At 36.2% G+C, this 72,089-nt stretch overlaps 4 protein-coding genes across 5 annotated transcripts; 2 read left to right on the forward strand and 2 right to left on the reverse strand.

Moving 5' to 3' along the window:
* Positions 1 to 1,619: 1,619 nt before the first annotated feature.
* LOC100893997 (BTB/POZ domain-containing protein KCTD6-like) lies at positions 1,620 to 4,170 on the reverse strand. The gene is made up of 2 exons (XM_031000081.1): positions 3,686 to 4,170; positions 1,620 to 1,695 (listed from the first exon to the last, which is right to left on the reverse strand). Exons 1-2 carry the CDS (start codon positions 4,168 to 4,170, stop codon positions 1,620 to 1,622), a joined length of 561 nt encoding a protein of 186 aa, XP_030855941.1.
* Positions 4,171 to 8,526: 4,356 nt separating this feature from the next.
* On the reverse strand, positions 8,527 to 31,167 carry LOC576520 (85/88 kDa calcium-independent phospholipase A2). 2 transcript variants are annotated; one of them, XM_030999360.1, is made up of 15 exons: positions 31,071 to 31,167; positions 23,050 to 23,316; positions 21,753 to 21,968; positions 20,470 to 20,656; positions 19,701 to 19,885; positions 18,596 to 18,875; positions 17,963 to 18,092; positions 16,217 to 16,300; positions 14,373 to 14,528; positions 13,209 to 13,505; positions 12,582 to 12,732; positions 12,142 to 12,278; positions 11,275 to 11,429; positions 10,409 to 10,579; positions 8,527 to 8,988 (listed from the first exon to the last, which is right to left on the reverse strand). In XM_030999360.1, exons 2-15 carry the CDS (start codon positions 23,286 to 23,288, stop codon positions 8,770 to 8,772), a joined length of 2,607 nt encoding a protein of 868 aa, XP_030855220.1. In that variant the 5' UTR covers positions 23,289 to 23,316; positions 31,071 to 31,167; the 3' UTR covers positions 8,527 to 8,769. The 2 variants fall into 2 exon arrangements, with proteins under 2 accessions (XP_030855220.1, XP_030855224.1); XM_030999364.1 differs by lacking the exon at positions 16,217 to 16,300.
* On the forward strand, positions 25,405 to 29,512 carry LOC115929657. The gene is made up of 2 exons (XM_030999373.1): positions 25,405 to 26,275; positions 26,920 to 29,512. The coding sequence occupies exon 2, from the start codon at positions 26,926 to 26,928 to the stop codon at positions 28,969 to 28,971; it is 2,046 nt and encodes a 681-aa protein (XP_030855233.1). The 5' UTR covers positions 25,405 to 26,275; positions 26,920 to 26,925; the 3' UTR covers positions 28,972 to 29,512.
* Positions 31,168 to 36,268: 5,101 nt separating the features above from the next.
* On the forward strand, positions 36,269 to 59,608 carry LOC115917936 (transcription factor MafK-like). Its single transcript, XM_030999378.1, has 4 exons — positions 36,269 to 36,381; positions 43,470 to 43,771; positions 57,655 to 57,891; positions 58,910 to 59,608. The coding sequence occupies exons 2-4, from the start codon at positions 43,739 to 43,741 to the stop codon at positions 59,159 to 59,161; spliced, it is 522 nt and encodes a 173-aa protein (XP_030855238.1). The 5' UTR covers positions 36,269 to 36,381; positions 43,470 to 43,738; the 3' UTR covers positions 59,162 to 59,608.
* The last annotated feature ends 12,481 nt before the right edge of the window (positions 59,609 to 72,089 follow it).

A 72,089-nucleotide genomic window follows, 5' to 3' on the forward strand; every position in this document is an offset into this window, starting at 1 on the left:
AAAAATTTCTTTTTGCTTCATTATGAATTTCTCTTCTGTTCACCTCGTGAATTTCAGTATGCATGAACATAATCACAATGCATTTAATTATATCATAATATGCTTATCATATTCTTTAAAATAAACAAGGGAAACGCTCTCAGTGGTCTCGCCTGCATTACGCAATTCGATATGATGAAAAATTGAGGTTGGGACATTATCTATAGGCAGGGTGGCCCATTAGCAGGCCCAACAAAATGAAATCATGTGAATATGATCAGCATTTTGAAATGTATATTGACTAAAAATCATCAGAAAAATTATTTACTATAATTTGTACCACGATTGATAACTGTAACGGAATATGAACAAATAACAAAAATTGTTTTATTAATTCTCATTTTAAGTCTACTGACCTAAAATTACCTTTGACCTTGACTTTGTGACCTGGAATTTATGTCATATGATTTGTGATACTTGATAACCCTTGTGTACAAGTTTCATGGAATTTGAATAAACGCTTTTGAAATTATGTTAAAAGTTTAAATTCTTGATGTTGATGCCAGAGCAAAGTCTAAGTTTGCAGACCTGAAATTACATTTGACCTTGACTTTGTCACTTAAAAGACTAATCACATGATTGGTCATACTTGATAACCCCTATGTTCAAGTTTCGTGGAATAGGAATGTATACTTTCAAAAGTATAACAGTTCAAAATCTTAACCTTTGGGTAAGTTTTGATTTCGATGCCACAACATAATCTAAGTTTGTTGACCTGAAATGACCTTTGACCTTAACTTAGTGACCTGAAATTCTCATCACATGATTGGGGATACTTGATAACTCTTTAGTCCAAGTTTCATTGAAAAGGAACTTATACTTTTAAAATTATAATAAAAATTCAAAAACTTAACCTTGGGTTAAGTTTTTGATGTTGACGCCGCCGTCACCACCACCGCCGTCACCGGAAAAACGGCGCCTATGTCTCGCTTTGGCTACGCAGACAAGACAAAAACGTTTTCTTCTTGAAATTATGGTGTTCTCATGCAACACTTACAATTGTTTTCAGAACAGGAGATTTACATACCGGTAGTTATTTAATGATTTAATTAGAACAAATAACATTTCAAAGTACACTCTCAAATCTATCATACAAGTTTTCAGTCTGTTTTCCTATTTACCTGTATAATGAGAGAAAAGTAAAAAGTCAAAATGTGTGAAAGAAAAATCCATCATTATTGCATATACACAGCAGCATATTTCATATGAAAGCTGGTACATGTATATTCGATCCTGAGTCATGTCATTAGGTAGGTGACATCAAACGTCAGTCCCAAGACTAAAGTAATATATGTCTACATGTACATCTCATATAATAACAATAATAGTAATGATAGTGGAATCTTGTACTGTAACAGTGCTTTTATTTCTATGTTACAAAACCACATACACTTTATTCGAATAAGAGGAGGAAGCCCCAGGGTATTGTAACGAACCAGTTCGCCACAATTTAAGTTATCTTGCAGAAAACGTATAGGGCGCAGTAAGCTTTTGGGGCCTAAGGGCTCAGAGCGCGATTACGGACGCACCATGCGTAAAGCAGCTCTCAGAGCGTCTCAGAGGCTATAAATACCAGTATTTCACGGCAGTTTCGTCACTTCGACGCTGGCTCTCGTCTTGGTCAGATAGCGAACTATCCGCTTTGCTCCAACTGAGCTAAAATAAGGAAAAGGATTGGAAGCGAGAAATAGAGTTCCTACAAAAGGCAATCCCTGCCTTTACTACTTGTTGAGATTAATCCAGGTAATTGGCACCGACATGTCGGTGTTAACTATGATAACGTGTTGGAGAAGTTGACTTAATATGTTTGTATTATTAAAGTATACAGTTAAACAATCCATCGTTTCATAACGTGTTATTAGTTGAGTCTCCATAGACTGACGTAATATAACCCTCTCATAGAGAATACACATCCGGCTATCCAAAACACCTCTATTCTCCACACTCATATACTTTGGGAAAACGGAGCCACGTCAGGGCCTCTAAACTACAAGCCAAATAGAAACCGCTCGCATTAGTCAGGATGGCAAATTCCTCGCCAGATGACGGTGATAGAGGCAAGGGACAGGTCGGCCCTCCAGCATCCAGGACCCGTTCTAAGATGGAGGGCCGTAACAGTATTAATCCACCTGCACAAGTATAACCCAATCAGTTTAACCGAGAGAAGAGACATATATATATATATATATATATAGAAGCCATTCTATGAATTCCCCAACCCTCCAGCTCATTACATTCCACTTATATTGTTCCTCGTTTGTTCTACTTCATTCATCACACGTGAAAGCATAAGATGAAAGATGAATAATGATAGTTTATATGTGAGACACACATATCAAAAATTAGTGATGATGATTATTATGCATTTTTTTCTGAGTGTTATTATTTTTTGGGGGGTCGCATCAAATCGTCTCGCGTGCCGCGTGCGACAGACATTACAGACTGAAGGTATAGGGTCCAAACACATAAAATAACAATTTATTAACTTTAAGTAAATATCCACAAAAACAATCCTCTTAAAAATCAAATCAATATCATATTCAAAGAGAACATATAGACAGATAACCCAGCATACAAAACAATTAAACAGCATAAAGATATGTTGAGAGAATGCATGGTTAATGATATTATACACAATGCACTTAATTTATATCTCTTAAAATGGCGCTTTATAGATGAATCTTGTTTTAGCATAATCATTATCATGATTACTATTACTATTATCTTTATTATTATTATAATCATCATAATCATTATCATAATTATTTTCAATGTTATTTTCATTATTATTATCTTCATTATCACAATTATCATCATCATTATAAATTATTATTATTATCATTGATATCATTGCAATTACTATTATTATCATTATTATTAGTATTATTATTATTATTATTATTATTATTATTATTGTTATCATTAATTACTACTACATGATTATGACAATTACATGATACAAATTCCATTATGCATTTGCAGCGCAAATTTAAGGGGTAACAATATAAAGCGCTTTGAGAGGGCCTGCAGTCCTGAAGAGCGCTATAAGAATGAGCTAATATTACTATTATTTGTTTTTGTCAAGTCTGCGAAAGCTGTATAAAAACTACTAAAACAATGTACTTTATCTTACTTTGCAACAAATCTACTACGCTAAGAAAATCATAAGCACTTTTAGCAGACTGAGGTAAATGAAATCTAAAAATATCCGATACATGCGTGCAGGCTGAGAGCTACATCTTTCAGGATAACCGATTGTGATATACATACCACTCCATGTTGATCTTTTCTCGGGTCCTAGTATATTTGCACATTAATTCGAGTACAATTGGAGCTTAGTTCAGACATTTGAATAGAGTTGGATGTCTGGGTTGAGAAAAAGTCCTTAACAGAGCTTGCACTTGTAAATTTGGACATTATTTTAGGGTCCATTTCTCCAGCATAGACTATACCAATTGGATATCCTTTCCAAAGCTTTTCGATGGATGGATGACCGACAAGTAGCTTGCTGGAATAAGCAACACACGGGCCATTCTCAGAATAAAAGAAATGAATGTATATGCCAAAGGCAAAGGTATTGCTCCGGTGTTTTATCATGAACTCAACGCTTTGGATGTGTTGTTCCAATATTGGCAGTCTATAATACTTAGCTTCTTTTCGTAGCTGCTGAAGCTCACTCGATGTGATGTCATTGAGGATTCCTCCACGTACTAGGTAGTCAGCAATATGATGGAAGAGACTATTGTTCCTACTGATGACGTAGTTGCCTTGCGTGTCTTTTGGAACTGGCTTCCCTCCATCCAACATGTCGGTGAAGAAAGATTCTTTTTCTCTCATCAACGCCTCTCTGGTCATCATATACGTGCTCCTGGTGCCACCCGTACCGACCGCAATCCCCACTTCAATACGTGCCGACATACCTGCAGCTTCTCTTAAAGCCAATTCTTTAAGCGCCTCGAGCAAAAAGAAGCCTGCTTCACGTTCCAGTAAATCGAACTCGTTAAATCCCCGTGGTAGCACAAGTTCGCCACACCTCATGAAATTCAGGACATGGCGAAATATCTCGCCGTCTCGGTCAATCAGGTAGTTTCCTTGGGCATCTCTACCAGAAGGGATATCACTGTCTAGCATGATGGCAAAGAAACTGTTCGGGTACCGCGTCAGGGTGTCCCGAGTTGTCAGGTAGATCTTACCGCCAAGGCGCCAACATTTAAACCAATTTGATTGTCAGATTGCCGTGCAGAATCCATCTTTCTTTTTAGTGGTAGCATTTTCTACTGGTACCTCCTTGTTTAATGTTCGATCTTTTCGCTGCGACAGCCCGATAAATTCTTCTCCATATAATTCATACCCTCCAATATGCCATCTGCATCTGTATAACACGAAAGGGACACGAACACCAAGTTTAATACCCGTATTGGTAAGAGAATCATACCCGGTGTTTTATAACCCGCGCGCAATCTGCATCACGTGATGATGATGTACTTCGTTCTTGTTAATTATTAATTTTTCCGCAGCGACGGCTCGATAAACTACCCTGTGAATGCTTCCGCTCTGCACTTCGTGCCCTGAGCATATAATTTATGCGAGGTTGCAATATCGGGGAATCCCCACCGACTAGACATTACGTCATGCAACAACAATCCAAATCATCCCGCTCGGGCTGATCATGTGAACATTGTGTGATATCGAGCACCATAAAACCATGGACCTACGTACCAGGGCTGTCAACTTTGGGGAACTGCTTCGAGGAAGACCGTATGAATTGTTTGGGGGGCTCAACAGGGAAGGGGGAGGGGGTGTTGAGTAAGAAGGAAAAAAATTGTACACTATACTGTATAAGAAAGGAATACATTTTGTATTGTTGTGATCCCATTATTGTATGTGAATCGGTAAGTTGAGTGTGACTGAAAGGGATATAGCTCTCCAGTGGGTACTCATTATAAATAGCTCTTATACAATGATATGCATGTACCTATATGATATAACAAGATTTAACAATTCATGTTTTCATGGTCCCAAACTCCCAATGGCCAAGTTATAAAATGTTTCCACTGTAAACTAAATTATCATCCATTCCAGTTTCAGCAACATTTCCTTCAGGATCGACTAGCACACGTTGCTACAGGTTCTCCCCAGTTATTAAGTTCGAAAAATAATTATAGTAGGCCTAAATGTACATATTGAATTCCAGTTGTTTGGTGTTTAACCGAATGTTATAGTTGTCATACAATACAGTACATCACACTGAAATTATTAATTTTCCAATATGAAATTCCCATTTAATGATTTCAAATTAAAAAATATCACTTTCATATTTTAACGTAGAAAGAAACAGAAGATCAAAATGACTGATCATCAATAGGAGTACTCTGAAATCATTGCAGAAGAAGGTAATAACACAGCACAATCTTACTTTGATATCATGTTCTTTCTTTATTATCAAATGGATTGTCCACCATGATTGATTGCAATTGATATTCGATAACGTTACATTATCAATCAGTAAATATTCTTATTTATTCATATTAAACATATATATTCAACACTATTAATTCATCTTCTACAATCTCCGTATATATTCAACAGTATTTCCACCAAAAAAAATTCCCATTCAATTTTTGTTAAGAGCACTTCCATGCAAATGTATAGATAAAACTACATGGTCCAACCAACGATTGTCATTTTGTCCAAGGAGTGCTTTAGCCCACAGATCAATTAGATATGTAGGTCCTGACATTTGGAACGCTTTGCCACAGGAAATACGAACTTGCAATAATCTTGTGTTATTTAAAAAAAAACTAAAGGAATTATTTCTCTCCAAATATGCTTGTTAACTTTTGAGGCACATTATGTTTGTGCTATTTTTTGTCAAGAAGAGGTACATTAAGGGACATGATTTTGTATTTTGTTTTATTTTTGTAATTACAGAATGCCTTAATTTAAGCCATGTATTATTTAAACCTAATAATTACCAGCTATTATCTTAGGGGCGTTGCGCTTCAAACATTTATGTTTATGCATTGTTCCTACTATGTATTATTATTATATATTGTAACTGACTTTTATTATCTGTAAACAGTTATTTTACATGGTGAAAAAATAAAACAAACAAACAAACAAAATGAAAATCATCTTATCACAAAGTACTAATGAAATGCTAAATACAGAGAGATATATTAAATGCACATTTTCCCATGAAGAATGCTGAATTTGCTTCATTGCAATATTTATGTTCACTTACAACATACAACATGTAAGCAGCTGCGTAATAATGGAAAGAAACATGGAAGATATTTCAGATTCAGGAATCTTTTTTTTTAATGCTATTTTTGCTTTATTAATGCTAAATTTGTTTCATGATCAATTTCTCTTCTGCATGAATATATTTACAAGGTATTTTATTATAATATACTTACTGTATTCTTTAAAATAAAAAAAATATTCTTCCTGAAATTATGTTGATATTATACAACACTTACAATTGTCTTAAAGATAAGAAATTTACATGATACGCACCGTGTAGTTATTTAAAGAGAACAAATGACATTTTACGTACATTCTCAAATCTATCATACCACAAGTTTTCACTCTGTCTGTTCTTATACATGTACTTACATGCATAATGACAAAAAAGTGAAAAGGCAAAATGTGTAAAATTTGTTCATTAAACGATCTATCCACTCTTGTTGAAGCTGTTTATGCAACTATCGTACAAAGTCATCTGAGGCTTTGTACGATAGATGCATACCGTATAGCCACAACTCAAGGGCGGATAGATTGTATATCGTATAACTCATGCACATGCATCATTTGTATAATAAACCATTGTCATAATCAACCTAGCAACCATTCTACAACATCTCTCTTTCGTTGCACATAAAACCCTGCGCACTGGAAACATCTATACCAACATCAACCCTGCAACCCAATTCACATGCCTGCATCTCAACAGTATGCATGTACATATAGAGTACCGAAGCTGTGACGTCATCAAAATCTATTTTTAGAATTTCTCAATTTTTTCTTCATTTTCCGAAAGAACATCAAAAATAATGTCCAAATGTCGAAAACCAATTGAATATGTTAAATATTGGCTGAGATATGACCATCTGAATAAAGATACTCCCCATAGGAACTCAGTGTTATATGCTCTGGCTCCTAACCATTAGGAGCCAGAGCATATAACACTGAGTTCCCATAGGACATATATTCATTCGGATGGTCATAACTCAGCCAATATTTAACATATTCAATTGGTTTTCTACATTTGGACATTATTTTTGGTGTTCTTTCGGAATATGAAGAAAAAATTGAGAAATTCTAAAAATAGATTTTTGATGACGTCACACTTCACCACTCTATACAAAGACACTAATCATATACACCAGCAATGCAGCATAATAATCACATACCTCAGAATATTGGAATTTGATAACTTTGTACAATTTGGTAAATTGCTTTATAAAATGAAAAGAGAGAACCTCTTCATATTCTGGATATACAGGTGTACAGACATAATTGTGGTACACAAATTCAAGATTTGGTTTGCTGTGCCACTAACAAAACAAGAAGAGGTTTAATTGCTACATGTACATGTAAATGATCAACTTGGGGGTAGGGGGGGGGGGGGGGGAGGGGGCAGCCCTTTCTATGGCCACTACAGAAAAGGCCTAACAATTGTCTTACAACATAAAGTATAACAGTTAAAAATTTGGAACAATTTGGCACCTACTTTGTTAAAAGGATTGAAATGAGAAATGGTCAAGTTAAAAAAATTCAGCTGCTGCTATTACTTAGCCTGATACAGTCAAACCTGCTTTAATGACCACCTGTCTACAAAGGCCACCTGTCTACAAAGGCCACATTTGTTATTTCCCTTGAAAAAGTTTTCTTATTGAAACATGTACTAAAGGAACCTGTATACAAAGACCACCTGTCTACAAAGGCCACTTGTTGTGTTTCCCTTGGGCAGTCGTCATAGACAGGTTTGACTGTACGACCAGACCATTTGAACATACACGGTATTTACACTGTACATGGCATTTATTTCAGATTGCTGCTACAAACTGTCTTTACTTTACAATTTATTTTCACTCCCAGCCACTCAAAATGTATCTGATGTGTATCTATATTTACTTCACACAGCTAGGGAATGTTCTTACCGTTTATATTCAATTTTACAAATAAGACACATATATTGCAGTCATATTGGCTTGACGAAATCTTCATAATGCTTAGGATAATACCATTATCATCATCCCTATTATCATCGTAAGTGTCATCGTCTCCATCATCATCATTCATCATCATCATCATCATCATCATCATCATCATCATCATCATCATCATCATCACCACCACCACCATCATCATCATCATCATCATCATCATCATCATCATCACCACCACCACCACCATCATCATCATCATCATCATCATCATCATCATCATCATCTTCATCATCATCATCATCATCATCCTCCTATTCCTCATCATCATCATAATTTATGTATAGGTTCTCTCAATACTCTTCTTCTTCTCACTCCATTATATTAAGCCAACTCCTGATTTTAAACCATGCATGCATCTTTCCATCTTCACCGATGCAATCCATCCATCTTTTCTCCCTCTCAATGTTTATGCTGGCAAATGCACACGAAAGGGTTTCAAGATAACGCCAAAGTTATCGATAGTATAAAATTCGGAAACCTCGTGGTACAGTAGGCATTACAAGGAGATGATGAGATCGGTCATTTGCTGTATATCCTCTTTGTTCTTCTGGATATAACACTGCGTATCAAAGAGCATCTTTGAGAGCACATGATCCCTCGTCTCATCCATTGAGATCTCCTGGCTCAACGGAGGGCTGAAGCGGAAGAACGGCGTGCCGATCGAGAAACACCAAGCCCTCGCTCGGTCAACAGCACGCATTCTTGATTCAGTGACCTGGACAGGAATAGTTTGATAAATGAAAAAATATGAGAAGTGGTATCATTATTATTATTATTATTATTATTTATTCGGCGTAAACAAAGAAAATCATTGAATACAAAACAAAAGTACGTTTGGACAAAGAGTCACATGGATGCTGGGAAGAGAAAGAGATTAACTAAATAACTGCGTTGTCTACAGAGAGAAACATTGCGGTTCCGTCCCGGCCCCCCCACTCAGGGGTCGGAATGAACGCATGCGTGTTGCCAAAATGTCCGGTAAAGGGGTACTTTTCGTGCGACAAAGTCCGGCCCGAGAATTGTAAAAAAAGGGGTGTATTTGACTTTCACCCGGAGATTTCTTCAAAAAAGGGGTGTTTTTTCTTCTTTTTTCTCATCTCTTTGGACTCCTGAGAAATTATTCCGAATTTAGGGGGGTACATTGAGCATTTTTCCTGATTTAGGGGGGTCTCCAAAGCAGGAAAAGCCCGCGAAAGGGGGGTTCAAAAACGTTGGCAGTCCTCAGATAGGGGGTGCTTTAAAAAATAGGGAACGAGCATATGCGTACCCTAAATAACACTGAGTGGGGGGGCCGGGGGTTCCGTAAGTGTGAATAATAAACAGATTTTCATAGCTCATTATCAACTCAAATTGAAGATTTTATAAACCTAAAAAAACATGGCATTTGCTTACAGCTCTCATCATATTTCTCAAGAAAATCCAAAATGATCTTGCTATTTAAATTTTCACTTAGATTATTCAACATTTTGAACTTTCTATTCCTTTACATTGACACAAGGAATTAATAGCGTATTTGTTAATAAGGTATAATATTCTTTTGAATAAAGGTCTTTAAAAAATCTATAATTTCATCATGTTTGTTTGGAGCCAGATGGCCATTACCTCTGTAAAACAAACGATGTAAACTAATTCCCTTTCGGCTCAAAACAGACAATCCTTTCTTTCTCATTGAAAAAAAAAATCAAGTCTTTGGATAATATATAATTTTATCTATATAAGGCTTCCCAGTGGTACAATAAATCGGTGTATTCAATATCTTTAGTGCAGTACCCAGATGACTGACCAACATTGTTTTCGTATCGATATCGATATCATACGAAAATAAAGCCATATTTACTGGGGTAAGTCAAATCATGTTATTTCGCTAGTCAGACCAATATAGATAATAATAATAATAATATTGTATGGCTTTGTTTTCGTATGATACAAGAATATATTGCTCTCGCTAAGACAATATTAGACTTGTCTTTGAACCGTCCAATATTGTTATAGCTCAAGCAATATATATCTTGTAGCACACTCAAAGCCATCCAATATTAAATAAATATTCATTTATTGAATTCAGTGTTTTCTGTGACCACTGTCATTGGAAATTCATTCCAAGTGACTACATTTTTGTTGTTGTATAGACTGACCTGCTCAACCATGATGTCTATCAAATTGGCACCTGCTGCAAGTGACTTGGCAGCACTGAGCAGATCAACAGCACTGTTAGGTCTCATGATCTCTACGTGGGCTATGGGCTTGAGGGCTGTAAGCCCAGTCCCGAGGGACACAACAGCACCTATCTTACGCACTGGTTCACCCTGGTGGTTTGGGAGGGGGATGGTGGGAGAGGGAGGGAGGGAGAGGGATGGAGGGAGGGAGAGAGAGGTAGGGAGGAAGGGAGGGAGGGAGAGAGAGGTAGGGAGGAAGGGAGGGAGGGAGAGAGAGGTAGGGAGGGAGAGAGGGAGGGAGGGAGCGGTTGAGGATTGGTGGTGTGAACAAAGAATAATATTAGAGAGGAAAACTATAAACAAATTGAAGGACAGGGAAATCATTTTGTCTAGAATTCAAGGCACAACACCATGGAGCTTGGGTATCAAAGACAAAATAAGTAATCAAAGTGTTTCTCCATTCTGTCTATGAATAACTGATACTGATGAAAGAAGCTATTTGAGTATAATTTATATATTTATTCATTTTAGTTTTGGAGGAAAGAACACAAGTATAAAGAATTACTGGAATGTCAAATAAGGGAAAAAGTTAAAAGGTTGCATTCATAAATGACAACAGTCGGATAAAATAGCTATTTGGAATCAACACTGTCTTCAATTTTGTTGCATGAAATCATGAAATTGTCTTCATCGATGATTTTTCAGCATGGTACATTAGGGAGGTCAATGTACATATACTAACACATTTTGGCATCATTTCACTATTATTTTGACCAGGGGCAAGGTATTTTTCATTGATTACTTTGGAATGCCATTTCATATGAATGATGGCAATGCAAACGTACCTGTGATTTCTTATACATGTAATACTCCTGGATCTCCGTCAGTGCGTCTAAGGTCGGATTGTTCGCTATGAGACCCCCGTCCAGGAATCGCCCCATCGGTCTGAAGTACGTGGGTGCAGCTCCACTTGAACGGGCAGCCCGCCACATGAGTTGCTCTATCAGGAAACAAATGAAAATTGAAGCATTTACAGAGTGAGGGTAAGATCCCAGAGAGCTTTATGGATTATTAAAATAGGGAAGGAAGAGAATAGGTACAGTAGATAATATGGAAGAAGCAGAAAATGGAAAGGGAAAGTATGATAAAATGATTACTAATAGAGGCAGGGTGAGAGAGACAGAGAGAGAGAGATACACATAAACAGACAAAGATAACACGCTTAATGCTTAGTATTAAACAAAAATAGAATAGCTTTCAACTGAGAATTTATGAAGATGGAGAGACAGAGAGAGGGAGAGAGAGAGGGAGAGAGAGAGAGAGAGAGAGAGAGAGAGAGAGAGTCAAATAAAAACATAAAGGAAGACAGACAGATATATCGTCGCTGTTTTCACGAAGTGACGGTAGTGAAAAAAAAATTGCATTCACTTTGAGTGACAATTTTTCTCACTACCGTCACTTCGTGAAAACAAGGACGATATGTTTGTGTGTCATTTTGAACAAGGGGATCACTTGAAATAATTTTTCATGAATATCATTATTTAAAAAAACACATGATCCTATCTAAAGTAGAGAAATTTGCGTGCCCGATGCAGTTTAACACCTGAAACACTGAAACACCCAGAAACCTTAGCAGTTGAAATTGATACTGAGCACACAACAATCAACGTATCTTCTGTAAATGATCTCAAGTTCTCTCTCCTCTCGCTAACCTGATGGTTTTAGAACTGGCAGGAAAGGTTCCTGATTGGCCGCTATCCAAGCTGATGACGTCTCGGGGGCGTCGTAGTTACGGAACAGATGGAGAGCAGGAGGACTTCTGTCTCCTAACGTCCCAGAAACAAGGATTCTACAAATTGGGAAAATAGTCAACAGTAAAAAGCATTTAACTAGTGTAAAAGAGCAAAAATGGATTGTTCTGGGTTTAGAGGAATTGTATTGTGTGATTTTTTTGCATATTTACTTGTCATGTACTACAGGTAGTCACCTCAATCAGAGAATGATGACTGGGATTATAATATCTGCAAAACGTTTAAAGATGGTATTTCTCATTAAGTGCTACATAAATCCACACTATCATCATTATCAAATCCTAATCAAATACATTAATAAACATATGTGCACAAATAACCTCATTCATCCCATATCATACCTTGGGTATGTGTATTTATCCATGGTGGTTTCAGCTCCAAAGGTATCCTTAAGGAAAGATTCGAGCTTGTCTGAGTTGTAGGGTCTGGAGCCTGTGAAGACCTCATCCTTAAGAGCCATGTACAGCTTCCTGCATTCCTCTACAGAGAACCCTACAAGGAAAGAACCCAGATACTTATTATAAGGGCCATCTTGATAGACAGACCACCTACAGTGTACATGAATCTCTGAGTTGTAGGGTCTGGAGCCAGTGAAGACCTCATCCTTGAGAGCCATGTACAGCTTCCTGCAAACTTCTACAGTGAATCCTGCAAGGAAAGGAGGCATTTGGAAACTCAATACAAAAACCACCTTTATAGAAAGATCTGTGTACATAACTAGATTGTAGCAGTTATGAGTCAGAAAAAACCTTGTCCATGTACAGCTTATGGCATTCCTCTACCGATAACCCTATAAGGAAAGAAAAGATACCCAGTCACAATGGCCCCCTAGGTAGAAATATCAAGGGAGTGAATACTGCCTATTGTTTTGTGCAAAAATGCATGTGTGGCAAACTAGTGACCATGCAGAGGGTCGAGGAAAGCAACATAAATGTTCTACAGTAATCCAAATTCCCCAAAAGATTTACCTTGTGATAGAGCCAAGGCCAAGATGCCTCCTGTGCTGGTCCCTACTATCCAATCAAACATCTCCACAATCTTCTTCCCTGAAGCCTTCTCTATGGCAGCCAGCATCTGAGTCAAGATCAAGCCCTTGATACCTCCACCATCTAAACACAGAACAGTGTCCTGAGACCGTCGCTGCGAAGGATTGGAGGCACCGTCAGTCGTGTCCATGTGGTCGTCTGTCTCGTCCTTTCCTTGTCTGCCAGTTGGGGCTGATATGCACAGGTCTCCGATGCACTGGGTCAGGTATTTGTTGTAAACTGAAAGAAGATAACAAACAAATATTTATATTGAGATGGTGTGATGGCTCAGTGGTAGAGCAGTGGTCTCGTAACCTGAAGGTCCTAGGTTCAAAACCCTGTCAATGTGCTCATACTCTTTGGTAAGGCATTAATCCTCACTACAGTACCAACTCACGCGGAGAGTTACTTAAAGCCGTTGATCCCCTTGGTTGTTTACTTACAAGCAAATGCATGCTTTCTTAGCAGTCAGGTAAAACAGTCAAACAGTTACATAGAATCAGAGTCGCTACGTTATCACCAATAAAAAAGCTTCAAAAGAAACTGGCTTTGATAAATATTGTACACGGTTGCCCATAAAGCTAGAAAAATTCGTTTATTACCTCTTTTTGTGAAGCGATTGTGACAATCCTGATAGATTAAGTTTATATCGTCTCAGAACTTTATTGATCAATCTCAATGACTGTCTAGATTGATCAATAAAGTTCGGAGAAGATGAAACTTTATCTATCCAGACTAATTCATATTATCACAATCTAGTAAATTAACTCTGATTTGTACTGCAGTATATGGCTTATTTGAACCAGCAATCCTGAACAATCTCATGAAACTTGCTGTAATCATATTCAACTATGATTACATGTACATATACCTCAATCAATACTTCATGGTATTCTTAAAATACATATATATACCTCTTAATTTCTGCTTCATAAAATGTTCCAACCATAAAGAAAGGGCGAGTATCAGGATCACAATATACAGATCAGTAATTGGACCAAGGAACTACAACCATTTGGAATAGGAATTGAATCCATCTGAATCAGGACTGTATCCATTGGACTAAGGACTAATACCATTTGGATTAGGAACTTAATATAAACGAACCTTGTGCTCCTGCATCGACCTGATCCATGCCAATCTTAGGGGCCATGCCGTTGTTCGTGCCCCCATGTTTGCACCCTCCCTGACATCCCTTGGTCCCAGGGGGGCAACGCTCTGCCCCTACAGCATGCAGGGCGTAGATCAGCTCACAATTCATTCCTGGTAATGACAATAATAAGATTATCAAGGAATTGATCAATATCTAATATACAGGGACAATAATTGAATTACTGATATGAAGCAAAAAGGGGAAAAGAAAGATGAGAGGAAGAAGAAGAAGTAGAAGCAGAAAATAAAGAACATGTAAATATGTAGAAGTAGAAGTACCGTACTAGTAGTAGCAGTATTATAATTAGTAGTAGGAGAGAAGATGAAGATGAATAAGAAGAAGGTGAATAAGAAGAAGAAGAAGAAGAAACAGAAAACAAAAATATATAGAAGTACAGCACTAGTAGTAGCAGTATAATTAGTATTAGTAGTGTGGGAAAGAAGTAGTAGAAGAAGTAGGAGAAGAAGATGATGAAGAAGAAGAAGAGAGATAAAAACGATGAAAAACATCAGCAAATTCTTCAATCTATTATCATCATCTATACATGATATTACATTACTGATAAATAAAAGTAATCATATCAAAAAGTAATGAAAAATCAAATATAACTAAAAGCAAAAACAATGAAAACTATTTGATCGAATGTCAGCTTGTTTCATTGTGTGAAATGTTTAAGTGGCAAAGACACTTGTAGTGAAGTATGACATAATACAAATGTATGAATTTTACAATCCATATTGTATAAATTTGCATTCATGAAATGAGAGACAAGCATTTAATTACTGAAACATCCTGCATGACAAAATACAAATGACACAAAAAAGGGGGGGGGGGGGAGACAATAATGATCTACTTATCGCTCAAAAATGCCTGTACACCTGTAGGTCCCAACATGGTGCTCTCATCAAAAATCATCATAGCTTCAACATAATGATATGGGCATGGGTGATGCATGACAAACTGATGCTTTAGCCCTTCTAACATTTCATCTTGGCACACATGTAAGATTCTATTATCCAAATCTTTTCAATCACATGTATATATCAGTTTGCTATTCATATATATTGTGATTTTCGTATGTATACCGTAGGTGAATGTGCATTTGGTTTTTAAAAGAAAACCTGCAGAATATCTTTAACCAAAACTGTTACAGCATGTACTATAAGGTGAAGCTGATACATTTGTATGAACACAAACTTTCCTTTTGTGTTCTTTTACAGCAGGAAAATCCTGTTGGAAGAAGCATACCTTAAGCTCTTCTGTGGCAAGAGATCTCAGAACAATTATCATAGCATAAGCTTTAAGAGTCATGTTTAAGGTTTTTCATAATGGTTGTACTTCTTTGTTCAATTGAACAATTTGGCTTTATAGCATAACTTTCATGGAACATTTTCGGTCAGGTTTTTGCTGCCAACATTAAAACTCAAAATAATTTAGACAAGGTTTCACATGTCAGTAGCCTATTATACTGCAAGCAATGGCTGTTATAGGGGCCTACAAATGTACAGGTACATAAACTTGGTATATTTGTGTACAGTGAATCTTTTAATGAAAATTATATGATTTATTTCGTCAAGCTAATGTGTAACTAATTACTTATATTTTCAGCATATTGTTAATGCAGATGAAAATGAATGCGTTTTAGCTTTTAGTGTTGGAAAAGAAGCTTACACATGTTAAAGTACAAGCTGATCATGTATAAAGCATACAGTATTGTACATGCAGGTGAGAAACACAAATTAGTTTTAGCTTTTAGAGTTAGAAAAGAGCTTCTGGAATTTGTCTGTTTGATTTCAACCTGAATAACGGTCCACGAGCTGGTCTGGGTTCTGAGTCCAGGGGGCAATTACTAGAAACCCTTGTTCCATCCTCTTCTTAACTCCTTATTATAGCAAACAGCACAACAATCAAAGACCAAAGATAGAAGGATGAGAGAAACACAACACAAATAAATAAAAACACAACCATCGTTATCTACTATAGTTAGTGTAGTGCAGGCAAGAACTTTTTCATGCAAACGAAAATTCAATTAAAGGATAAAAATGCAATAACAATTCACGAACATACATTTAAGTTTTAAAGTATATTTCTTCATGGAGGAAAAAAAAGAAACTCCCATCCCTGTATCCAGATCTAAAGATTTAAAGTCACAACTTGTTTGATCTAAGGCTTGAATCTTATTTGACTATCAGTAAAATATGTTCAAAACAGTTCACAGACTTGGTAACATTGTTCAGATGAGAGAAAATGGTGTTAACCCTTACTGTACTGGGCTATTTTGAGCACCTTGTGACTGGGTGGGGGGGGGGGGCCTGGTAGGCCCCCCCTCCCTATGATCTCGGCCGTTGAAAGTCTGATGAATGCGAAAATTTGCATGTTTGTAGATATTTACGTAAGGAACAAGATGGTATAATTAGTTTTTTCCTAATATGCAAACTAGAATCTAGAATCATTACAAAAATTGTCAGACTCCACTTTTTGAATGTTAATTGAAACCCATTATTCATAAGAAACTTCTTTTCTAACACAAAATAGTTATTTTGATGTAATGAATAATGATAATTAATGCAAAGTTGATGCGATTTTCAAATATTTATTTTCTTATGTATTTTATTGTTTTTTATTTCTTGTTATATCTATTGTTTTATTTCTAATGTATTCTTTTGTTCTAGAATACATCAATTTACTTTGAGAAACATATAAAAGCAATTTGATATCAATTCATAGTATTCACATTTCTGCTTGTACATGAATACATGTATATATGCAATAATAGCATATTTTTGAAGACATGCGCATACTAATTGTTATGTAACACCTTACAGGTATATCCGATTTCGACGAAAATGGTATCAAAATGTGCGTAAGACTTGAGGGAAAAAAGTCATGAAACAACAATTCAAAATTCCAAGCGGTCGCGGCGCAATCTCCGAAAATGTCAAGGGGGGCCTCCCAGGCCCCCCCCCCCCCCCAGTACAGTACGGGTTAAGGTGTAGTGACTTCAATGCTAGATGTACAATTAAAGATAATCTAAAAGTTTGAGTGGAAACAGACGATTATTATTTATTAATGATGGAAATTGGGGGGGAAATTAAATTAAAATTGTATGGCTGTAGGCGCTATTTGAAAAGTGTTTTAGGGGCTAAATTTTCTAGTGCTTATAAAACATCCACAGGGACATCCAAATATTTCAAAATTGTAAAGAATCACTATACACCCAATTTTCACAATTTCCCAAAACTTTGTATTACCTTTAAGTGACATTTCATACATAAAGTAGGCAGTTTTTTTCATCAACCTTCAACAATCTTACCGGTTCACTTATATCAACAAAAATAACAACATACACACAAAAAAGGGGTTTCAACTAATATTCAGCACTCCATCCACAATACTTTGTAACATTTGGGAGAACAAATGACCATTTACCGTGAACATGCCCGATATAATAATAATAATAATAATAGTGGTGGCTTCTTTAATATACAGCGCACATGTCCATCACGTTGTGACACTCCTGGCCTAGCGTCTCTGGTTTTCTTACCCATCATCCCTCCAATGGTGCTGAGGATGTCAGTGGCTGCTAGATGTCTAGGTGATTCCCCTTTGTTGTTGACCTTGTTGGCCTCTGCTCCAAACCCAATCAGGAGGTGAACCGTCTGTAAATCTTTGGTCTGAAAAGATATGGGTAATTCCATAAATTAGGGACCCACTTTGTGACATTTGGTGTCCTACTGACATACTTAAGGAACCCACACGTATTTGTGGCTCTAAGTAAAGAATTACGGTACATGGTGGAGTTAGATTTCCAAGCATAATATTGCATCCTCTTACCTAGAATCACTTAACAATCTCACTCCACTATTTAAGTCTTTACTCAGATATGTGTTTTGGTATGATTCAATCTGAGGTAATGTCACTGATTTGTACAAGTTTTCTAATTTCTTTTTAAAACCATATGACAAATCGCTGGGTAAAAATTTGGATTATGTACAGGAATAAATATATATTAATATTAAAAGTTTTGATAATTAAATTGAAGCTGATCAAGATGTCCACTTTCACACATTGAATGACAATGGGACAGCATAATTTTGTGTGACCATAAAATGTTGGCATTCTCATGAAGAAACCAATATCCTCAGGATATGAAAAATAAGAATAGGATTCTTCTCACCTTGACTGCATGATGAAGTGGTGTATTCCCGTCCCTGTCTGCTATATTAGGGTCCGCTCCCGACGTCATGAGGGTAAGGGCGCAGAGTGGTCGACCCCGCTGGATCATGATGCTGAGGGCAGTATCACCGCTCTTGCTCATGGCATCGATATCGTACTCCCGCTCGAGGACCAGCTTGATGAATTCGGCGCTCTTGGCCCAGTGGAGAGGGGTTCCTCCGTGCTTGATGCACTTCACCTTACCCTGGCTTCCATGGTTTTCAAGAATGGTCAACGCAGCGCTGTAGGCAATTAAAATTCAAAACATAAATTAGGATGTGTTCGATCTCCTGGTCGGCCAGTATTTCAGTTGTAAAACCAAATGAAGGTAATGAGTTTGGAAATGAAACTACAGTTCAAGACACACTGGCTCAAGTCCATCTTGTTTTGTTGATCAAGCAATTAATTGTTTCATTTAGACATACAAAGTGAAAACAGTCTGACACAACTTGAACAAAAATAACATAACCGATGATACAAACACCCAAATGAACAAACAGGACTACATGTTCTGTTATTCAAGACAACCAACTTGCTTTCTTCATCTTTCTTTGCTCGTTACTCACAAATGTATTCATTAAAGTCCTTTTGATGATATTCAGAGGATTATTTGTAATACAAGAGAATTCAATTTCTTACGGTTTAAGAACACACTCCTAAATGTTTTCATTGTCCTACATGTAATACAGGAGCTTAACAGTTTCACATGGGCAATGACGATCTATATTGGTCATAATACTCTATTACTACTAATATTTTGTATTTTTATAGCGCACACATCCATCATGCAAGGTTACTGCTAGGCTACCACTTTTGGTACTCACATCTTAAAAAAATTCCTTTGTACCGGTACCCATTTAACACGTGGGCGGAGCATGGCAAATGTGAATTAATGTCTGAATTAGTGCCATGGTGGGACTCAAACCGCAAATCATGCAGTCCACTGTCCAAAGACATATTCCCTAGACCGCAACATTCCTCTAGGAAGAGATTTGATGAGTGGCTATAAAGTAGATACTACTAAGACATTCAACTGCCACTACATTATGCTATCGTCGCTAACTTACTTAACATTACACTTTTTGAGAGCGTAGTGGATTGGGTAGCCGATGTTATCATTCATATCTACTGTGGCTCCTGATTTGACCAGCTTGATGGCTGCATCAAAGTTACCTTCCTGGCAGGCTACCAAGAGAGCTGAATGAGAGGCCTTGTTGGTTCGGTCCATCAGCTCCTTGTCTTTGGATAATACCTGATGAAAGAGAATTATTATCGTCAGTCAATCAAAATGCCTTTGAAGAAAAAAAATAAAAGATTCAAGGAATTGAGGGAGGGAGGGAGGGGGGGGGGGGGAGAGGAGCGAGTTCTAAGGTATTTTGTCATGTGTATTAAACCAAGTATGGTATGATGAACATAAACTGACACAAAAAGTATTATTTTACTTGGCATTTGGTCTGATCAAAGCTCTAGGAGGGCAAAATTACGATAATCAACAAATATACTGAACTCTTAGATGTGATCATCTGCATCTCTAGTCAAGTTTTCAAGTCATTAGACTGAGAGGCCTCTCCATAAAGATGTCTTGCTATGTCAAAAACTAACAAAGGTATTAAAGTTAGATGAAACTAGATGTACAAGGGGTCATTGCACTATTAGCCAAGGACAATGACATAATAAACCGTATAAACCCTATGAACGCTCTTTGAATACATGACAAGCAGTGAATGTGATGTCCACAAAAATATTTAAAAACAATTTCATGCAGCTGGTCTTCTATACTGAAAACTAGAGGCTTAGCTGTGCAGAAAAAACATTACATGTATTTCATCAACTCACAGTCATAACTTGACTACCGAATCCTAGAGACCTTGCAGCATAGTGAAAGATGCCATCCCCATTCTCGTCCGTCATTTCTTCCGATGCCCCGCAATCGATGAGTTGGATGACAGCTTGCATGGACTTACATTCTATGGCTAGTAGCAGTGGTGTCTTTCCCTCGGGACACTTCTGGCTGTTTATGTGTCTGTTTTAATTCAAATCAAAGTCAAATCAATACAGAGCACAAGTCATATCTTGGGTTTTTAAGTGACTGATTGAAAGAATTGATTGAGTTTCACATTAGCATTACCCAATAAGTTGGCTCAGCTTGAATGGAGTTATGGAGTTTTCAAATATCGCCGAAGTTTGATGAATATGCCATACATCTTGTGGTACTGTAGGCCTACATTGAAGCTTTAAAGGGATCCGGTAACTTTGTCTCAGATTCTGAACATAAATCCTGGATCTAGCTCATGCTGCAATGATAATTATAAACCTTTAGGTCAGTCCGGAACCCCATGACTTTTACAAGCTGATAGCCTGTCTGATTATCAAGATATTTATGATTGGAATTACAAATTTTGAAAAACGTTTGCCAAACGATTTTCATAACACTATAGTCTATTGGGGAAAACGAGTATGGTAAAACCGGTCACTCAAAGATTTTTGACTTTTTCGAAGCACTTCTTGATCATTTTGAAGCACAATTTTTTAGGGCTTCAATAATAAGCCATATCACAGACACTGATAACAGGTAGGGCCGTGTATCTCAGATTTAACAGTGTTAAACGATCCCTTTAATATGTATAGAATGTACAGCAAGAAATTTTTATATTTTTCTTTCAAGCTTTCATATCTGCCTTTAATAGAAAGATAGTATAGACACATAGACAATTCTAATAACTGTAAAAACTTATTTATTCATATTGCAAAGTTGAACAAACAAACAAAAATAAAAGATTAAGAGTTCTTCATAATGTTCATAATGGGTCCCATATACAAGACCTGGGTCATGGGAAAAAGAAATTGACCTATTTACGGATACAATCACCAAACACAGATTTTAAATCTGAACCTCATCACTAAGATTTAAATAAACGAATCACTACACCACAAAGCCCCTACTGATGGTGATAGAAATTCTTCAATGATTTTTTCACCAAACATTGGGCCAACAATAATGCCTAACTTTATGTTGTACAGACTACAGGTATGAAATTTAGAATGTAAATATTCGCTTCTGAATGATAAACGCCTATAAACCAAAACAACAACGACAACAGACCGGAAAGAATTCTTACTTGATGACTTCCGGGCATCTAAAGGAATCATTTAAACCTGCCAGCACAGCTGTATGAGCATGGGAGAAGATGTCAGCCCTCCTGGTGATGTCGCTAAGCTTCTGTAATACTGTCACATTGTACAGTCCTTCCGGGCCATTGAAGAATGGCTGGATGTGTTGATGGAGAAGGATAAACCTTGCCAGGGCATCGTCTTCATTTGTCAAACGGAATAAACTAAAGTAATACCAAAGCAGATAATGTAATGTTACTTTATGTAGATAGAAATAAGACGTAAGATCACATAGAAACGCAAAGTTTTATAAAGGTTAGATAGGGTGAAGTATGGATACAAAGTACATATAAAGGCTTAAATAAAATAACAATTATTAAAATATCAATTTATGTGATGAAATAAAACATCAGCCGCCATATTCTGAAAACGATTTATCTTTAAAAAAAAAAATTAATTGTCAAAACAAACTGGAACTAACATCTACCATTGGTACTTAAACAGGGTTTTTTTCTCAATTAATTGTGAATGCAGACAGAGTTGTGCAGACATCAACAATGACTTGTCCTAATTTTGATTGTCTATGATAATTAATATTATTTTATTATTATAAAGGATAACATTGTTTTCAAACTACCACCCCAGATCAATAAGTATAAGTTATAGCTAACATTGAAACAGTTTATTGATATCAGCAAACTCAGACTAATGATGACGTTTTTTTAAAGATTTTTCCAAAAAATATATTTTGACACTATTTTTCAAGCATCTGTTTAAAATAATTACTGAAAGAATCATTCACTATTTGTTTTAAATTATTCATAAACAACTCTCCGAGTACTATTCCATATGAAATATAATCTTTTTCCCCCTGGTATCTCAGTTGTCATCTGCACAACAATTTGACGACAATACCGTTGGTAGGCTAGGAAATGTTGATAAAATTTCCCTTTTTTCATGATGGGATTAGGGAATACCTTTCCCCAGGAGATCTAGAAAACCACCATCGCAGGGGAGTGTTTCACAAAGACTAAGATCGACTTTACGTTGGACTTAACTATGGCAGGTCGTTCATGCCACTAGTTCATCTAACCGTTCCTGACATTGGTTTCTCAAGGGACGCACAAATCATGGTCGCAAATCTATAAAATTTACATTTTTTGATAGTTCATCATTGAAGGAATAAATATTATCTAAAGATCATAATGGTGAGAACAAACAGTGGCATGAATGGCCTGCCATAGTTAAGTCCAACTTAAAGTTGATCTTAGTCTTTGTGAAACTCTCCCCTGGCATATATCAAACCTGAAAGCATCGGTTCCTTCTCCAGGGGCCTGGACGACACACTCAAACACCTTGCTCTTCTTATCATTGTAGACCTTCATATAATCAGCATGGGCAATGACGACCATAGAGGCGTACTTCTGGGACTTCTCCTTACGCACCGTCCACATGTAGGAGTCTGTCATAGGAATGCTGCTCATCACCGTGTTGAACACCAGCCCCATTGACGAGTTTGGGGCGAAAGGATTCTTGAAAGCCATGGTGATGATGTGCTCTCACAGTCTCACTCTACATTAGGACAAGGAATAAGAAATAGGAATAGTTGACATTAAGGGACAGCTTTATTAAATAATTCTCTACAACACCAAATATCACTATAACCATTATGAATATTTTTCCTTAAAGATTCACCAACAAAATTCTTGAAGATTTATGAAATATTGCTTCTGAACTTCTTCAAAATGTTGTTTAGATCTTTCACTGAAACTGCAACCTCATTGAATAGCTTTAAAGCCAAACTTGACAAACACTGGATAAGGAGCAATATAATTCACCCTTCTCACAGTAGACACTCCAACTATGACAATCCTGATATGACCCAGCCAGCACGAGTCTGACACAGATGTAAAATGACCATAGAGCTACCAAGTGTCACGCATTGAGGGCCATAAAACGCTGTCACGCACGGTACCCACTTTTGTCACGCATCAGGGCCAAACTGGAATTTTGTCACTGGGGAAAAAAAGGTAGTAATTGCTAGACTACGTACTGGCCGACCGCCTCGAGGCCTCAGCTACCTCCTAGCAGGGTTGTACGTACATCGTCATCGGACTCGGTCTCTACTTTTGTTTTCAATCTTGTCACATTTTTTGTTATGAACATGATGAACAACTAACAAAACCAAAGCATTGCCTCTGGCTCCTGACCTCAGCTGCTCAGCACAGAGGCAAAAATTTAGTTTGGCAAACATACTGTACATTGTTCATTTTGGTATCGACATTGATTGGTTCTCTTTTCCTTTTTGTAACAGAAAATCCACACATAGGAGCATCATCATCACTATCCTGGCTGTGTAGTAAAAGCTGTGCTTTTGATTCTCAACATTTCAAACTTCACTGTACAAAACTCAACTGATTTCACTAAAAATCGGTACTTTAGTGACAATTGATGACACCTAAATAGCAGTAAAATACATTTTTTTTAACTTACTGATGATAAAAAGAATAATTTAAAAATTCAAATTGTAAGTCTAGTGTCAAACTTTGCTTACAGCTGCATCGACATGATTGTGTAGAGTCTATGCAATATTGTGTGGTGTGTGTATTTGTGTATGGCACTATGCCCATAGGAAAGTGAAAAGTATGCCGCAGACCTGCCGCAGACCTGCCGCAGACCTGCCGCAGACTTTTAGTCTGCGGCAAAGAGTATGCCGAAGTATGCGGCAGAAAGAAATTTTGCTGCAGACTTGCCGCATACCAGTATGCCACAGGAACAGTCTGCGGCAGATCTGCGGCAGGATGAAATTTTGCTGCAGACTTGCCGCATACTAGTATGCCACAGGAACAGTCTGCGGCAGATCTGCGGCAGGATGAAACTTTGCTGCAGACTTGCCGCATACTAGTATGCCACAGGAACAGTCTGCGGCAGATCTGCGGCAGGATGAAATTTTGCTGCAGACTTGCCGCATACTAGTATGCCACAGGAACAGTCTGCGGCAGATCTGCGGCAGGGTGAATCTTTGCTCCAGACTTGCTGCATACTAGTATGCCACAGGAACAGTCTGCGGCAGATCTGCGGCAGGATGAAACTTTGCTCCAGACTTGCCGCATACTAGTATGCCACAGGAACAGTCTGCGGCAGATCTGCGGCAGGGCGAAACTTTGCTCCAGACTTGCCGCATACCAGTACGCCACAGGAACAGTCTGTGGCAGGTCTGCCACAGGAAATCCCATTAAAGTCTAATAGGGCCAATTGAAACCAATCATATCATGCATATTCATTATTACTTTACACGTGTGACAGAAAAATACATTTATCATGATTTGTTAAGCAAATTAAGACAATGCACATCATTTTTGTGATTTCTATTTTCCTTTTGCCATTATTAACCAATAGATTATTTTGTCTGATCATGTTACAATTACATTCACGTTTAAGCAATAGATATATTGATTACTAACCAAGAAACTATGATTACTAACCAAGAAACAATATACATATTTAGTATATATATGTGTACGAGCCTGTGTCACTTTAAATGTTACTCTTGAATACACTTCAAATGATCAATGTGATGAAGTTAATACAATTGAGAATAGAATATACCTAATTGGTAATATCGATATATATTGGTATTACCTAATTGGGCAATTCCATGATTAGGTGGACATGAGTAAAAAATTTAGAATTCAAATTTTCTTTTTTTTTTTTTTGTATTTGACTAAAGACACCACAAAGTATCTGAAAAAAATATTTTCCACACCATACATTTGGTATAAGTGAGTGAAAATTGCAAATGAACATTGTTCATGTTTTCCTGTGAAATTTGTAATATAAGAGGAAAAAAAGTTATTTAAGTCATTATCAACATAAAAGTAACTATATCCTCACAAACCTATTGAATTTATTGAGGGAGTACAATGCCCTCATGGTTTCATTAAGCAAAATTCAAGTTAAAAAGTGATTTAGTCTACAGTTCACGAAATTCCAAACCCTTGATACGCCATGTAACGTTACCAACCAAAACATGAATTTATTTTTCTGGAGAGAAAATCTGGGGGCTATTAATTGTCATATTTCAAATTTTCCTTTCCTATACAATGCTCTATTGAAGTAAAGGAACCAGAATTACAAATATTCTATGATGTAGAAAATATTAGCAGTCAAAATCTGTAACGTTACCAACCATGTAACGTTACCAACCAGGCTTAAGGATTGTAACGTTACCAACCATGATATTAGTGCCAGGAGATACTTATTTGTAAGCCTTAATCAGAAGAAAGTGAAGTGATTCTTTAACTAAGACAAGAGATGGCAGTATAGAACATTTATTAAAGGCATGTGACAGCCATGTGACAACCATTTAAGCAGCATCATATCTGTGTAGAATCCATGCAGCATCACATTTGGGAAGAGTCAAATCATCTTTACTGTATTAAAACTCTTCTTGAATCTTTCTCCATGAAAGCAGTTCTAATTAGCAAAACTTGTTGAATCTCAATCTACTGTCACCCAGTGTCAGCATCTGGTAAGTTTATTTATTTTCAATTGTAGTAACTGTAATCTTTATTTATGTTTCTTGAAATACTTTAAGATCAGGCTAGGCTACTTTCTACAGTCTTCATTGTATGTACAGTTCACACTACACTTTTTAAAGTCAACATTGGCAATTGATAGTACATAAAATATTTAGTATCAACTACATGTACATGCAAATGTACATGTACATCAACTAGATGGAATAGATGCAAATGAAAAAGTGAAGGTTAATGAACTTTTTTGTATTTGTTTTTATGTGCATTGGCTAATTTGTTGCCGTGGAAACTTTCATCTTAATCCGAATGCAGTTGTTTAACACTTTGAGAAAACATGGCAATTGACCTTTACTCAAATTTCCAAAGGATACATTAAATATTATGGGAAATCATGAATTTTAAGTTATATGATTTCTTGTAAATTAGAAAAAAAAAGTGATTTTATTCATAATTGTTATATTGTATCAATTTTTCTGTATGGTGACTTTCCAACACTTATCCAGATTCGCACTAATAGAAGGATTCTAATACCAATTACGAATCTGGAAATCTTTGTTCATCCTGATTATTTTTTTTTTTAAAGATTTGGTTTGTACAAAAATATTTTAAAAAATTATAATTATTTTTTGATATATAGGTCATCATGCCCAAGTTTACGAAGAAAGAGAAACAAAGGCACTACATAGAAAAGATGAAGAGGATGGGGAAGTATGAAGAATACTTGAAGAAAAAAGCAGCAGCCATGAAGAGGTGCCGGGAGAAGCAAAAGCTGAGAGAGAGGACCTTGCCAAAATATGCGAGAAAACAACTGGAAAGGGAGACGAAAGAAGCAACAAAGAAACGAGTAGCAAAGCACAGGAAATTGAAGAAAGAAAGAAAGGCAGAAGCAGAAGCAGAAGCAAGTCATGGGCCCTTCAAAAGTGCGATGGCACTCGCAAAAGCCACTGCCAGGGCACATCGGATAATGGATCGAGTACTCCCCGACACTCCTAAACGGCGAATTGTTGTCTCTCGCAAGTTGTATGAGAAAGAAGCTAAGCAAGGACATGAACTACCATCAGCTTCAGCAGAGAAAAGGAAGACGGGTCCTCCTAAAGTCAGTGAAGATACAGTGAAAGTCATCGAAGACTTCTATGAGAGAGATGATGTGAGTCGCCAGGCCCCAGGCAGAAAGGATGTAGTGACTATTTGGAATGCAGACGGAAAGAAGAAAATGCAGGCTAGACACCTCACTGCTTCAATTAAAGAGACATATGCCTTCTTTTGTGAGATTTACCCAGAAGTACATGTGGGAAAGTCCAAGTTTGCAGAGTGTCGCCCAAAGCATGTCCTGCTTAGCCAAAAGTTGCCACATAATGTCTGTCTCTGCAGGTACCACGAGAATGCCATTAATGCTTTTACTGCACTTCACAAGGCTCAACCAGAATTCCCTGCTTACACCCGTGATCTCCCAGCTTTGCTCCTTTGCAAGCAACCATCAAGAGAGTGCTGGATGAATGAATGTGCAGAATGCAAAGATGGAGCAGGATTTAGCAAAGCCTTCTCTTTTGAGGGATCCCTTAACAGCCCTTGCTCATGGCTTCAGTGGGAGACGGATAAAGATGGACGGATGATGAAGATTCAAGAGGAGGGAACTGTAGGAGAGCTAGTACAGCACATCACTGCCATCTTACCTCAGTTCCTGCAGCACTGCTATGTAAAGCGTGAGCAAGCATCAGCATACAATGCTCAGAGGGAAAAAGTTTCTCCTGAATCACATGACACCCACAGTGCCCTCCTCCAGGTGGATTTCTCTGAAAATTTTACATGCGTTGCTCAAGATGAAGTCCAGAGCGCACATTGGAATCAACGTCAAGTATCCCTCTTCACTGCAGCACTCTGGTACTCTGGATCTCTACATTCTCATATCCTGGCATCTGATGACCTCACACACTCCAAGGAAACCATCATAGCCTACCTTGATGTGCTGCTAGGATATCTACCAGATACGGTAACATCTATTTCTATCTGGTCAGATGGCCCAGCTTCGCAATTCAAAAATCGGTTTGTGGCAGCAGCACTCTGCACACTTCAAGAGGCTCACAAGATTCAAATCAAGTGGAACTTCTTTTCGACCTCCCATGGAAAAGGCCCCGTTGATGGGATTGGAGGGTCAGCCAAGCGCTTTGTGATGCAAAGAGTTCTGAGCCGCCAAGACATTGTAGCAGATGCAAGCAGCTTTGTTCTAGCAGCAAGCTTCATGGAGAATGTATGCGTCACAGAGGTCAAGTCAACAGAAATTGCTAAGCGGAATGAGAAGCTCAAATTGAAAGATGTTTTCATTCAGGCCAAGCCAATCACTGGCATCGGAAAGATGCATTTCCTGAAGGTCGCAAAGGATGAAGTGGTATCCCACATTCTCACAAAAGACAATAGGGCAGACAAGGATGATGTAGTGGTTACCCAAAGTGGTAGTAAGGCCATTGTAGTGGGAGATTGGTATGTGGTCGAGTACGAAGGAAAGAAATTTCCTGGTGAAGTTGTTGGGTTCACACGCAAGGGTGAGTTTCAGGTGTCAGTGATGGAGCCAGTGGGAAAGTACTGGAAATGGCCTACAAAAAAGGATGCCATTTTCTACATGGAGAGCAAGATGATTACAAAATTGGCTCCTCCAGAAGTTGTTAACAACCGTGGGCATTTCAAATTTTAGATTTGTATGGTATCAAGTAGGCCCTACATCAAATACATGCATTGGGTTATGGAATACAACCGCACATTTTTATTCTGAACTCTGTTAAACTTATCTCAACAAAAATAGTTACTTTGTGAAACCAAGTTATCATGTATGTTGACATGCATAATCCCATGGCAAATGGTGAACTTCAGAATCTAACATTTGGATAAAAAGTGTTGTAAATATGTTTGGATTGTTTCAAATTGTGAGTTGGAGTTATAAATAACAGTTACATTGATAACTATGTTAATTTATATGTAATTGCAAAGTGTATCTTTTGATTTTAAGGAAGGAGTAGGTTTAACACTTGCTTTTTACAACGCTTATTTCTGCATGGACAAACTGTAACGTTACCAACCGGTAACGTTACCAACCATGAATTTTGGGTCTAATAAAAAATTGAAGAGTCAAGCTGCTAAAATTATTGGCTGAAATATTTATCATGACACTAGAATTGAAATGAATACGACACTTTGTTTGAGGTATCTCGCGTTTTAGGAAACTTTTGGTCTGAAGACACTGATTTTGTTCGCATGTCCTTTTTTTGTAACGTTACCAACCAACATTAAAAGTTACCATGGCGACTCTAATATTTGTTCAATTGTATTCATTCTTTTTTATATTATAGACCTAGGGTGGGTGAACATATTGTAACATGATTGTGACTTGAAATGAATAGATGGTGATGTAGTAGTAAAATGAAATATGAAAATTTGCTTAAATGTAACGTTACCAATTGTGGAATTGCCCAATTGGTAATATCGATATTGCCAATATTGATTATGAAGTATCAATCAGTTTATCACTGGTTCTTCTACATGCACACTTTATTGCCACGTACTGGATATGAAAGAGTATGCGGCAGGTCTGCAGCAGGTCTATATGCCTGCCGCATATTCCTGCGGCAGACTTGCCGCAGATCTGCAGCAGACCTGCCGCAGACAGTCATCTTTTTCACATGCAAATTAGTTTTGCCGCAGACTTGATGCAGACTTGCCGCATACTCTTTCAGTATGATGAAGAGTCTGCGGCAGGTCTGCCGCAGACTTGCTGCAGACCTGCCGCATACTCTTTCAGTATGATGAAGAGTCTGCGGCAGACCTGCCGCAGACTTGCTGCAGACTCTTCATCATACTCTTTCAGTATGATGAAGAGTCTGCGGCAGGTCTGCAGCAAGTCTGCGGCAGGTCTGCCGCAGACTTGCTGCAGACTTGCCGCAGACTTGCCGCATACTCTTTCAGTATGATGAAGAGTATGATGAAGAGTCTGCAGCAAGTCTGCGGCAGACCTGCCGCAGACTCTTCATCATACTGAAAGAGTATGCGGCAAGTCTGCGGCAGACCTGCCGCAGACTCTTCATCATACTGAAAGAGTATGCGGCAGGTCTGCAGCAAGTCTGCGGCAAAACTAATTTGCATGTGAAAAAGATGACTGTCTGCGGCAGGTCTGCTGCAGATCTGCGGCAAGTCTGCCGCAGGAGTATGCGGCAGGCTCATTTCTTTCCTATGGGTGTCTATGGCCATTATGGGGTCTAAAAATACCTTCCTCACATCAAGCATGCAGTGCTAGAGGTCAATACGCATATTAGCATTGACTCTCTATGCTTTGCTGGAGTGCAGAAAATCATAATGTAGATCTAGACCCTAGATTCTAATTGTTAGGACTAAGCCAAGTCTAAGACTAAGGTAATCTTCCGAGCCATTGTGACTTGTCTCTCAATTAATTGAGAGAGCCTCCCACTGCACTCTGAGCTGAGGTCAGGAGCCGATCAGGAGCTCTAATTACATTTAGTCTATATCTTACATTGAAATTAAAGTAAACAACAGTCAAACTTGTGTCAAACTTGTGTAGATCTAGGACTTGGTACACGTAGATCTACTGTCTGTAGTGTAAGTCACACTCACAGTAACTCAAGGGAGCTCCTACGCCGACGGCTTCGGCGGCGGAGCTCCTGGAGTTACACACACATTCACAAGTCAATGTGAGACAACACAAAATGTCAAACAGTTTGGCCAAAATGATTTCATTCAGTGAATTTAGTACCTAGATTGAATGTATTTATTACTTTCACTCACAATGACTCGATCACATCTACGTTGTTACTTGACACTGCTCGGCCAACAGTCAAAACATAAATTACTTTCACTTTAATAGAACAGGCAGTCACTGTGGGAAATTGTTATGGTAGAGCCGTAGAGGGTAGCTAGCTCCTAAGCCTCGCAATACCTTTCAATCTGACATCATAGAAATGAGGGGGGGGGGGGGGATGTCAGTTTGTTCATTGTTAAAAAAAAATTGTGCCAAGTGTAGTACTAAGAATCATGATAAGATAGTTCATAGTTATGTTCGTCTATTTCTTTCACTGTTTATTTACTGTATACTGAGCATTAGTTTGATTTCCATAAGCCATGGATCATCATTTTTTTTGTGTCCGATAAAAAGAAGGAAAACAAAATACCGTCATTATTTTTTTTCATTTGATGCAGCATCAAAGTATATGACTCATTTTGAATCCAGTCTCTATTTCTCGCTCTTTCTATCTCCCTGTCTCTTTATACCTCTCCACCCAGATATAGTGTTTGTGTATGTGTGCAGTTTTTCTTTTCGCGAAATTTTCGGTGTCGATCCTGCTGAAAAGCCGAGGGCATTGGCAATTGCCCTAAATCGCATCCCTTGGTCTTGGAATGCCTGAATCAATACTGTAGAATGTAGTAGAATAATTCGATTCTATTCAACTATATTTCACAAATTCAAATCATATCAACCTTATATACAAAATATTTACATTTACAATCAAATACCAACATAAAATAAGAAGAATTATGAACTAAGTCCATGTAAATATGACCGCTTAAAGCCCCTCTAAAGTGTTGGGAGCCCCACATTAAATTATTCTGCGAGGGTTTTCAAAAGGAATATACATATTGTGTTAAAGAAGTCGAATATTGATGAAAGAATATATTACAAGCTAGGCCTTCTGTGTAAGTCCCAAATCATTCTTTTATCAATATTTGTCTTCAAATACTTTTTTTCTTGGGGGGGGGGGTGTGTCTTTGCAAAAGTGTGTCTTAATTAATGACATCCTCTTTCACGTTATGATACAATTTAAGTAAAACTTTGCCATCAAATTGTTGGCGAATTTGGGGCTTCCAACACTATAGAGGGGCTTTAAGATGTCAATGCAATCCGATGTCAGAGATAAGATATAGCTTAGATGTACTTACCTTCTCGATATAATATACACTCTGCTCGAGAAAAAAAATGGAGAGCTCGACGACCAGACAGCAAGCTGCAAATGAATAATAAACCAATTTCATAACATTCATTGCCTTATAAACAGCAATGGCAATGCACCCGGTTGAATATTGACTTATATAGGGAACATGGCGAAAAAAAAATGCTACAACCTTCACTCGGACATGCTCCACTTGTGCCTCACTTGTTCTTAATTACAGAAATATTTCTTCATTCGAATAACTTTTCCAAAACCCACGCTAAAAGATAAAACCGATTAATTAACGATTCGGACGATGAACGGTATAAATTTGTTCGGTATATTATAGCTAAGTAAAAATTGTTGTCATCTGTACGGAATGCGTTGTCCCTGCGTCCAGGGGCGTACGCAGGATTTTTTCAAGGGGGTGGTTTTAAAATATTTTGCTCCCGAAAATTTGAAAATCGCGCCGGCCGAAAAGTCGCTCAGTTGGGGGGGGGGGGGGGGGGGGGGGGGGGGGGGGGGGGGGGGGGGGGGGGGGGTAAGCGGACACTTTTTTTTTTTTTTTTTTTGGAGGCCAAAAAAAATCGCAACGACTCAGCCGGCAGAAAAGTCGCTCAGTGGGGGGGGGGGGGGGGGGGGGGGGGGGGGGGGGGGGGGGGGGGGGGGTAAGCGGACACTTTTTTTTTTTTTTTGGTCTCAAAATTTCAAAATTTGACATTTTTTTACGTATGGGGGGGGGTAAGGTCACCTTATTTAGGTTAGCCGTGGGTATAATTTTTTTTTTTTTTTTTTTTTTTTTGAATAAAAAAAAAAAAAAAAAAAAAAAAAGCCAAAGGGGGGGGGGGGGGGGTTTTAGGTTTTTTTTAGGGGGGTTTACATACATTAAAATACCAAAGGGGGGGGGTTTGAACCCCAAAACACCCCCCCCCCCTGCGTACGCCCCTGCCTGCGTCCATTCCCTAGTCGATTTTAACATGCGAACATTTTGTTGTTGCTATTTTCTCTATATTAATATTTTTTTAAAGAAAACTAAAATTTCCCCCTATTCTCTTGAGGAAGGAATGGAAGGTACATGTATGTTTTAAATATTTATATATATTTAGGCTAATGACTTGGAATAGAAGATGGATGGAAAAAAAATAGTATTCAGAGTTGAAAACATGTTCAGTGGGGTTTTTCCTCAAATAGTTTTAAACTATTTTATTGCGAATGTATATAGGTTAGCACTCCAGCTGCCGGGAAACCAACTGCTTGCATGTTGACAAAACTTACGATGAGGCAGTTTAGATAACTGTATTTTAGGGAACATGGCGAAAAACAAATGCTGCAACCTTCACTCGGACATGCCCCACTTGTTCTTAATAACAGCAAGTATTTCTTCATTTGATCAACTTTTCCACAACCCACGCTAAAATAAATGATAAAACCGATAAGTCACATGCGTGGCCTATATACTCGCATTAACGTAAAGCACCTATATTATAAACATTTATCTATTATTATTTGTTGTTGTGTTCTGGTCCAAGAATAATGTTTATAAAAGAAGAACTAGCGAATATATTTGGTGTTGCTATTTTCTCTATATTGTATAGTATTTATTTTAGAAAACCAGACTGTTTTTCCCCTATGATTTTCTTGAGGATAGAATGGAAAGTATATATTTAAATTTTTGTATATATTTAGGATAATGATTTGGAATAGAAGGTGGATGGAAAAAGTTCGGAGTTGAAAATATATTATTAAAAAAAATATTTTCTGTGGGGTTTTACACTATTTGATTTTGACTATTATGTTGGCGCCCTTCTATAGCTGCCGGGAAATACTTGCATGTTGACAAAATTTATCAATGCAATTCAGTTAAAGTAACTTCAGTATATAGGTTAAGAATTCAACGCCACGCGTTCTAATCATATTCAATGATATTTCTATATCACATTTTACGTCATCTCATCTTTTATGCTTCAAGCTGTAAACAAATACAATAAATCAATTTCATAACATTAATTGCCTAAATTATAAACAGCAATGCACCCAACTGAACTGACTGTATTATAGGGAACATGGCGAAAATCAAATGCTACAACCTTCACTCGGACATGCCCCACTTGTGCCCTACTTGTTCTTAATTACAGCAAATATTTCTTCATTCGAACAAATTTTACACTACCCACGCTAAATGTTAAAACCGAAATAAATAACTAAAATATAAATAAATAACAACATAGCGATTAGCACACACGCACACACGCACGCACCCACGTTTTATATTTTTGTTTAAGTAATTTTGTTTTATTCCTAGAAAATAGTACAAACAAAAACACCATACAATTGAATAAAATAAATAAACGTTTTTAATATCAATTGCTGATACATAAACATGATTAAACAAAAACTCTTTTGCAGTATATAAAACAGAGCAACAAGGTAAACTTAAAGTACATAAACATAATTTATAAGTCAATTGATACATGTTATTCGCTCTTGACAATTTAAAAACAACTTAAGTTTAACAAATCTGGAGGTTATTTTGATTTTTGATTTTTTAAATTTGTTGTTAATGTTATGTTGTTATTTATTATTTATCTATATTAATTTATATTCATAGGGTAAAGCATAATTATGACCCCCTGAACAGGGACAATGAACAAAATTGTGTAATCTGGAAAGATAATAAATCTGTCGATTTGGAAATTAAACGAAAAATAAACGAACGATCCATTTTGTGTGTTGGGGTTAGCCGGACAAAGAACAGGCGGTATTCTTATCAAACTATGATACAACTTGTATGCTATTGCTGTCTGAGTTTGAGACGGATGAAATTATTGTTGAAATACATATAATTTTACCTAAAGGCAGCCTTGTCCCTCGTCGATCATTTCTGTTATCAATCCTCTCCTTCCTCTTGACTTCTTCTTTAATAATAATAATAATAATATTTAATTTTATATAGCGCTTAATACAAATTGGATTCAGTGCTTGCCCGCACATACTGTGTGCACAATATCCACTAGCTCCCTGGGGAGCATTCCAGCCGGGTGTTACTTGACGCTCACAAGCTGTTTGACCAACAATGACGGTCGCATCCTACCGGGTACCCATTTGACACCTGGGTGGAGAGTAGCAAGTGCAGGTTAATATCTTGCCAAAGGATATAGTGCCGTGTCGGGATTCGAACCCGGCCTCGACCTTCGCATCTATAAACCCCTCGACCACGACACTTCTTCGTCCTGTCACTTTTATTCTCCTTTTTCTTTTGTCCTTTTCCGTTATCCTCAGTCTTTCAACTTATTTCTTTATCTATATCGATTAGCTCGCATCCCTCTTAATTCCTTTCTTCTCTCTTTTTTTCTTATTTTCTTTTCTTTTTATTTCCTTCCCCACTATTTTCTCTCCTTTCACTCCCCCCGTTTTCTCTCTCTCTCTCACCCACACACCTCTCCATTTTTTGGTTCCATTTGTGGACGTTTTCATTTCATTTCATTCTTTCGATCTGTTCACTTTGAGTTTGATTCTTTTCCTTAATTGCATTTCCCTTTAATTCCTCTTCTCTCTTTTGGCCTTTCCTCCACGGTCTCCTCCCTCCGTTCTGTTTTTCTCTTTCCTTTTTCTCGAAAGAAATTAGGCGTGTGAGTGTATGGGGAGAGGGGGGAAGGACCGGGGGTTCCCCCTCGCACGCTTAATCCAGCGTCTATGTGGACTAACAAGTCTGTCGACATGTATTTAAGAAGAAGAAGAAGTAAAGTTAGTTTCTTGTTCAAGCTATAACCAATACGAGTTTTGCTTACATTCTATGACGTCAAATTGAACGGTAACTGTGAGACTATAAGGAACTACCTTCTTTCCCGAATGGGTATTGCGATTGCGAGTTATCGAGAATTTCGAGTCGCGGTACTTTTAATTCTGTTATACAATTATGAAATTCTATTCTTTACTTTAATATATCACTTTGCATTTTTATTAACTTTGAAATTGAAGCTCATGAGTTTAAAATGAATATTCAGTTTTTATTTTAATTTTAACTGTAACATTTATCAATATCTATGATCGAGGATGAATATTACGCTGAGTCAGCAGTTTTTTACGTACACAACTTTTGCGAAAAACCTGCAGGTTCGGAGAGATTTCTACGGATTGCCCCATTAAGAAATAATTTGATACTTATAATTGTGGTACGTTATCTTCATATGTTTCAATGTTGAACTGATATTATCATAATCTATATATAGAATGTTCTCTTTTATTCCATGAGAAATTTGATCTTGTCTGCGGGGTATGTCGTAAACTAACTCACTACTCCTGCGACAACACACAAAGCTCCGCCAGCCGGTGAGACCATTGCATCGGCTAACTTCCGGCGGGTCATTCGCTTGAAAATAAGGAAGTGAATAAAGTAGTGTTGGAGTTATTTACGGCTTCATAAGTTCAGATCGGGCAAGCCGCGCGGCCGGTCTAGCCTGAACTTGGTGATAATTAACTGATAATATGAAATATGATAGTGATATCCCAAAGCAATAAGTGACAAGTCGCACCCCATTTTCCTGGATGAGATTGAGTCAATGAGCGAGTGATGTTAATTAGACCTAACGTTGGGTCTATGTTAATGAATAGTCTAATTTAGATCTACTTATTATTTTATTTAGGTCTAAGTTAGAACTTAGAGTAGTTAGATGGATTCGGGCTAACTCACCCTGGGACAACTCGGCCCTGTTGTGAATACCGGGCCGAGTTGTTCCGGCATGATTGAATTTGTTATGAATTTGTTTGGGGTACCGTTGGGGTTTGGGTTCAGCATTATGGTTGGGCCTATACAAAAGGCTATAGATCTAGATCTAGATCTAGTATAGACTAGGGTGTGCTGGGACAAGTCTGCCCCGGCCCGTATTTGCAGCGGGCCGAGTTGTCAGTGTAGATCAGACTAGGCTAGGTACGTGAACAAACAATAGAATTAATTGAATCTCCTTAAAAATAGTAGACTACCATTTCAAAAAGCATGAAAAATACATCTAAAATAGTACCAAAATCATTGCCCTAGACTCTAGGTCCACAAATAGCGAAATAACAATAGTTTAATGTTATAAAAAACACAAATTTTCATTTCTTGGTCCCCCGCTTAACCAGACAAGTCAATGGAGGTTGATGTGACAACTTGTGACCTTTTTTAAAAGCAGCAAGATGTGCAGCTGGTGGCTGTAATACACGAGGCCAGCGTAAAAAACAACAACAAGCGCATGGATAGTAAAAAAATTATCCTTAGGTCTAGCCCTAGGCTACCAAGTGTGTGACGTATGAAGCAAGCACGGACCAGCATTTTGTAATTTAAAATTAAATTGCATGTTAGATTGTTGGCTCATACATGTAGTCATCATGATGACAATGAGATGAGATTAGATTTGTGCTCCCATATTAAATTTTTAAGAATGTTTTTTAGATGATTTCGGGTGAATTTTCTCAGAGTTCCGTTGTAGTCATGCAGTGACTGTGCCTGTGTGTTTCATTGAAAACAATACATGGGGGCTCGTTGCAAATTAGCCCCTGAAATGTCCAAAAGAGCCCCCGAAAGTCATAAGAGAGCCCCCAAAAATTTGCATAGAGTTCAATGCAAACAAAATAAAAAGTGTTATTTTCATGCAAGCAAGCTTGAAAATTAACCCCAAAAAAATTTCAGTATTTTTTCCCTGGTGTGTTTAGAAGTCTTGGTGCTGTAACTTTGAAAATTGTGTACGAATGTAGGTTATGCTAATTACTTTTTTGAATCCCCACAAATTTCTGCAAAGCCCTAAAATCTTCAGTTGCTTAAATTTGGGGGTCTAGAATGACCAGAGTCCAGAGATAACACAGCGCTAATATTGTTGTTAATTGGTATTCTGAACATCATTTTATCCCTGTGTTATCTCTTGAAGGACCGCCTCTATCTTATCTTTGACCACTGTTGACACGCCCATTTGTATGAACCCTACCAATCAAAATCTGTTTTATATAAGCATGATAAGTAGGTCAACCAATAGGAATACTTTATGCCATATCTGAAGATGCGTCTAGCGCATACTAATCTTGGGCATAATTAGTTATTTGAGCACTTATTACGCGCATCATCGTTATGCGCTGTGGCATGTGGATCATAAAGACAAATCACGCTTTCACTATATTGGTTGCGATGAGAGCATTAAAATCGTCATTTCCTAGCATGTAATTTCTTGGAAAGTTCTCATCTGTGATTTTTCTGGTCAACACACAATCTTTTTCTAACTCGTCTATTGGCACGAAGTTGGTTCTGGGCAAGAAATATTGCCGCTATTATATCACCACGAAAGATACAACAACCCCCTACCTGTTGTAAATATTGTTGTAAAAACCATGTAAGATAAGATAAGATAAAAGATACAACAACTTTCAGAATACCAATTATCTCTACATATTATCTCTGGTGCGCATATGCAAATGAGGATTAAACGCCACTTTATTAATAATACGCACAATTACAAGCGCACCAAACTATGAGCGCAGGCGCGGCCAATGAGATGAGAGAAAAGATACAACAAAAGATAACACAAAAGTTACAACAATGTTCAGAATACCAACTTTATCTTATCTCCAAAGATGCAACAATATTAGAGATAACACAGGGTTCAGAATACCGCCCCTGTTCTATAACTTTTAAAACAAATTGCAAAAAATCCATGTTGTGTCAGTTCTGATCATTGTGCAGCATGGAATTTCTAGGAATCTTGCCAATTTGTGTGAATTGCTAAATCCCACCCACCTACCTACATGTACCTACATGTAAATTCTAACGATAAAAATAACATTTACATCAGTCATAGATACTGCTCTGTCCAGTTAATGATTTAGCAATTCTATTGATCACCTTTCTTATTTTGTTATAGTCGTATCACTAAGATGAGCTTATTGGACCAATCAAAAATACAATGACTCACTTTTGATATCCTTATTTTGTCACCAAATTTAGAAAATGCTTATTCATGAAAGCATCTTCCTTGTTAGAGACAGATTGTGGATATTGTTTAATTTATAAGCTCGTGGAATGGAAGATTAAAATGAGTGGTTCTGCACTTGTGAGCATTTTGCAATAATATATGTGTGGATAGATTTCACCAAGTTTAGGAATTGCCTTTCTCTACAACAATGTATCACCAGTCTAAGAGCGACTCTGTTCATAGAACAAGTAAGTGACTTATATTGTAATATTAGAACTGTCGAAAATCATATGTTTTTTTCAAGATGCATGTTAAAAATTGGTTGAAAAGATGGTGTGGGAATGTATAGTGAAAATCTGGAAATGTTATTAAATTCCTATGAAATTTCACCCAGAGTTTGTTACGGTACTATCTATCATTTTTTTCCCTCGGGCTTTTCATAAACAAAATTCATCTTCTTGTTCTTGAAGTACTGTGCACATTAATTTTGTCCTTGTTAAACTTTCATCAAGATTCTTCCGACTTCCAGGATTTCATTTATTCTAAACCAAATAGATAAACAGTACAACATTCTTTCATGATCACATGAAATTCTCAAACATAGTCACTACCAAAATTAATCAATTTAAATCATTTTTAAAGGATATATACAATGTACATGTAGTTTCATTTAATTCGTTTTGATTTCCATTTTCCAGTATACATTATACACTGTATAATGTGCTTTGATTAGATTTGGTCAGCATCATTATTTCTCTTTAGTCGCTTCTCTTCAGTCTGAAAATCATCGCGTTAGTCATATAGTTTAGTATTGGTGCCAATATATTTCAGAATCTTTGCATGCTTGAGAATCAATCTGAACCAGTCCAGCTTATAGATTTTGCAAAGGAGCGCCCTCATACAAGCAACTTGTGTTAAAACTTGATTTAAATTTTCATCAAATATTTTTGCTTGTGACTCCACAGTGTACATTGTACCCTAATGTCATATAGCCATCATATAATGTGGACTCATTGAACTTGTTTGGTAAGAAAGTATGATTATAAGTTGTTAAGTGTTCAGTAAACATACCTTGTTCATCATTAGTCTGAAGAGGGCATGCAAATCATTGTGAATTCTTTTAAAGTATCAACACCAAAGATGTTACTACCTCGCATCATGCAACATTTGTAATATGTGCATAGATGATGTTATAAACAAGAATAAATCAAGTCTGAACATGTCATACGGTAGTAATAAAATAAAAGAGTTTGATATATTTTGTGTCAATACATTTCAATATCACTTATTATCCATTCAGCTTAATCAGCATTTTTGTCACTATTTTTACGAGGGGTCAACTTGGTTGCATTTATAGGTACCGGTATGTGATGCCTAGAAATCACATAATTAACATTAAAGTAATGAAGAGCATGCTTACAAGCATGCAGCTAGCCCTCTCTAGACCAAGAACATACAGGATACTTACAGGATAGTACAAGTCTACACCAATGTATGTCCTGTTTCTGTTATTGCCAAGTACCTATAGCATACTGGTAGGGGGATTCTGTATTGAAGATCAAGGGCTTCAAGTAGCTGCGGCACATTGGCGCTCATTCCGCTCAAAATGTTAGTCTGGACCGCCGCATCCCCATCTCTCTAGTATCAATATTTTTTAACATGGGCTCGTGCGTACGACTCTAAAATATCTGAACCGCCTTCTATCCATGGGTTCATGCAACCAGAACTCAGCGCATAGCTGTGTAACTACACATAGGTACTTGTTTTCAAGTCTGAACCTCATAAAGAAACCTTGTGTAACAAAACGTAGAGCAAAACTCATGTTGGGCATCTTTTCAAATGAAAACTTGATAAAGAATCAGGGCCCGCTTTAGTCTGATCGTCTTATCATATAAAAATCATATAAGTGGGTGGGGTTTATGGTGAACTGAACACGCATTGCAGATTTGGCCAGCTGACGTGTTATACGAGTAAAAAAAAGATTTGATATGTCTCTCTTTGGGTGTCTGTGTTTTTCCTTGAGTACATTTAACCCGATCACTACTTTAGAAAAATTAACCTAAGGTACTTTCAGTGGCTGTGTAAAGGAATTCTGGAATGTGCGAACATTACACATATTACAACTACATACTGATGTCTATGGCACATACAAAAGGGCATTGAAATTACCCTTCGGATGATTTATCAAAATTATTTGCGATCGTGTTATTTATATATAAACATGTATAAAGGAAAACAATAAATCAACCAATTTGATTTGGTAAATTTACTTTTTTTAAACATTTTTAAAAGTGCATAATATTTAGTTATTTACCGTACTATAGGCCTACTTATTAAGGACCCTGCTACAGGTAAACAATAATCTTGCTCTAAGACTCTAAGTGCATTTTTGTCATTTTGGATTAGTTTTACTGTCTTCCTGTAGTTCAATTCCAGAGCTATAAATATAATGTCCAGTCAGCAAAAATGAGACTGCCAAATTTATTCCAGTGAGTCACGTGTAGATGCTAACAAAAATAGACTAATCGATTATTGTGGCAAGGTTGAAGTTTTGTATTGATGGCTCACTTCCCGAATTTTGCTGAGAATGTATGTACAAGGGTTATACATGTACATTAAACTATGTACACAAACAAATGTTGTACAGTTGTATTTATTATTGTAGGTCTCGGCTCTGTAACAAAGGTTTGCAATTGATCACAAAATGGCAATGGCCAATCAAGGCTATCAAGGTCATTGTTGCATGCTCATATTGTTCAAAATGCTGACCGTTAACCAATCAGAATTGGTGGTTAAAATTTGCAATTGATTGCGAATTGTAAGATTTGTGGTAGGTACGGGGCCCTGCATTAAACTGTGCTATTTTCGCGTGATGAAAGAAATGGAGAGTTGATATCCCAAACCTGTCGGGTCGTATTATACATGCAGGATATCCTCTCCTAGCCCGATGTCTTCCTGTGAGATCACAGCGCTACCGGTCTGACTTGAATTCTCGGCTATTTTCAAACTCTGTCGTTGGAACCGAAAGAGAGAAAGAGAGAGGGAGGAGAGTGCGGAAGCCCCAAGTATACACAAAGTTGTACAGGACGTGAATTTCCTGTACGTGAAACTGCTGGATCTCCCCCTAATAAGGGAAACTCTGAATTCTGAATAGCATTGTATTTGTTGACAATTGATTCACCTCGGCTTCTCTCTTTCTCTCTCTCTCTTGCATTCTCACTCTCTCTGGCAACACTTCCGAACTCTGTGTAGTATAGACTTGTGATAACATGGTATCAAAACTTTCAGGAAGGACATCACTTTTCCCTTGATGTCATTCATTCAGAAACTTAATCTCAATTTAGAATTTGACATCACTGTGTTTTCCTCCGTGTCATTTCAAATAACCAAAAGAAAACCCTTATAAAGACCAAGAATATCAAATATGGGGAGTTAATATCACCGCTGACTAGAATTGGGCGAGAACGATTTTTAGTGCATGTCTTCCAAAATGATTCTCACAGAAACAGCACATGTTTTGCCAATGGGGACTTGTAAGTAATGCGATTTTCACAAAGCCTTTGAATTTGCTTGAAGTTATTTTGGGCCGGAAGTACCAAGTTGTATCGCAATTACAATTTGGTTATATACATGTAGTCATTGTTGGTAATATTTAGATCCTATTGCCAAGTTGTAATGTTAAATGTCTGCATTCAGATACGATGCAAAGAATGTCTTATTTTCTTTGTATTGACAAATTTCAATTTACAATTCATCCTCGTGTATTCTGATATTGTAAAGCGATCCAGTTTGTTTGGAACATGTTTATTTTTCTACAAAGTTGTGCTAATCAAATTGTGAACTCATCCATTGTTCTGTCACAATTCCACCTTTGTTTATTTAGTCTTTTGTATATTTGGCAAGCCTTGAAAAGAAGTTTTTAGGAAATCATTAAACCATGTACATACAGTAAAGCACTTGTAGAATGTCAGTTGTAACCAGATCAACAGGTCTTTTTTAATGTACCCATATCGTGCATGTCTCTACAAACATGCTTACATTAATAAACCTCATTGCTACACAAGCCATGTCCCTGCAGTAGCACATGAGCACCCCTATGATAGACGCAAATAGTCCACTCAGCAATTTTTCTCTTCCCCTTCAACGAGCAACCGTCGATCGGTCTAGGACAAGCTTGTTGACATAATCCCTTAAATCAAATATCCCTGTGACTGTCGCTCGTAGTAGTACGCATCGTGCCTGCCTTACTCACTCACTTACTCGCAAGTAGTAACTCTTCCTCTCATACTCCCTCCCCCTTATCCATGCTCTCTCAATAACAGACTGGCAGCCACCCCAGCCACAGCAGGCTCAACAGCAGTTCACGCCAACCCATTTCGGGCAGAGCAGTCTTGCAGGACCGGCCGACTTCTCTCACTTCTGTAATTTTGCTGACCAGGCGCAATCCGTCCAGGGTCAGAGCTTCGGTGACCATCAGAGCTTGGCCTTCCAGCCGCATCACACGCAGACCTTCCAGCAGCAGGTATCGCAGAGGACCTTCTTTAGTCCAGGTCATCTAGCGGACCGTACAATCTTCCCACCTGAAGCAGCCATGGTGCGTAAGGCCGGACCTACCAACATGAAGGTAATTAGAAGTGGCGTCTGACTGTAGTCATTGGTCATCCGCAAGTTCAGGCGTTTAACAATTAGGATATTTAGCTGGGATGTCTGAGAAGTGGAATGGTTCAAAACCTTAGAATGCCTAAATATCTTTTGGTTCATGTCACAGCAAGGTATTTTATGCCTTTGGCAGATACCAAATCTTTGTGTTGTTTCAAAAAGGGACCTTATCTATTTTCTGATGCAAAAGGCATTTTATTATATTAAAACAAACAAAAGAAACGTCATAAGATCAAACAAGAAAAGATGCTAAATCAAAATCTCTTCATTTGTTGTACTTTGCCAACATTTTTTTAGGCTCAATTTTTTAGCAATATTTTATAGCATTGCTCAATCAATTGTCAAAAAGGAGTACTGTTTATTACTTTATTGTGTTTCTCTTTCCAAGAATGGTTCACAAAACAACTGTTATTGTACAAATACATGTACATTTATACACCTAATCTACATGTTAGTGTCTTGTTGGATGTTGATCTCTATCATGTTAAGATTAAAACAAAGTTAACAAACCAAACAAACAATTGTGGTACACCATGTACTTGACCAAAATCCATATCCACTGAGTGTTAAAGGCCTGAACATTTTGTGGGTGATATTTTGAATGAGTGCATCTTCATGAGAAAAAAAAAGCAAGTGAAAGAAAAAATGCACATTACTGAACATTTTTTTGAAATTTATCTTGATGAATCTATACACATTTCTGTAAAATTGTATTCTTCCAGACTTCAGGTTTTGATAGCCAGTTATCAAACTTCCTGAAAGTATCAAGTATTCCAGCTCCAACAACCAACACTGTTGATGAGTGTGATTTATTTATATTTCCCCCCTTAAGATCACTTTCAGATTGTACATTATCAATGAAACCAAGAAAACATCAAGTATCAAACAAAGGGTTGGATCCTTCATCTTGTTTTTACTTTCATTCAGTCAACCTGAAAGTGAATTTTAAATGAAGGTGAGGAAAGAGAAGTTATCATTATACAGCTTGTGCAGATAACAGAACCGTCTTTGAAAGTTACAGATGAAATGGGTGATGTGACTGAATATGGTCTGTTTGGAGCCATAAAGGCATTGTCCACTGTAGTATTCTTTAACACAGAGTCAATGCCCTTGTGGCTCCAAGCCGATGATATTTTCTCAACTACACGACTATTGGGAAGCTTGCTAAATAAATCACACTTGATACATAAAGACAAACGCTGGTAATTCTATAGTTTCTGCCTAAACTAGTTCAAACTTCCAGAACATCCTAAAAATGCTCTAAAATGATTTTAAAAGATACTAAAATAATCAACAATACCTTCTTGGTGCAGAATGACTAGTCATGGTCAAACTCTATTCTAACCGTGTGTATGATCAATGAATATTGCGATATTGTACAAATGAGCTTCAGAGTTGACCTTGGGCTAGTTATTCTACATCAAGAAGGTATTGTTGATCATTTTAGTATCATTTTAGGCATTTTTAGGATGTTCTGGAAATTAGAATTAGTTTGGGCAGAAACTGTAGAATTACCAAACCTTTGGTTGTTGGAGCTCTATCATAGGACTCATTGCATGCACTTTGAAGTAACATATAAGTATTATCAAACTTTTTCAGAAAGGCACGTAGTAGCTATAGTATGCGAAAACAGGTAAGTGGGGGTAATAGTAAAAGTATGAGCAAAAAGTTGAACTATTTTGAACATGCAAATGATTCCCATTTGAATGTTTGGACCTCTGTGCCATTTCTTGAATTTTCAGCTGTTTACTCTTTCGTAATCATGTGCTCATATTCGCTGTGTTTGAATTTATACTGCAAGTAGAATCTCTTAAATCATAAATTTCATACATCTTCCCTGATATTTAGAATTTATATTTATAGCATAATGTCTCATTGTGTATCGTTCAAAAAGAAGAAAAAATCCTATGATGCAGATCTGAAAGAGAGTACATTACATCATCGAGAATAAAGAAAACAGACACATTTCATTGTAAGATCTCGATCCAGAGGTATACATGATCATGTTTTGTTAATTGTTTCATTGAGTCATACATGATAATCAAATCTGGTAATTCAATTACTATCAACAAACATGGTAAAGGGCTGTGTAATGTTCATCATCAATGTGCAACACATACAAAGTGGAAGCATAACATTAGACATCAACGTTCCTGTAATTTCCAACTGCTTTCAAATATTTCTACTCAATATTACATTTTTCCATATTTTTATACCATCAAAGATGTTTAATCAGTTTGCGAAATGGTTCTCTTTTCCATCTTCCAGTGTGTGCCTTTTCAAAACTGTAATTTATTGTGTTTACCCACAAAGTATTCTCCATTTCCATCAATGCATTTATCAATTGTTGCACATCCTATATTTCCATGCTTTACTACAACTCAAACTTAAAGCCCGTCTGTACAAGTTTGGCCAGGGGGGATTAGAGCTACCTGCAAGGTCACTGACAGGTGGTTATCTCGTCAAATCAGCTCTCAATTAACATAAGAAATAGAGGATCATGGGGGACGAACAGGCACCGATTAGGTATTGTTTGCTAAATAGAGGGCGCAAGTAGCTATGAGTAGTGCAGTGGGGCTTTAAGCCTCCCCTACATTCTACAATGACCACATGTATTCGTGAGTGTGGATTTCCTCCAAAACATGTCAAGTTTCAACCGCATGGAGGGTAGCCTCCGTCTTGCATTCCTTGCTCAGCGATGTGTTTCCCTGAATATCCTGGGCCCGTTAAGATGTCCTGATTGCCTTGACATGCGGGAAATCAGACAAATTGGTAGGCATCCCTCTCTGGCCTGTGGGGTATCTTCCCTGCCAACACTGCCTCAAGCCATATATTTGTTGGTGGGCTTCATTTGATGATCATCAATGAGGGGGAATGCCACATCTTTTCGCAATGAAGAGATGGAGGTAGACAAGACAAAGAAGTGCAGAAAACTTTTTAGTCTTGAAATATTTGTGCAGTACCGTAATATACCATTTGGGGGCCAAAAATTTGTTTAAACTGAAAATCGCTATTAGAATGCAAAAGGCAGATTTGTTCAAAAAGAGGGAGAGCCATAAACATAATATTCTGATGATTCTTTGTCCTGGGCATGCCTTGGTGCTGCTACATGTACATGTACGTGTGTGCACAACTTTTATAAATTTAGGAGAATGCAAAATGTCTAATATCATTATGGGCTTGCTGCAGTACTTTGTTAGGTCTGCTGTCTTTGTGAACGTCAACACTTTGAATTTTTTGATTTTCCAAAAATATTACCACATATTATACTTTTAATGAGGGCTCCATTTATATTTTTATACTTAATTCATTGCAGGCTTGCGCCCTTTGTAAATGTACATGTCTGTATCTAATCTGTCATTACTTCAAAGGCACTCACTTAAATGCGAAGGATTTTGTTTCTCAAGAGATTTGACTTTCCACCCGATAGTGCCACAATCTGTAGTTAACTCAATTAGTTTTATTGATATCCATTTAATAAGTTTCATAATGCATATTGAGTCATGGGTGATACAATCTTTAAGAATGAAATCGATTAGGACCAGAGTGAATTCCCAGTTGATACTTCTTGCCGTTAACAAGTAGGTCTACAGAGAAATCATTTCTTTTGTCACTTTTCTATGAGCCTCGAAAGACGAAAACAACAGCATTCTATTTATAAATTTATCACAATTTCACTGAAATTTCAGGGAATGAAATTCTCAGCCTCCTATTTAGGCTTTCTTTCATTCTCTTGCTTGTTTCTTGACGCGGTTGCAGGTGTCTGCGGAAAGGGAGAATAAAAGCGCGTCTCGGACCTGTCAGTTCCGTTTAGAGTGTGGAAATATCCCATCAGGGCTGCAGGGTGGGAAAAGAAAAATGAACCTTTTTTGATCCGTTTGCTTGACTCGCGCCAGGCGGAGTTTTTCCTGCTCTTGTTAGCGCAGAGGAAAAATGTGGCGATGATTCAGAGTTGAGCGAACAGGAATCATTGATAGCAATCTTGAAAGTGTTCTGATCGAGAAAAATTATGTTTTTCTGCGCTTGTTAGAAATGTAGGAAGGAAGATGAAATTATACAATTTAGATGCAAGCTTGCAATATGGTGCTGATGTGTATAATACACCACACATGTTCATATGTATCGGTTTGTAAAGTCTGATCTTGGGCCTCTTCAATCTCTATTAAGCCTCCCTTTTCTGCCCTTTGATAGCCTACTTTATTGCGAAAGGAATATATGCTTCTTGTTTCTTCTCCTCTTTCCAGAAATAATGCAACATTACTATCAGAGATAATTTTGTTGATAACCTAAAGTTACTATCTTTTTAAAAAGGCAAGGAAAAATTAACACATGGTCTCATGACATTGATCTACATTTACCACACTCAACCCAGGTGATGTAAATGGGTACCTGGCAGGAATTAATTCTTTGGATTGCTAGAGCGCCGCAATGGCAGCACAGCTAAAGCCGGGGTAATAATCTCCAAGTTTGGAAGCGCTTAGTGATTCTAATAAGCGCTATATAAAAACTGAGTATTATTATTTTTATTATCATCTGACCAATCATATTGCTCACAATCCTCTACCCATTTTGGTTGCAAGACAGGAGTTTTTTCCTTCTGTTTATAACCCCCCCCCCCCCCTCCAAAAAAAAGGTGTAAATGCCCTTTAGGCTTTGGGTAGATTATATGATTGTGCTTTGGTTTGATGACTTTCATGCAAATCTGCACGTATTCCACAAAGTCAATAATATCCTGACCCACATCGCATTCTTCAGTAGTGCATGTATTGTATGACCCACAGCCAGAATCAATATCAAATAAATGAACATTATTGAATTCATGTCAATACAGACACATTGTCAGAAAATCCTCTTTGAAAAAAAAAAAAAATCATTTTCCAAACAAGTGTAAATAACACTGAACATACAATGTAGGAGCAAACATTCACAAGTACCCTTCTCTCTGTATTAGTTTACAGAATTGATTAGTTTTATCTCAGAAACACATGGAGACATCTCTGTGTTTGGATAGAATGGAAATATTGTTCAAATGGTCATGCTCATGGGAGCCTTTATGCATTTATGCACGTAAGCATTTTTTAACCATGGGGCCCATCAAGAAGAGATTGGTATAGTCAGGTCAGAGAGATAAGGAATTATGAAGATGAATTATTACAGAGGTCAGCAGTTGACTTTGAGAAAGTTTGTCAAATATTAACTTTTCTAAAAGTATAACATACATTGTAGTTGGGTCAAAAGTGAGGTAGAAATTAGGGATAATAAATATTTATAATCATAGGTCGGTTTCCTTAGTTTTAGATTTAAGGCAGAAAAAGTAATTTGAAACGTTTTGAAAGGAGAACAAATCGATGGATTCTATCATCTGCTTGCTGCTAAAAGGCTCCCACAGACAACATGTTCATTTCTGGAAATAAGATAAATGTATTTATTATTAATTAACAAGTATTTGTTTGAAAACTTTGTCAGTGTCAGATGGAACTTTTCCCATCATTCACAAGCAGCAGCACACTTTTAATGCATTAAAAAAATGTGATTGCGGTGAACTTTACCAAGACTTCTTCCCCATATTCCAAATCGAACGATTGCCTGAAGTATTAGTATTTGGGAAAAAGTTTTATTTGCTTCAGCTTGAGGTAGCGATAGCATGCATGTGGTCTTCCAATGATACATTACAAAGTCATACAACATCTCATAGGTTAATGAACTATGCTGAGAAAGTTTGCCTATTTCATTTCCATTTGATTATCAGTATGCTGGTTAAGCATTAATTAGCAACCATTTCTTACCACAGCAGAGTCCTTCTGCGCTCTTGTTTTTTGACACGCCTTTTGAAAAATAGGAAGGAGGAGGCCCTTTTTTTTTCTATTTTTATAATCAGGCTATTTTTGAAGATGACTGCCACCTTTTTTTAATTTTAATTTAATTTTTTAATCAGAATAGATCCATTTGAGCAGTGTTTTTCATGTTTTTTTTCTTTAAAAAAAAAAAGATCATTTTTTTTCCAAAAAAATAGGAGGTGGCCCCCAAAAAGGAAGCGGGCGGGGACGCTAAACATGTTTATTTTTTGTAATGGCCTAATGCGACCCAATTTGTAATTCTTCATCTTGTAATCATGAGAGAAGAAGCATGAAGGTCATTTACATAATATACATGGCAGACTAGACTTAGACCGACTGCCTCGTGGCCATTTTGTAATTTACAGAGGAGAGGATTGAAACAGAAGACAAAAAGAGTCATAGACATGCACACTCATATTTTTATTCAAAAATTCAATGTCCTGTATCATATGATTTTGGACAATTTCATCATTTCTAGTCCTAAATCGAATGATTACATGAAGCCAGCTTTGGGAATAAAATTTGTTTGCATCAGCTTGAGATAGCGATATCATATACGTGTGGTCTTAACATGATAAAAAGTCATACGACATCTCAGACGTCAATGAACTATGTTGAGAAAGTTTGCACAAATAGATTGTCGGGCGTACATGCATTCATGAACATGTATCTCAATGAGATATTAAAGGTAATACAAAGTTTTGGTATGGGGTCATGAATTTGGTTTAAATGAACATATTGGAAGCATATGCGAGCCTACTATATTGAGTGATCGTTGTCGCGGTTGAAATCGAGTCTAAAGTTATGAAATTATGAATATTAAACTATTTATGTTGTATAGCTCCCTCTCAAGGTCAATATATTAACTAAACCCTGAAAAATGTATCTTGACCAAAATCGACAGATTAGCTATTCCCGTTTGGTAATTATATATCACAACTATATATTCTGAAATTGTCAGGGTCGCAGCTACCATTGTACGGCCGTAGGCACTATTTGAAATTTATCAAAATTTACCGGGAGCACCGGTAAATTTTTATATTCAATTTTTCTCGAAAGCAGAAGAGTTTTAGGGGCTAATATTTTTGGTGCTTATAATTCATCGACAGGGGCATCCAATTATATAAAAATTGTAAAGAATCACTATCCACCCAATTTTCATAATTTCCCAAAACTTTGTATTACCTTTAAGAAAGATTGTATAGTGGGCATCATGGGCATCTTGTTTTTGTATGACACTCACATACATGTACATATATTTAACAAATCTTTGTACTTCAACACATGATTTTGGATAATTTCACCATTACCTAATTTCTAATGCTGTAGAAACTACTTTAGAAAATGAACTTGGGCAATAGTTCTAGTTCTAGTCTTGGACATGACTTGTATGAAATGTGATTATTCAGCAAAATGTAGTCTACCTGGTAGTACCTGTACACCCATGTGGTGTTTATTTGCTTTCAGTATGTAAATATCTTTACGGTAATAATTGATAAAAACAAGAAATTGCATCATTATCTTACGTCCTTGCCAGTGACTTTCTGCTTTTTATTGACAAAGTAAGCTGGGAAGGGCAATAAATTTCCAAGTACAACCGCCCCATCCAAGAGCCACGTGTGAAGCATGTTATGGCCAGCGTCTGTGTTTGCACAACCTTGCATTTTGCCGGATCAGCCGATTTGAGCGAGACTTGGGATAGGGCTATAGTTTGTTGGACTTTGTTCCTTACGACTTGAAGAATAGTCCATCATAAACTGGATTAAAACTTAACTCCAAATGTATCTAGAGCAAAAAACCTGCAGAAATTAATGAAAACAAAAGCATGTACTCGTGATGCAATCAATTCGAGTCTTTCTGTAGTCTGTAGTTCATGAGAATTGAGGCAGAAAAATAATGTGTAGAATCACAATATTTTCTTATGTACCAACAAATTTAATTAAAAAAGAATATTAAACTATTCCGAGATGAAGGATGGAAAATTAATGGAATAAAGATAAAAAGTAAAGCATCATTTATCTTTGATGGGCAAATGGAATTTAAATTAAAATTTTTATGAAGTTGTATTCATTGTTTTTTTAGATATTGAAAATAAAATTGGTGGGAGAATTCAAAAATCTTCCTTTTTCCTCAAACTTAAGATGAGTATAAAATTAGATTCATAATGTAAAAAGGGGGCTAGGGGATTTTAAAATTGTACCCCCATTCTATTCTTTAAGAGGATTGTATATTATGAGTGTCAAAGATTTCAGGACATCAAAGTTTTTAGTTTTTCCCTTTTCTCTTTTCTATAAAAGAAGATTGCTTATGATTGGGAGAGGAGATTAGGGTATTGAAAGGGGGCATTTTTTATTCATGAAGTTTACATTTGAGTGTAAAAGAATAAAGAAATTAAAAGTTTGTCAACCTATTATTCGTTTTGAGTAAAGTTTAATGACCAGTGTGAAAGGGGTAAGATAGTAGAAGGTACTAATACAGGTTCAAGTTCCCTTACCCCCCTAGGAGGATTTGAGTCATTTACCAATGTTATGTGACAAATCTAGGCATCGCCGAGAACTTCCTTCCGGCCCAGGCAGGAAAATTTCTCCTCTCTACCGTGTTGTGAGAGAAAGAGAGAGAGAGAAAAAGAGAGAGAGAGAGAGAGAGAGAGAGAGGGGGGATCTGTTCACATCTAGGCATTTGTGTAGTCTTAAAGCACAGACTTTGTTGATGTCATTGTATTTAAACCTCCTCTCATTTGGGTCACCTCCATAGGGATCTTCGTTATATGTACTGTGTCTATGGACATAATTTGCCAACAATTGGGCCATTGAGGGATTGTATTTGAAGTTCCGTGCAAACAACAAAGATAATGTAAGTAGTTAGAATAATTTGGTATGATTTCATAGCCTAGATTCCAGGGGGGTGTTTCACAAAGATCCTAAGTTGAACTTATCTCTAAGTTGGACTTAACATTTATGGAAAACCATTAGCATCTATGAAAGTATTTTGTAAAAGTATGTTTAAAAGGCATAGAATGTTTATTCAAATCATTCATATTTTCTATTATCAAGGATATTTCATGTTCTCGATTTGGAATTTATAAAAAGTCTAAAATACTTGAATTTTAGCTTTTGAATATATTTAATTTTAAGGCTACAAATGGCTCTCCATAATTTTTAAGTCCAACTTAGAGTTAAGTTCAACTTAGGATCTTTGTGAAACACCCCCCTGGCCTAGTTGTTGGTGGGGTGAGTGGGGAGTGTGGAGGGGGATTTTCTTATTTCATGTCGATATAAAAATGCCCGCATAATATCCTTAGCCTGATAAGTATTGTTATGTTGTGTATCCAATTTTAGTCTACCGGTACTATTTTGTGAAAATCAGAACCATAAAACCCCCTCCATATTTCTATATTCTAAATTAATAATAAAGACTTTCCGGTCATCTTAAAATATCCTCACATTCTTTTGTCTTTTACCCTTTAATTTCTTAAATATTTTAGGGATATATTTTGTTGTTACTGGCATATTTGCTTTTTATTTCACTCATATGGAGTTAAAATTTGTGAAATGCAAAGATTTAAAATTTCAGGTGTTTAACATAATTTACCAAATTTCTGCTGCATTTCATAAATAACATGAGTGTTCCTTATAACAGGCCAATATATTAGATTATCTCATTTCCATGTGTTTTTATGAGACACATTGTAGCACATGAAAAGCTCAGACTTTGGTGAAGTTGTCTGTCATCACTTTTGTTTCCAAGGAACTGCTAAATTAGTTTTGAAAAGTTCATGATGTACTAATAACAGTCCATGACGAACGAACCTTACAATGTTTAAAGGACAAAATGCCACTAGATCAAGGGTACTCAATTAAGCTCAATATTGCCTTGACATTTTGGATTTAATTCATAAGAATTTACATCAATTTGAGTTATAAAATGGGAATAATCTCAAGGAGGTCAGTTTAAGATTGTGAAATAGATGTGGATAAGAAATTATGTCTTGATATTAATATTGACATTTTTTTTCAATTCTATCACAAAATATGCAAGTATTGTTCATCATTCAGTAGGCTTTCGGAAAAATGCCCCAAACTGAAATTGAAGAAATATTCAGCCATGGCCATGTCAGCCAAGAATTTCAAATCTTGAAACAATACCGGTACTTGCCTTGTTATTACTAACAATAGTTCAAATCCTTTATTAGAGACTCAGAAAAAAAAGAGCTCACAAATCACTTTTTTACTTTGTCATTACTGGTAACAACAAATTACATGGCTCGTAAAGTATGCCTCAAGATAAGAATCAAATAGAATGGTAGAAACTAGAAAGATAATGTTTCCTTGAAATTGCTTTCTATTTGATGCATCAGCATAATAAAAACCAACAACTTCTCATGTTTTCTCCATAAAATTATAATTTTTATAAAGTGCCTTAATCCTTCCGAAAAAATCTCCATGGACTCTGTGTCAGTGGCAGTTAAAATCAGTCAATGGAACGACATCAGATTAAACGAGCTTTCTCTTTAGGAGGTGAGGAGGTTGTCATTGGATCATGAAATATCTCCTTTAACGCATTAATGTAGTCATTTCCCTTATGAATTAAAGTGCTGAAGAAGGGAAATTTATGAAGCGGGATGGAGATAGGATCTTGGTACATAACCTCGGGTCGTGTTTCTCCTCGTATGTGTCTAGAGCGTAGAAAGAGAGAGAAGGAGAGGGAGAGAGAGAGAGTGAGGGAGAGAGAGAGAGAGAGCGAGAGAGAGCATGAGTGATAATGAGAGGTAATTAGAAATATCAAGGGGAACACAAGGGGAGTGAAAAGAGGGAAAGTCACCCTGAAGTGACAGAGAAAAAGTACAGAATAGCGAGGTTTAACCATTGTATTGGCTTGTTGGAGTGCACATTGCACAATCGTATCCAGACCATATAGTCTGTTAACTTTTCTACTAGACGACAACACATGCACAGGGAAGTAATGACATAGAGGTATGAATTTAAAAGGCAACAGGGGAGACAAACGAAAGAGAGGGAGAGAGAGATATATATTTAGGAAAAAGCATCGATTAATTTAGCTGTTACGATCCATGGAAAAATCTCTGAGAAAATATTAACAACTAGAGAGTAGAGATAGTACTTCTAAGGATTTGTTGTTGTTCATGAACAAAACGAAACTGAGCTTGAAAGTATATTTTTGCTGTTAGAGAGTTGGCGGGGAGAGAGCAAGAAAACTTGAGAGACAGAGAAACAGAGGGAATGAGAGTGGAGGGGGGTATTGAAAGGAAGAAGAAACCACACAAGTGCCAGAATGCCAGGTCCTGAGTTGTTTCAAGGGATTAAGAGTCGATTGGTCCCCTGAGAGGGCCCCCCATCAGTCATTTCCCCTTCCCCCTGTTTAGGATCAGTGGCTAGGGAAGAGGGTATTTCCCCCTTTCCCCTGAGCATCACCACAAGCCCTCAGTACACATGTAAAGGGAAAGTCGACAGAAGCGCCCCCTGTATGTACAGGGTTGCACATACAGAAATCCTATTCATATTTGTATATTCATATTTTGATTTACATGTATATTTATATTTATATTCATATTAAAGTGGACTGGTCATGCTCAAAATTAACATACTTGGGGCATTTAAATATATACCTCTTTCTCTAAGGTATCCATTTTCTTCTTCTATCATATCATATCATTAATATGTTGTCGTTAAAAGTTATGTTGATTCCCGACTCCATTGAGAATTTCTAAAAAATAAAATGTTTTCAAAATCATCAATCATATTTCAACTGCTTGTACATTTATTTCGACTCACTTGCTAAACGTCAATGAGTCAATGTATCACCACAAGAATGTAAAAACAATTGCCTTTCAAGCTATAGTGATATGTGAACTTCATATAATGTACATGAAGTTTTTTTGACATCAAATCATTTAATCTTACATTTTTCGTTCTCATTATAAACATTGATCAATTTTTGCATATCTGCATCTGTACATGTATGTACATTAGCATTGCACATTTGTGAATTTTAAACTTACATTCTTGTAGTACCAACCAGTGTGCTTCTTCAAGCTCATTATACCCCCAAATTATTCTGACATTTCATTTCACCAAACACGGTACCGGTAGTGTTTCCATTTTTCCAAAATGTTATCAAATGTGTGTGTTTTTTTCATAAAATTTCACCTTCCAGCTGTAACTGAATATTTATTTGGGGGTTGTTTACTTTGAAATGTAGAAGTATGAATCGCATTCTTAAAAAAAAAATAATAATAATTTTGCATTCAAATACTTGACGTGCATGTAGTATTGTACAGGTGTATTCACAATTAAGGCTTGTTCAGATATGACGCGACAAAACCGCAGCAGTTTTTATGATGATGTACAGATGTATTTAAAAGTGTAAAACATTTTACATTTCTTATGACACAAAGCTCAGTAAATATCCTCAAGTCATTTGTTATGTGCAGTTGCCTGTTGCCATTGATTTACACGTAAAAAAGAACATATTCTGAGGCGGTTTAGCGCGCCATTCTGAACAAGCCTTTACCCTGTTGAAAGTACCTACTGGTACATGTACCATTCTGTTCACCTCGATGTGAAGAAGAGATTGAGAAGTTGTGACAACCTTTCTTTTTATGTTGATGTTCTTGTAGTTTTTCTGTTTGATTGTAAACAGTTCTTAACTGACTACATTAAAACAGTGATACAAGAGCAATGAGGAAAATATGTTAAGAAGGTATTACAATATGAGGCTATAGACGTACTCTTGAACGTAATTAATAATAACTTGAAAATCTTTGGGTTGTACCTATCGTATAATTTCCAGTGCAGACAGTCCTCCCGTAGCGTTTGTCCAACCCCGGGAATGGCTGCCTTTACCAAACCACTCGCAAGGACGAACGCAAACCGGCAGTACAAGTAAATCCAATGTAGAACAATCTCTTGTTAACTGATATGATGATTTGAAATGTGTACAGATGTTTTTATTCCTTTGATGTTTTTGTCGGTGCTGTTGTTATTGTTGGTGGTGTTGGTTTTAACTAAATTGTGAGTGTATTGAAACCTTTTAATGAAACATATTTTTCTTGGTGATTCAGAATGATAAAAAATGAAGGAGAGTGTATTCCTTACCAATTTATGTTGAGTATTTTAACAATTTATGCAGTACTGAAAAGGATTAAACTGTATACAGTTACCTCGGCATAGTAACTCCAATTTGCACAAGTCAATTTTTCCCTTAGTCAAATGAATTTTTGGACCAAACTACGCAAAATGTGTTATCTACACTTCCTAAGTCCAATTTGTGGCATAAGTTGGACCATAATTTGTGGTCTCAACAGATATATGCCAAGTTAATTGTAGTACACAGTGCAGAGTGGTTTTCTTCTGACTTTTTTGCAGAAGATTTAATCCAGATTAGAAATCTGATCAGATTTCTAACAGCTCCATCGAAGCAGTCGAAACTGCATTTCTGATACTTATATGTGATGATAAAAATTCTCTCCTGAATTTTATGACTTTAATAAAAAATTGTTGTTTCATCCAATCACCCTTCATTTTATGATGTTTATTCAATGTGTACTTGTCAATGACATAGTAAATGTTGCACGATACAAAGGCATGAGCTAAACCTACATAAAATCATTTTTCTGTTACGAAACTATAAATTGTTTGCTCTCCTAAGAAGGTAAACAAAGTAAATTGATATGAACTTTGTTGCCATTTCCAGGTTTGTGTTAACTATTCTCTAAAGCAGAGAAACCTGGCCCAAGCGATCATTCTTTAACTTGTATATTTCTTTGATACAGGTTATTGATTTGTAATAACTTGTGCTTCATTATTTTGGTAACATGTTTTTACCAATACCTGTTATCTCCTCTTCTCTTTAGATTTGTTTTCTTTTCTTTTTTTCTCTTCTCTTTTCTTCAACTCACTTCATCTTGTCAGGATCCATACACTCACAAAAGAAAAACTTGTGCTCACATCTCTTTTAAATGAAGCAATTCTTTTTTCTTTTTTCTATTTAGATGCGGCAGGAGATTCCTGTGCAGCCGCCCGAACAAGTGATCAATGATGACGAGTTGATGAGCTTCTCGGTTCGCGAGCTGAACCGTCGGCTTCGGGGCTTGCCTAAGGATCAAGTGGTACAGCTTAAGCAACGTCGTCGTACCCTAAAGAACAGGGGCTATGCAGCAAACTGTCGTGAGAAGCGAGTCACTCAGAAAGAATCTTTAGAAGTGGAACAAGATAGACTCAAGATGGAGGTATGTGATCTCAAAATCAAACCTGCTTCTATTGGTTTACATTGTGTAATTTAGCTATTAAAGAGAAGGTTGAGTTCTGGGAAGAGGTAAAAAAATAATTTGTGAGCGTTATCATTGTACTATGCAAGTGTGGAAGAACATCAGATAACAAATGTTCTCTGAAAAGCATGGCTCTTCAAAAGCCTTAATATTCAAAGTATGGCATGAAACCTCATAAAAATCAGGACAGATTTTTTCGCCACATGTTCATGTGGTCCCACATACATCTTTCTTTGTACAGTGCTTGTAACTTTACCAAGACTGGGCCAAATTTCTTTAATAAGTTTGATGATTCCAGAACCTTGCAGTACACACCAATACTTATTTGCTAGATGATCAACCTTTTCTGATCGATTCCACAACGTTTCTTTCACAATGCAATCGCATGACCAGAACTCAACTTTATCTTTAAATCTATTAGAAGTTCTTAGACCAAGTCTGTCTGGTCCAAGAACTAATGACACTATTGCTCCTTTGAAATCCATATCCTTTGCTTATATCAAATTCCTGACTTGAACAGGAACCAAACATTGTACCTATAACTAACCCTAACCTTAAACCCATTCATAACCCAAACCCTATATTTTCAACAAATAAATCTTGGAGCAATTGTTGCTTGCTAGAGCTCATGTTGGTTCTCCGTCTGTCTACCAAAGGCTAATGGGCTTGCTGCTCTAATTTTATGAATCTGTAACATATCAAGATTTAGTACCAGGCAGAAATATATTCAGTAAAATGGTCATGAACATTCTTATTGCAGTAAAAAAAAATGCTTTACAGCAATTTTAATTGTATACAATGATCCTGTGACGAGAGCTTTTGCACATTCCTATTGGATGTTTAGCCTACTGATAATAAAACATTAACACCAATCATCAAGATCTACTTTTGATCTATGAATCTTAAGCAGCATTTGCGATATGCCAGTACAAAATGAATGTAGATATTAATATTGTGTTCATCCTTTCTTCTGTTTCAGGTTGAAAAGCTGGCCGTTGAGAATGCCAGGCAGCGAGAAGCCCTTGACGACCTCCACAGGAAGTACAAATCCCTCCTCCATGTCACCGCCAAGAGTGGTCCCGAGAAGATCAAGGTATTGTCTGGACCGTTGACCCTCGCTGACCTTAACAAGGACAACACCATCCCTGGTCCAAGCCACCGACAACAAGATGGGCCTGTTGCAGGTGTTATGGTCAAGCAGGAGATCGTGGATCAGAGATTGGGGGATTAAAAGGAGATCATCCCAATCCATTTATGACTTTGTAAAGATCTAAGTTCAGAGATATGGACTCTATACAACTGCGATCCTTGTTTGGTATTTTTCATCCATGTACATGTAGACGTGGTAGATGAGTAGATCCAAGGCAGTAGATCCAAGATTGGAGATTAAGATTAACTCTAATCCTGATCCAGTCATGACTTGGCACAGCATGAAGGCAAATGTGGACCGTATACGATTTTGAGATCAAAGTGGATTGTATATGAAGTGAGTACAATTGGGTTCTAGCAGACATCAAAACAAAGACGGAGATCAGGATTAGCCTTCTAATCCTTATCCAACTATATTGTTGCTCATAGCAGAGATTTGGAGTCTCCGTTTTACTCACTTATATTCCTCTTTAATCCAACATGGTTGTATGTGGAAGAAGAGACATACAGCGCCCTATGAAAGATTGGGTACACCTCAAATCAGAACTGATTTTTCACTATCACCAACATTTTATTCATTACCAGTGTTGTGGCACTATAATTTGGTATCAAACTTAAGAGAGTAGTCATGGGCCTTCAAGTTGACGCCAGTTTGACAATTGTTAAATGTTTCGACATGGCACTAATATCCTTTGGCAAGATATTAACCTACATTTGCTAATCTCCATCCAGGTGTTAAAATGGGTACCCGGTAGGATGCGACCGTCATTGATGGTCAAACAGTTTTTGAGCGTCAAGTAATGCCTGGCTGGAATGCTCTCCTGGGAGTAGAGATTGTGCACACAATTTGTGCGGGCAAGCACTGAATCCAATGACCGGGGTAATAATATATCTGTAAAGTGCTTAGAGACGTCCGAGATGTATTAACTTTTAAGCACTATATAAAAGCTGAATATTATATTATACTGTCGGTGTATAGACTGGGATGATTTCACATGATATGATTAAAATAAAGATTTGTTTTATCCATTTTGATACATGTAAATTTTGCAAGTCAGTGACAATGCATGTACAGAGAGGAAGGAGATAATAATATTACAAATGTTACACTTTGTGATAAAACGATATGAAATGAGTGTTGATTAAGCTAAACCGTTAGGTTAACTGTTTGCAATTATTTTTGAGTACGGTATGTAATATGTGTATATTTCTGGTTCATCAGGCATTGAATGTCAAATAGTTTTCTAAATTGAAATAAATTCAATGATATTTCAGTATTTAGCATCATTTTCTTATTTCTTGCTTCATGTCAATTTCATAACATGATCAAATATGTGGTGTATTTGTTATGTACAGTAACTCCACAAAAGAAAAGATATTTTCTTGTGTTTAAAGGTAAAGACCAGTTATGGTCATGCGATTGCATTGTGAAAGAAACGTTGTGGAATCGATCAGAAAAGGTTGATCATCTAGCATCTAGCATCTGCAAGGTTCTGGAATCATCAAAATGATAAGAAATTTGGCCCATTCTTCGTAAAGTTACAAGCACTATACACAGAAAGATGTATATGGGACTACCCTATATCTCTCACAGACCATGAGAGAAACAAATTTACCAAATATATGAATTAGTAGGCGGTTTCCCGGCAAATTTGTTAACATCATGTTTCAGTCAAAACATGTTCTTTCACATGATTGGTAATGAGAGCTTCCATTTCATTTTTTGAAATTGGGGCGTTTCCAATACTGGTCTTTACCTTTAAGCCCTCTCATTGACTTAAAAGTGTATTTCAAACTTTTGGGAAAGTGCCTATTTTTTTGCTTGTTTTTGTACATTTTGGCAAAATATACTGGTACATTTTCTGTCTTGTAAACCATTTAGAAGTGTTGGAAACTCTTGGGAACTATTTTGGATAGAATTGTTAAATTCTCAATTTAAAGACGGATGCATGTGAGTGTTGACTGTGGAATGATTGGCGTGTGAATGAAATATGAGTATGTAACCCCCTCTTATTTTTCTTTTGTAAACTATTCTGAAATGAAAAACATCTGCAAGTATTTCATAGCATCATACATTACACTAATGTTATGTTTACTGGATGTTTGCAGTGATAAGATTTATATAAGTTATAGTTACTTTATTAAGTTTCATATATATTTATGCAGATTAATTTATTTCCTGATATTGTATGCTTGGATTTTGTCAAGTGTGGTTGTGGTTACTGTGTGACTGAGAATTTGTTTGTTACTATGTGAACAAAATGAGAAACTGATTCTCATTTTATCAATTTTTGTATTAGTTTTAGAATTAATTTATGTTGATATATTTATTTCTGTTTTGAGGGGGGGGGGGGGGGGGGGGTCCAGTAGAAAAAGTGAAAGCCAGTGCCTTTTCTGTGGATGGAAATCTGTTTCTCCATTCCTCCTCTCTTTTAAGGGAGGGGGAAGGAGTTTTGCTAAAACAAAAAAGAAAAATCATCAATACTTATTTTGGTGAAAACAAATGAAATTTTGTTTAGCTCAGATACAAGTAATCGATTGGCTCCTAGTAGACTTTTTTCATTCAACTTCAAATTGTTCTTGCATTTGATATTTGTGATATGATCACCATTAAATAGTCAGTTGCCTAAAGCCTGGTTTATAAAGGAGGATGCATGTAGTTGATGCTTGAAAAGTAAAATGATGATGATCTACGAGCAATTCATAGGGCCCTAACTTTGGCTGTTTTTACAAATTTTCATAATTTTTCTATGATTTTAACATTATTCTTATTTAAGACTTACATGTAGTAAGTTATTCTGACAGTTCATTCTTTAAAACTTTTTTTAATTAATATAGTATGTTACTGTGTGACCGATGTGATAGTGTATGGTGCAATGCGTAACAGTTTGTTGCAATATTGTGTGTGTAGTGTAGAGAGTACTGTAGTGGTGGTGGTGAGGGGGGAGGGGGAGTGGGGGAGGGGGAGAGGGAGGGGGAGGGAGGGGGGGAGGGGCAGTGTGGATGTGGACATGGTTTGTAGTGTTTGTATGAAAGCTGAATTGCTGAATGTCTCCATGTTTGAACTGGTATGTGTGGTGTATGTTTGTTTTTGTTCGTAAGTTTAAAGTTTTTAAGGATATGACTACATTGTAATTTATCATTAAGATAATGTTTTCACATTTAACTATTGAAAACAGTTAATTTATCAGAAATCCTATACAGATAATTCTTTGAAGAACTGTACTCGGCATTTGTGTACTACATACTTGGTCATCTCTCGTTTATATTATTCCTCCTTTTTAGTTTTGGACCGTTTATAGATATTGGTATCAATTTAACTTCCCCTCGGTTGTGTATGTGTTGTGTGTAGGAGTATGTGATAGTGAGTACCGGTATATTGCAGTTTGGTTGTGTTGATCATAACATGTATGTTATGCATAAAATATTTCTGTATGTTGGAAAATAGTTTTTCTCCTTCAACAACCTTTTTTTTTCGGTAAAAAGATTATAATCCAATTACAGAAAGGAGTTGGAAAACGCTAAAAGCATGTATGCTGGTTCATTTACATGTAAATATGGTTTCAATTAAATACTTGTATCTTCAAAGAAATTTAATAAAAGGTTCCTTTTTCTTCATTCAGCTTATTATTTGTACAATGTGATGTGAATTACAGTATAGAGACACTGAATAATAAGTTATTTTTTCATCAGTTATTGAAATATGGGTGAAAACTAACTAAATTTGTATAAAAAATTGAAGTTCAAAGCACTATGTATTATATTATCTACTTGTGATAGAGTTTTGAAACCCAATATGTAGGTAAAAGGTGCCTGTATCTGTTATTAATGAGATCCTATTTGTTTTTGTTAATCATTAGAGATAGCTAATCAAATTGAAACAAGCTACATTTGGAATGTGGGTTTGGCAGACTTTGCCCTAATGATACATATAAAGTAGAAGGAAAACTACCAACATTCATGTACCGTGTGTACTTTATCAGAGGGATAGGCATTAGTCAGCACTTCTTCTTACAGGTAGTCCAAAGTTTTTTTTATCTACTAGAACTGCAATTCTAGAGAAACTATCTAGAAGTCGCTCTGGCATTTTAGTGAGGTATTTAAATGAGTTGTTTTCAGACCAGCAATTTTGCCAATAGATCAGTGAAAAATCATGTACTCTATAGACTATACTGAATGTGGATAAGAGAGCATTGGTTCTACATGTAGCCTGGTTTCAATTTCATATTCTGATCTATCATCTTTCAGTTATATTTTCCTTAAGTTACTCATTTTGCATTTTCTTTAAACTCATTTGGCATATCTGTGTCATTCATTGTGTTCCTAGACAATGAATTCAAATTCTTTCTTAATCTGTGTGTTTGACACAAATAAATACTACTTTATCACCAGGACCGTTTCTGTCCATTACACACCTATTATACTATTTTAATTGAATTTTTCGAGCTGATGGGTTTGTTGCCAGTCTTTAACATTCAATGAAAATGTATTTTCTCTTTTAACCTACAACTCAGTTTAACCTAATTATAGAGATCCTTGTTCTAGCAGCATAGTTTTGAAAGTTACAGAAATGGTGATAATATGATGGCAGTGATTGTGCTTACATGTATGTACTGCTGGAATTGTCATCTCTCTGTGCTTTCAGAGTTATGTGAATAGTCAATGAAATATGATTTTCTCAAGCAGATTGTAGGAACAGTTTTTCCTCATTTTACTTTTAGAAATTCATTGTGTAGGTGGTAACATTGGATCTCTTTGCTTCCATTTTCAACTCTTATCACATTTCAATCGACATGTATCATACTTGTACAGTGTTAGGAGGATTGACTATACTAGTATATGAATTCAAATGAATATTCTTATGTCTACTCTTGATCTGCTTTAGTTTATTTTTAGTAGGATAGTAAAGTCTATCTTCAGGAAAAGGTGTTCCGTAGAAACAAACATGTTACCTCAGCTTCTCCCTTCTTATAACCTCAGCTATTAGTGACCCCCGTTTCTATGCCTTTGGAAGAAACTGTAGTAATACAATTTGCAAATAATTGAATCCAATATTGTAATTTTAATATATTTCAGTGACAATTGTACCAACAATACTGCATTAAGTTGACATATTGTTATTGGCAATTTAGGTTAAATTGTGAAGTTAAATCTTTTAGACTGATATCATACAATGCTTTAATAAAGAGATATTTTGCTATATATTTTGTTGGTTTTAGACAGGTTTGTGTAATTGATTCTGTTATGCAATTTATATGTACTTGTAGGTGGCTTTTGGGGTCAACATTCATAGGAGTGGTGATGAGCTACATGGGGGAGGAGAGAGGGAGAGAGAGATAGAGGGGAGGGTGTATAAAGAAGATAACATCTGAGGGAGAAGGAAAGAAAAAGTAAACAAGGGAAAGAGAAGGGGAAAATAATTTCTGAGGGGCTAAAGAAAGAGGAGAGGGGCTACGAGGATAGGAACAAAAGAGAAAGAGAGAAAATGGAGTGAGTGATAGATTATATTACAGTTGTAGAGGACTCAAAGAAGGGTAGGCAAGAGGAGAGGAGAAAGAGAAGGGGAAAGAAAGATTGAGATGGGGGAGGAGTTTGTTAAACAAATTGTTCAAAATAAAGTTATGACAGATAAAAAAAGAAAAAAATCAATATCAAATTCCATATTTTTTATATCATAATTATCATCATTCAGACATTATCACCTTCATCTGTATTATTTTTGAAATCACTGTCACTACACCACCATCATCATCATCCTCATCATCACTGCCATCACTGCCACCACCACAAGCTGCAGCATCATCAGCATTGTCATCACTATCAAAATAATCCATATCATATCGTGATCATTATTCACTTCATCATAATCATCATCATCCTACTAGTACTTCTCCTCCCCCTCCTCATTATCACCATCAAGAACAATCAACAATGAATTGCTAACTATTGACCACAAATCTTTTATAACTACATCATGTATTAATAAAAGATTTGTGGTCAATAGTTGGCAATTCAGGCACAACATACCGGTATGTTGTGTTGTGTCTGTGTGCACGGTACTCACACAAAGTTTAAAAAGTTCACCTTTCTTATGGCATCAATGGTGAATAAAAATAGATTCCACTAGGATATTCAGGATGTTTACATTACACATCAAAATGTATAAATAGAAGACAATCCCTTATAAAAAGTAAAGCTGTCCCACGTGTCTTTTATCAATGAATAATAACATTCTGATTTAACTCGGATACCACACCAACAATAGGGGACATTCCCTTTTATTTCCTTCCTCTCCATTTTTTACAGAATCACCGCGAAAGCTCACAACCGAAAAAAACAATTTCCTCACCGTCATAACATCACCAAAATAAGGACAGATAGATCACAGGATGTTACAGAGCAGATTCCGCGTTGACACATTTCAGTTTTTAATTGACGTAGTACAATAGTTTTATAGACAGATGATGTCATAATGTGACTTCAGAAATCTACAAGCAACTAAATTCCTTTCACTGTAAATTTACATGGTAGATTACAAGAAGTGATTATATTACATGCTTAGATTGTAGTTGTTATAACCAGCTTTAATGTAAACATGTACATAAGATATAAGGTATTTTCTCCCATATATACATCATACATAACCATGGTAACTGTTCATACCATGATCATACTCAATACTGTTTTATATTTTGCACATTATTCCCATAGTCATATAGCAATTTCTTTACAAGGTTATTACATGTACCAGTTTAAATTTTTGATGTACTTTTTTTGTTTAAAATAAATGGTTCCAATATACAAAGAATGATATGTATCTTTATTTACATCATGTATATCTAAATCTAATGATCAGAACACATATTTGACATCTCACATGTTTATTGAATAATTGATGTCTAAATAAAATGAAATACAGATATATATATATATATATATAAGCTTTAGACGTAGTATATCATTATTAAAGAGTTTACAAGATACAAGATACTGTAATGAAAGAGAAAATAATTTCAAAACTATATTACAAATAATCATGATGTTCATTATAATATTATATATCCTGCTACACAGAGTTCCACACCCTTCTGGATCACAAAAGACTGTATTTTCTACAATTTAATCAAGGTTAAATAAAAAACATATTATTCACAACATTATGGCAAAGAGAATTAGTCAATCATGAGGTATAATGAAAATTAGTTGAGCTACCGGTAAACAAATTGACAAAATGAAAGTACTGCTACTATTTGTTACGTACACTAATCCATGCACAGCTAAATATGCTTAATATAAATATGATATGTTAATTAATTTTGACAAAAAAGTAAAGACAAAAGTCTTTGGGAGTCTGGCTGCCTTCAAAATTATTCAAAAGCATATTATGCTATTCCCAATATCTCAAACATTTATGTAGTGATAGTACATATATATCTAACAAATGCATTTTGAATGATATCACTGTATGTTTTGATGACAACTGTGGCCAACAGATGTACAGTTTTAGAAACATCCACTTACAAACATAATTTTTTGACCTGTGTACATTGCCTAAATTATTGAAAATGATAGGTTTGATTCAAGAAATGTCTGTTTTGTTATTACATCCAAACTAAAGATTGGTGTAGCGATTTGATCCACATTTAGTGTTCATGTCCCCAAAAGTCTGTCATGTTTTTATCCTTCGATCTGCAAGGCTGGGACACTATGATGTGTCTTTTTGTTAATTATCAACATAATCACTTCAATTTATCTGAATTCTGTCTGTCCCTCAAATTGTGCACAATCTGCTTTAGATTACAAAAGGGAAAAACCACCTACAAAATGACCTCATAAATTGAATGACTAAATGTAGTATTGTTGACCTATTGGATGTGGGAAAATCAACAGCCGTTTTATCAGGTCAAAAATCTTCATCAGAATAATCAATAGCAGCCCGGCCCTGAACTGACTCAATGTTTTCAGGTTTTCTTAATTGTTACCATATTAGGGTAAATAGGAAATAAAGTGACATTTCCCCTTCAATATCTGGTTCAAAATAACAATTTTTGTTTAATGCTTATGTTATAAATGTACAAGGACATGTACCCTCATTAATAGAGCAGTGTACACATAGAGGGTAACTGGAAGGATAAATGATTTTAGTGTTTTTCATCCTATCTTTCTCCTCTCCTGATAAAAAAATAAAACATGACCTAACCTTTATCAATGTGTAATATATCAACAATGCATTTGCATATAGTTAACCTATATTTAGAGAAAAAGCTTTGTTAATGTAACATGCAATAAAACAAAATCATATTCACAATGATTGCAATTGAAATATATACCGTTAACGAACAAATATTCACTCTAATAAAATTGGTAGGACTTATATAGCTTCCAATCCTAGTATTTTTTTCAAACAAAAACCTAAATTTTATTAGAATAATATACGTCCCTTGTGTTTAAGAAGTCAATGTCTTCAAATTTGATGAGTCGTACTTGTGTAATATTAATTTTTCTAAAACAAAGTTTATTGCTTCTAAAAGTGCAACCACCTCAAGCAAATTGCTGTTTACCCTCCATCAATATCTTTGGCAAATAAACGATTACACGTGTACACTTATATTGTTTATAGTTCTTCTTGTATCACATCATGTATATTTGTATATGTTTATCTCCATTATGATAACATGATTGTTAATATCACTTTATGAGACTACAGAAATAGTCTTGTTGCATGCCAAATGGTGTTTATTTAAACTCCCATGACGAAATACATGAACTTTGAAGAAGAAAAAAAAAATATGCATTAATGCTGACTCACATATTTTACATGTACATGTACAGTCAAATTTGCCTAAAGGTCACCCAAGGGAAACAGAAAAAGTGGCAACTATATACAGATGACCCTTAAAGCAGGTTCTGCAACACACATTTTCTTTTTTTTCCAAAATGCATGGCCACTGTAGACAGGTGGCCTAATTCATAGATAAGTGGCCACATAGACTGGGTCAGCTGTACGTGACATAAGGACTTACCGGTACTGTAATGCCCTTAAAAATTTCAAAGAATAGGTACAGGTTTCAGAAGTAGTTACCGTACAAGAATTTGTAGGACCTCTTCCATTAAGGACAGTAAATGTGTTTCAGTGACCACCTGTATAGAAAGACCATGTGTTTGAAAAAAACACTTTCCTTTGTTCCGCATGATATAATGCTTCTAATTTGAACTCAAGTATACAGACCTGTGTAAAACAAAACAGGCAAAGACCACATACGTATGTCTATATAGACCTTTTTTTCATTTCTCCCTTGAGTGGTCTTTCTGTACAGGTTTTGCTGTGTAAAGAGACAATACTCTGCGGATGGGACTAGCATGTATTATCTATTATCACAAATAAAACTATGAAGATGTCAATGATCTAATTTCTTTGCAATTCATTTCATTTTATTAAGGAGGTCTGGGATAAAGGTCACTATTTTTGTAGCTACAAATACAAAATGTACATCTACGTCAAAGTCCACCATTTGAAGAAGGTCATAAAAAAGTGTATAACACTTATTTCAAGTTATTGACCTGGAGGTATTTCATAGACTAAAATTGATTTTTGGTCTATTTTTTTTCCTTATTCATTTCTTTAAGTGAATTTCACATTTATTTCCTTCTCATTGACAATATGGTAAACCATAAACAAGAGAACAGTACAGTAAATAAATTTTAAAAAGCAGGAGGCTAAAACCTAAAAAGCAAATGCCTGTGCTGGGAACTCCAATTATAAAGACAAATAAACTCAGAAGAAAGTTTGGCATTGGAGGATACTTAGTAGTTCATTTGAATTGCATGTTAATAAATACTATTGCGTATATTGTTTCAAGTCTTCTATACTAAGGTGTTTACGATGACACCAACACAGACAAAAGAAATCAAGAAATATAAGATATATCTTAATTCATAAAAATTCTTAAAAATAAAAAAAGTAATACATATAACCTTGAGTCAACACATATTTCTGAGTTATACAGTTACATTGGATATATATATACAGTACATACATATTGATATCATAAATGTAAATGAAACGTAATTTTGTTTGAGATGTACAGAGCATCTTTCTTGACATAGCACACACTTCAGTTCATAAAGGATAAGGTCATGTACATGTATGATGGTTATTAAAAGATAAATATCTGATAACGATTAATGTTAAAAATTTGAACAGAAAAATAAATCTACACTGTACCTCGGTGAATCGTCTCTCCTGATTTAGACGACAAATTATATTTCAGCTCCAACGTTTACCAAAAGCATAAATATTTGATTGATGCATATGCAAATTAAATGCATTTTCCCTTCTTATACCAAGCTACATGTACCTACATACATGCCCTTCTTGCCCCCTCCTATACACATGAATTTTTCTTTCAAAATATGAGGGGAAAAGGTTTTTTGTTTGTTTCATGCTTTATAATGCACAGTATTTTGCAATTGCTTTACTAGTTGTTTACATGAACATTTTCTGCAGTTTTTAGAGAGAAAGCCAGACGAGGAGAGGGATAGATAGAGAAACGGAGAGACTAGCTCACAGGCAGTCACGGAAAGAGATAAAATTGTTTGATTAATGCCATACCCCAGAGCCATTTGTATCATTTTTTTCCTCACTCTTAAGTCTCCCTTCCTATGACAGTGCAATCAATTGCATTACAATCATTAAGCAGTAAAGAAAAAAGTTACATTTGAGAGTTGAAATTAATTGCAAGAGGAAAGGGACATTGGGTAATGAACTTCAAGATAAATTTGCAAAAGAATGGTATCCACCCCTAAGTTTAGAATGATATACTGCTGTATTTCATATTTCCATCTCTACCCCACTGAAATGCAAGCTATTGCTTTTTAACTACATGTATTTCCTAGCTTTCGCCAAACTAAATGACTTGTATAAGCTGTATGTTCTATCTAAACAAGGCCCTCAACCAGTGAAGAAATTCCTTTCCCTTCTACACCTGGATCAAGAAAGGCAATTGTACAAGAAATGCTTGAATATCTTCACCTACTATTAAAGTGATAACAAATGTATTAGCGTCATGCAAAGTATTTTATAATTAACCATACATGTAATGTAGCTTGGATAATTCCTTCCCACTGCCAACGCAAATTGGCTATATATTGAAGGGAGTCAGGTTGATGTACCTATGTTTTATCACTTGGTATTGCAGTACTGTTGATGTTGGCCTAATTCATGCAACTCATCTCTACAGATCTGCCTTGAGTGACACTGGCCTAATCTTCACCATAGAGGGCACTCTTTTTGATAAATATCACCATGAAGAAAACAATGTCCATCCAAGAGTGACACATAGATAGAAATGTTGACAGTACGAGTATGTATGTGATAATTATTCATGTACTCTGTAATAATGGTATCTTTAACAACATAAAGACTATAGTATGAGACATAAACACATGTACAATGTACCAGTATTTGTACCAAAGATCCCATTATGACCATGTTCATTACTATACTGACATGCATTGATAAATGATACTAAGCTGATTGGAGTGATACCTGAAAACTCACAACTTAATGTCACTGATAATACATTAATGTGCCAATCATGAACACAGTAACACCACGATTTAGACTAATGACAAAACAATCTTGGTTTTGTGGGTTTTGTGATAAATACTTAAACAAAATGGACATTGGAAAGATAACACAATCAGGAATGGAGTGTCTGTCAAGCACTGAGAACAAAGTTTTGTTAGGAATGTTGATTAAGTTGAATTCACAACAGAAAATAAGATGATTTGCTTTTCTTCAGCTCAGTTGACCTTATATGAGCTTAATAGTAATTTCATGAACTATTTCTCTATTTCTTTCCAAAGATAGTAATGTTATTTACAATGGATGTACATGTTTTCCACACTCGAAATACAAAGTAGTAAAGAAAATCAAGATTGAACAAAAGGTAACTAGAAATTGGTTTAAAAACATAAGTACTGAAAGAAATCAAATTTAAATCAAGGTTACAAACCAAGCACACTTTAGTCTTGTTAATAACACACAGTTCATTTCAAGGACATTGCCTGGCTTTCATTACCATAGTTGATGCCTATTTCAGAAGTTATTCTCACTTCTGCACTTACTGTTCAATAAAACAATTGCACAAAACACAAATGCATATTATTCTCTTTAATAAACTTCTATACTTTAAACATTACATTTTTGGATATAAAGAGTCTGTTTTTTTTCTCAATCTTATTAAGCAATATCTCTATTCTCTTTTCTATTTTTACCTCTCATTCATCAATTTATCTATGATACTGTTACACATACTTTTCCTACTAGTGATATGAATTAATGTTTCAATCTCTATGCATAGCCTCCTCAGACTACATTTATTTTTTCTAATTTAGAAGAAGTTGCTGAATTGTGAGAATGAATCGATGAAACTTATTGCAATATAAGATAATTTGATATCAAAGTAACATTGTACACATGATGTTATGTAAGGTATTGAATTAGTACATGTACATGTAGTACAACTTAAGGAAAAGTCAAAGATGAACGATTCATAAAATAACAACAAATGTTGACAAGTGATATCATGGAGGAGAAATACAGTATGTATGTATGTATGTTTGTTCGTTTGTTTGGTTTTAAGATATTTGTATTGCTGTACAGTATATACAAGCATTTAATAACCGAGCACAAAGGTTCCCTGAATTAGTCATTCTTTGAATTATTTGAATTTACCTGCTTGGTTAGAATCACTCTTTGACTTTGCAAATCGAGGTATATCGAAATTGAGTAAATCTTTGAAAATGGATAGAGGTATTATATAGTCAATCTAGTGGAAGGAAAGAAAGTACTTGATGATTCAATTATTTCAAAATAGAATGCTTATTGTTAGGAATTTTCTTTTTCACTATGGTGTAACAACAAACTTTCAGGCGACTCAATGCAATGTGTCCTATACAGTACCGGTATGTCTCTTTTCTGCATACTGTATTTCATCCAATAATGA

Source organism: Strongylocentrotus purpuratus, unplaced genomic scaffold, assembly GCF_000002235.5.
Source record: "Strongylocentrotus purpuratus isolate Spur 01 unplaced genomic scaffold, Spur_5.0 spur5_contig_861, whole genome shotgun sequence".
In the NCBI taxonomy this organism is placed as follows: Eukaryota; Metazoa; Echinodermata; class Echinoidea; order Camarodonta; family Strongylocentrotidae; genus Strongylocentrotus; species Strongylocentrotus purpuratus.

What these genes read in the sequence shown, in the direction of transcription:
- LOC100893997 (XM_031000081.1), bottom strand. Translation starts at nt 4,170, where the DNA reads ATGCTAGACAGTGATATCCCTTCTGGTAGAGATGCCCAAGGAAACTAC. An exon ending in CAGCTACGAAAAGAAGCTAA is followed by an intron (nt 1,696 to 3,685) that starts GTATTATAGACT and finishes TCCTTATTTTAG; the next exon opens with CTCAGTTGGAGCAAAGCGGA.
- LOC115917936 (XM_030999378.1), top strand. Translation starts at nt 43,739, where the DNA reads ATGGTGCGTAAGGCCGGACCTACCAACATGAAG. An exon ending in CCGGACCTACCAACATGAAG is followed by an intron (nt 43,772 to 57,654) that starts GTAATTAGAAGT and finishes TTTTCTATTTAG; the next exon opens with ATGCGGCAGGAGATTCCTGT. An exon ending in AAGATAGACTCAAGATGGAG is followed by an intron (nt 57,892 to 58,909) that starts GTATGTGATCTC and finishes CTTCTGTTTCAG; the next exon opens with GTTGAAAAGCTGGCCGTTGA.
- LOC115929657 (XM_030999373.1), top strand. Translation starts at nt 26,926, where the DNA reads ATGCCCAAGTTTACGAAGAAAGAGAAACAAAGGCACTACATAGAAAAG.
- LOC576520 (XM_030999360.1), bottom strand. Translation starts at nt 23,288, where the DNA reads ATGGCTTTCAAGAATCCTTTCGCCCCAAACTCGTCAATGGGGCTGGTG. An exon ending in CTCAAAAAGTGTAATGTTAA is followed by an intron (nt 18,876 to 19,700) that starts GTAAGTTAGCGA and finishes AATTGCCTACAG; the next exon opens with CGCTGCGTTGACCATTCTTG. An exon ending in ACATGTATAAGAAATCACAG is followed by an intron (nt 10,580 to 11,274) that starts GTACGTTTGCAT and finishes CCAAACCACCAG; the next exon opens with GGTGAACCAGTGCGTAAGAT.